The sequence below is a fragment of the Homo sapiens genome, chromosome 7 (genome assembly GCF_000001405.40).
Source record: "Homo sapiens chromosome 7, GRCh38.p14 Primary Assembly".
NCBI classification, from domain to species: domain Eukaryota; kingdom Metazoa; phylum Chordata; class Mammalia; order Primates; family Hominidae; genus Homo; species Homo sapiens.
The window spans coordinates 106,607,002-106,679,090 of record NC_000007.14 but is presented as its reverse complement, the minus strand read 5'-3'; the positions used below and the strand labels follow the sequence as shown (position 1 = coordinate 106,679,090).

General features: G+C 39.6%; 1 protein-coding gene and 1 long non-coding RNA gene across 3 annotated transcripts, besides 3 other annotated features; one reads left to right on the top strand and one right to left on the bottom strand.

Moving 5' to 3' along the window:
- Positions 6,622–6,822: a silencer, noted in NCBI's record as "peak6673 fragment used in MPRA reporter construct". NCBI's record gives its function as "represses an SCP1 promoter by STARR-seq MPRAs in K562 erythroleukemia cells {active_cell/tissue: K562}" and the evidence as "EXISTENCE:reporter gene assay evidence [ECO:0000049][PMID:32103011]".
- On the top strand, positions 17,933–24,731 carry CCDC71L (coiled-coil domain containing 71 like). The gene has a single exon (NM_175884.6). It carries the CDS (start codon positions 18,195–18,197, stop codon positions 18,900–18,902), a length of 708 nt encoding a protein of 235 aa, NP_787080.2. The 5' UTR covers positions 17,933–18,194; the 3' UTR covers positions 18,903–24,731.
- Positions 18,490–18,759: a silencer, noted in NCBI's record as "silent region_18535". NCBI's record gives its function as "represses an Ori minimal core promoter by ATAC-STARR-seq in GM12878 lymphoblastoid cells {active_cell/tissue: GM12878}" and the evidence as "EXISTENCE:reporter gene assay evidence [ECO:0000049][PMID:35858748]".
- Positions 19,110–19,159: an enhancer, noted in NCBI's record as "active region_26487". NCBI's record gives its function as "activates an Ori minimal core promoter by ATAC-STARR-seq in GM12878 lymphoblastoid cells {active_cell/tissue: GM12878}" and the evidence as "EXISTENCE:reporter gene assay evidence [ECO:0000049][PMID:35858748]".
- LOC105375440 (uncharacterized) lies at positions 49,885–55,032 on the bottom strand. 2 transcript variants are annotated; one of them, XR_927844.3, is made up of 5 exons: positions 54,834–55,032; positions 53,275–53,378; positions 52,949–53,150; positions 52,521–52,672; positions 49,885–50,841 (listed from the first exon to the last, which is right to left on the bottom strand). It is a non-coding gene; the product is annotated as an uncharacterized LOC105375440 (long non-coding RNA). The 2 variants fall into 2 exon arrangements; XR_007060468.1 differs by having other exon boundaries at positions 49,885–52,672.
- Positions 55,033–72,089: the final 17,057 nt, after the last annotated feature.

Genomic DNA, 72,089 nt, shown 5'->3' with positions numbered 1-72,089 from the left:
TTCCCTACAAATTGTGTGCCCAGGCCGGGATGTGGTAGCTGCTGCCTGAAGGACGCCAGTGCTGTGGGAGCCCTTGCCCCAGCTGGGAGGTGTTTTGTGTTCACTTGGGCTGCCACATCCCCCACTGGACACGTCTATGAGGGACCCCTGGTCACAGACCCTGGGCCACTACATCAGCTCCATAGGCTTGGTTTCCCAGCTGGTTGAGAACCACTAAGCTTTACTTTCTATGTCTTCTCATCTTTTAAAAATATTTATTTTATACCTCTTTTGTTCAAAGAATTTAAGAGCTTGATGATATCTTAATAGATAATCTAGTTTGTTCATGTCAATCAGGACTTAAATTAGAAGAAGATAAACATGGAAAGGGTGAAGTTTTATAGACAGCCAAACAAGATTCTGTAATGTTCAACATTAAAATACTTGTTTCAAAACAATTGTAGAATGCTTTTACTATGAGCAAGGAGAAACAGGGCTGAAAAGAGTGCTGGTCTTTTTATATATATATATACTTTAAGTTCTAGGGTACACGTGCACAACGTGTGGATTTGTTACATAGGTATACATATGCCATGTTGGTGTGCTGCACCCATCAACTTGACATTTACATTAGGTATTTCTCCTAATGCTATCCCTCCCCCCGACCCCCACCGCACCAACAGGCCCCAGTGTGTGATGTTCCCTGCCCTGTGTCCAAGTGTCCTCATTGTTCAATTCCCACCTATGAGTGAGAACATGCAGTGTTTGGTTTTCTTTGTGATAGTTTGCTGAGAATGATGGTTTCCAGCTTCATCCATGTTCCTGCAAAGGACATGAACTCATCCGTTTTTATGGTTGCATAGTATTCCATGGTGTATATGTGCCACATTTTCTTAATCCACTCTATCATTGATGGACATTTGGGTTGGTTCCAAGTCTTTGCTATTGTGAATAGTGCCCCAATAAACATACGTGTGCATGTGTCTTTATAGTAGCATGATTTATAATCCTTTGGGTATATACCCAGTAATGGGATCGCTAGGTCAAATGGTATTTCTAGTTCTAGATCCCTGAGGAATTGCCACGCTGTCTTCCATAATGGTTGAACTAGTTTACACTCCCACCACCAGTGTAAAAGTGTTCCTATTTCTCCACATCCTTTCCAGCACCTGTTGTTTCCTGACTTTTTAATGATTGCCATTCTAACTGGTGTGAGACGGTATCTCATTGTGGTTTTGATTTGCATTTCTGTGATGACCAGTGATGATGAGCATTTTTCCATATGTCTATTGCCTACATAAATGTCTTCTTTGAGAAGTGTCCGTTCATATCCTTTGCCCACTTTTTGATGGGGTTGTTTGATTTTTTCTTGTAAATTTGTTTAACTTCTTTGTAGTTTCTGGATATTAGCCCTTTGTCAGATGGGTAGGTTGCAAAAATTTTCTCCCATTCTGTAGGTTGCCTGTTCACTCTGATGGTAGTTTCTTGTGCCATGCAGAAGCTCTTTAGTTTAATTAGATCCCATTTGTCAATTTTGGCTTTTGTTGCCATTGCTTTTGGTGTTTTAGTCATGAAGTCCTTGCCCATGCCTATGTCCTGAATGGTATTGCCTAGGTTTTCTTCTAGGGTTTTTATGGTTTTAGGTCTAAATCCATCTTGAATGAATTTTTGTGTAAGGTATAAGGAAAGGATCCAGTTTCAGCTTTCTACATATGGCTAGCCAGTTTTCCCAGCACCATTTATTAAATAGGGAATCCTTTCCCCATTTCTTGCTTTTGTCAGGTTTGTCAAAGATCAGATGGTTGAGATGTGTGGTGGTATTTCTGAGGGCTCTGTTCTGTTCCATTGTCTATATCTCTGTTTTGGTAGCAGTACCATGTTGTTTTGGTTACTGTAGCCTTGTAGTATAGCTTGAAGTCAGGTAGCATGATGCCTCCAGGTTTGTTCTTTTTGCTTAGGATTGTCTTGGCAATGCGGGCTCTTTTTTGGTTCCATATGAAGTTTAAAGTAGTTTTTTCCAATTCTGTGAAGAAAGTCAGTGATAACCTGATGGGGATGGCATTGAATCTATAAACTACCTTGGGCAGAATGGCCATTTTCATGAAATTTATTTTTCCTATCCATGAGCATGGACTGTTCTTCCATTTGTTTTTGTCCTCTTTTATTTTGTTGAGCAGTGGTTTGCAGTTCTCCTTGAAGAGGTCCTTCACATCCCTTGTAAGTTGGATTCCTAGGTATTTCATTCTCTTTTTAGCAATTGTGAATGGGAGTTCACTCATGATTTGGCCTCTGTTTGTCTATTATTGGTGTGTAAGAATGCTTGTGATTTTTGCACATTGATTTTGTATCCTGAGACTTTGCTGAAGTTGCTTATCAGCTTAAGGAGATTTTGGGCTGAGACAATGGGGTTTTCTAAATAAACAATCGTGTCATCTGTAAACAGAGACAATTTGACTTCCTCTTTTCCTGCTTGAATACCCTTTCTTTCTTTCTCTTGCCTGATTGCCCTGGCCAGATCTTCCAACACTATGTTGGATAGGAGTGGTGAGAGAGGGCATCGTTGTCTTATGCTGGTTTTCAAAGGGAATGATTCCAGTTTTTGCCCATTCAGTATGATATTGGCTATGGGTTTGTCATAAATAGCTCTTCTTATTTTGAGATACATTCCATCAATATCTAGTTTACTGAGAGTTTTTAGCATGAAGGGCTGTTGAATTTTGTTGAAGGCCTTTTCTGCATCTGTTGAGATAATCATGTGGTTTTTGTCATTGGTTCTGTTTATGTTAATTATTATGTTTATTGATTTGTGTATGTTGAACCAGCCTTGCATCCCAGGGTTGAAGCTGACTTATCATAGTAGATAAGCCTTTTGATGTGCTGCTGGATTCGGTTTGCCAGTATTTTATTGAGGATATTCACATTGATGTTCATCAGAGATATTTGCCTAAAATTCTCTTTTTTATTGTGTCTCTGCCAGACTTTGGTATCAGGATGATGCTGGCCTCATAAAATGAGTTACGGAGGATTCCCTCTTTTTCTATTGATTGGAATAGTTTCAGAAAGAATGGTACCAGCCCCCTTTTTTTTAACTTTTTATTAGTATTATTATACTTTAAGTTCTAGGGTACATGTGCACAACCTGCAGGTTTGTTACATATTTATACATGTGCCATGTTGGTGTGCTGCACCCAGTAACTCGTCATTTACATTAGGTATATCTCCTAATGCTTTCCCTCCCCCCTGCCCCCACATCACGACAGGCCCCATTGTGTGATGTTCCCCTTCCTGTCTCCAAGTGTTCTCATTGTTCAATTCCCACCTATGAGTGAGAACATGTGGTGTTTGGTTTTTTGTTCTTGCGATAGTTTGCTGAGAATGATGGTTTCCAGCTTCAATTATGTCCCTATAAAGGACATAAAATCATCCTTTTTTTGGCTGCATAGCATTCCACGGTGTATATGTGCCACATTTTCTTAATCCAGTCTATCACTGATGGACATTTGGGTTGGTTCCAAGTCTTTGCTATTGTGAATAGTGCCGCAGTAAACATACGTGTACATGTGACTTTATAGCAGCATGATTTATAACCCTTTGGGTGTATACCTAGTAATGGGATTGCTGGGTCAAATGGTATTTCTAGTTCTAGATCCTTGAGGAATCGCCACAGTGTCTTCCACAATGGTTGAACTAGTTTACAGTCCCACCAACAGTGTAAAAGTGTTCCTCTTTCTCCACATCCTCTCCAGCACCTGTTGTTTCCTGACTTTTTAATGATCGCCTTTCTAACCGGTGTGAGATGGGTGCCAGCTCCCTTTTGTACCTCTGGTAGAATTCAGCTGTGAATACGTGTGGTCCTGGACTGTTTTGATGGGTAGGCTATTAATTATTGCCTCAATTTCAGAGCCTGTTATTGGTCTATTCAGAGATTCAACTTCTTCCTGGTTTAGTCTTGGGAGGGTGTATGTGTCCAGGAATTTATCCATTTTTTTCTAGATTTTCTAGTTTATTTGCATAGAGGTGTTTATAGTATTCTCTGATGGCAGTTTGTATTTCTGTGGGATTGGTGGTGATATCTCCTTTATCATTTTTTATTGCGTCTATTTGATTCTTCTCTCTTTTCTTCTTTATTAGTCTTGCTAGCGGTCTATCAGTTTTGTTGATCTTTTCAAAAAACCAGCTCCTGGATTCATTGATTTTTTGAAGGGTTTTTTGTGTCTCTGCCTCCTTCATTTCTGCTCTGATCTCAGTTATTTATTGCCTTCTGCTAGCTTTTGAATTTGTTTGCTCTTGCTTCTCTAGTTCTTTTAATTGTGATGTTAGGGTGTGGATTTTACATTTTTCCTGCTTTCTCTTGTGGGCATTTAGTGCTATAAATTTCCCTCTACATACTACTTTAAATATGTCCCAGAGATTCTGGTATGTTGTGTCTTTGTTCTCATTGGTCTCAAAGAGCAACTCTATTTCTTCCTTCATTTCGTTATGTATCCAGTAGTCATTCAGGAGCAGGTTGTTCAGTTTCCATTAAGTTGAGCGGTTTTTAGTGAGTTTCTTAATCCTGAGTTCTAGTTTGATTGCACTGTTGTCTGAGAGACAGTTTGTTTTGACTTCTGCTCTTTTACATTTGCTGAGGAGTGCTTTATCTTCCAATTATGTGGTCAATTTTGGAATAAGTACGATGTGGTGCTGAGAAGAATGTATATTCTATTTATTTGGGGTGGAGAATTTTGTAAGTGTCTATTAGGTCTGCTTGATGCAGAGCTGAGTTCAAGTCCTGGGTATCCTTTTTAACTTTCTGTCTCGTTGATCCGTCTAATATTGATAGTGGGGTGTTAGAGTCTCCCATCATTATTGTGTGGGAGTCTAAGTCTCTTTGTAGGTCTCTAAGGACTTGCTTTATGAATCTGGGTTCTCCTGTATTGGGTGCATATATATTTAGGATAGTTAGCTCTTCTTGTTGAATTGATCCCTTTACCATTATGTAATGGCCTTCTTTGTCTCATTTGATCTTTGTTGGTTTAAAGTCTGTTTTATCAGAGACTAGGATTGCAACCCCTGCCTTTTTTTTGCTTTCCATTTGCTTGGTAGATCTTTCTCCATCCCTTTAATTTGAGCCTGTGTGTGTTTCTGCTCCTGAACACAGCACACTGATGGGTCTTGACTCTTTATCCAATTTGCCAGTCTGTGTCTTTTAATTGGGGCATTTAGTCCATTTACATTTAAGGTTAATATTGTTATCTGTGAATTTGATCCTGTCATTATGATGTTAGCTGGTTATTTTGCCCATTAATTGATGCAGTTTCTTCATGGCATCAACGGTTTTTACCATTTGACATGTTTTTGCAGTGGCTGGTATCAGTTGTTCCTTTCCACGTTTAGTGCTTCCTTCAGGAGCTGTTTTAGGGCAGGCCTGGTGGTGATAAAATCTCTCAGCATTTGCTTGTCTGTAAAGGATTTTATTTCTCCTTCTCTTATGAAGCTTAGTTTGGCTGGATATGAAATTCTGGGTTGAAAATTCTTTTCTTTATGAATGTTGAATATTGGCTCCCACTCTCTTTTGGCTTGTAGGGTTTCTGCCGAGAGATCTGCTGTTAGTCTGATTGGCTTCCTCTTGTGGGTAACACGACCTTTCTCTCTGGCTGCCCTTAGCATTTTTTCCTTCATATCAACCTTGGTGAATCTGACAATTATGTGTCTTGAGGTTGTGCTTCTCAAGGAGTATCTTTGTGGTGTTCTCTGTATTTCCTGAATTTAATGTTGGCTTGCCTTGCTAGGTTGGGGAAGTTCTCCTGGATAATAATATCCTGCAGAGTGTTTTCCAACTTGGTTCCATTCCCCCCATCACTTTCAGGGACACCAGTGAAACGTAGATTTGGACTTTTCACATAGTCCCATATTATTTGGGGGCTTTGTTCATTTCTTTTTACTCTTTTTTCTCTAACCTTGTCTTCTCACTTCATTTCATTCATTTGATCTTCAATCACTGATACCCTTTCTTTTACTTGATCGAATTGGCAATTGGCTATTGAAGCTTGTGCATGTGTCATGAAGTTCTCATGCCATGGTTTTCAGCTCCATCAGGTCATTTAAGGTCTTCTCTACACTGTTTAGTCTAGTTAGCCATACGTCTAACCTTTTTTCAAGGTTTTTTGCTTCCTTGTGATGGGTTAGACCACGCTCCTTTACCTTGGAGAAGTTTGTTATTACCGACCTTCGGAAGCCTACTTCTGTCAACTCATGAAAGTCATTCTCTATTTGTAGGAGAAGAGGCGCTCTGATTTTTAGAATTTTCAGCTTTTCCTGCTCCGGTTTCTCCCCATCTTTGTGGCTTTATCTACCTTTGGTCTTTAATGTTGGTGACCTGCAGATGGGGTTTTGGCGTGGATGTCCTTTTTGTTGATGTTGATGCCATTCCTTTCTGTTTGTTAGTTTTCCTTCTAACAGTCAGGTCCCTCATCTGCAGGTCTGTTGGAGTTTGCTGGAGGTCCACTCCAGACCTTGTTTGTCCGGATATCACCAGTGGAGGCTGCAGAACAGCAAATATTGCAGAACAGCAAATATTGCTGCCCGATCCTTCCTCTGCAAGCTTTGTCTCAGAAGGGCACCTATCTGTATGAGGTGTCAGTTGGCCCCTACTGGGATGTATCTCCCAGTTAGGCTACATAGGGGTTAGGGACCCACTTGAGGAGGCAGTCTGTCTGTTCTCAGAGCTCAAATGCCATGCTGGGAGAATGACTGCTCTCTTCAGAGCTGTCAGACAGGGACGTTTAAGTCTGCAGAAGTTGCCTGCTGTCTTTTGTTCAGCTATGCCCTGCCCACAGAGGTGGAGTCTCTAGAGGCAGTAGGCCTTGCTGAGCTGTGGTGGGCTCCACCCAGTTCAAGCTTCCTGGTCACTTTGTTTACCTGGTCAAGCCTCAGCAGTGGTGGACGCCCCTCCCCCAGCCAGGCTGCCGCCTCGCAGTTTGATCTCAGACTGCTGCACTAGCAGTGAGCAAGGCTCCATGGGTGTGGGACCCGCTAAGCCAGGCATGGGAGAGAATCTCCTTGTCTGCCGCTTGCGAAGACCTTGGGAAAAGCCCAATATTTGGGCAGAAGTGTCCCATTTTTCCAGGTACAATCTGTCATGGCTTCCCTTGGCTAGGAAAGGGAAATCCCCCGACCCTCTGTGCTTCCCGGGTGGGGCAATGCCCCACCCTGCTTTGGCTCACCTTCCACGGGCTGCACCCACTGTCCAACCAGTCCCAATGAGATGAACCAGGTAGCTCAGTTGGAAATGCAGAAATCACCCGTCTTCTGCATCGATCATGCTGGGAGCTGCAGACTGGAGCTGTTCCTATTCAGCCATCTTGGAACCACCCAGTCAACCTCCTTTTATAAATGGGGCGAGTGCTGCTCTTTGAATCAGAAAACTGTGATTCAGGATTCAGCTTTATCACTTTACTGGAGCATGTCAATTAGCAACTGGAGCACCTTACTTAGCTTCACCTGAAGCTCATCCATAAAATGAGAATATTTTTTCTTGTTTCCCTCATCTGGCTCTTTGAAGATCACATCAGATAAAGTATTCTTTAAACTTTAGTGTACTACCTTCAGAGAAAATACTAAGGTATTATTGCTACATGCAATTACAAGTAAAAAGATGAATAGAACACAGCATTACTGTGAGGGAATTTATAATCTAGATGATTCACAATTATTCTTCTTCTCTAACAGAATTGAGAGATACAACCCATCCCCGCCAGTAACAGTGGTTCTTCTAGGGGTGAGGGTAAGGTGAGGGTGTGGGTGGGTGGGGAAGTGTGCTGTAAGAGAAATGAAAATGAAAATGCCACAGCCTTCACAGAAGGAAGAGAACATATAGGGACCAATGGCTTTGTTGAGCCTCAAAGGATGGGTAAAATTTGGAAAGGGGAAAGAATAGTCTCTGTGTGCCCAGCTGTAAAGTGGGGCATATAGAATAGTACTTACCTCAAGGGACTGCTGTGAGATTACATGAAGTAATCCATGTGAAGTATGGAGCACAGAGTCTGACATAGAATATGAGTATTCACATATGTTACACCTGTATGATTCCTAGTTAAACCTATAGCTCTGTAGACAGAAAAATGGTGCCCCAGAGATGTTCATATCTTAATTCCTGAAACATGCAAATATATTAAGTTACATGAAAAAGGGGAATTAAGGTTTCAGATGGAATTGAGGTTGCTAATGAGCTGAACTTATAATAGATTATCTTGGATTGTCTGATAGGCCCAATCCAATCACAAGGGTCTCTAAAAATGCAAGAAGGAAGCAGAAGAGGAGAGTCAGAGGGAGATGTGACTATTCAAGGATGGTCAGAGAGATTTAACATTGCTAGCTTTCAAGATGGAGGAAGGAAGCCATGAGCCATGGAATGTGGGTGGTCTCTAGAAACTGGGACATGTGAAGAAACAGATTCACCTCTTCAACCTCCAGAAAAGAACACAGCCCTGCTGACATCTTCGTTTTAGCCCAGTAAGATCTACATTAAGGCTGGGCATGGTGGCTCATGCCTATGATCCCAACACCTTGGGAGGCCAAGGTGGGAGGATGGCTTGAGCCAAGGAATTTGAGACCAAGCTGGGCTATATAATGAGCCCTCATCTCTAAAAAATTTTAAAAATTAGCTGAGTATGGTGCATGCCTGTAATCCCAGCTACTCAGGAGGCTTAGGTGGGAGGATCACCTAAGCCTGGGGAGACAGGGATGTAATGAGCCGAGATGGTGCCCTGCCCTCCAACCTGGGAGACAGAGTAAGACCTTGTCTCAAAAAAAATATTGAACTTCTGACCTCAAGAATGATGGCAAAATGATAAATTTGTGTTGTTTTAAGCCACCAAGTTTGTGGTAACTAATATACTAGTCTATAAGCATCATGAAGCAAATTCCTGACACAATTTGCTCACAGTTTAGTCCCAGCTTTCCAGCTATAGCAGATTCTCAATAAGTTATTTGAATGACTGAATTAATAGGCATTCTAGGAACATGTTGAGGTAAAGTTTGGTGGGAAGTTTTGCTCTGGCCTAGGCATAAATGGGTCCTAAAAGCTGGATAGTGTCATAATTTGAAGGCTTTTGAATAGCAGCTTACAGAGTTTGTTCTCAATTTGGTAGGCAAAGTAGATCCACTCAGGATTTCTGAGCACTAAAGGGACAGGATTGTGTTTTAGGGGTTTAATCTGGGTGGTATTGAGTAAAAAATTTTTTAAGATTATTTTATGATTCTGGAATTTTATACGCCTACTTATGCATCCTACTTATGTGTCTAAAAGCATCATATTGTTTTTAAAGTAATAATATGAATTTGTCGACTCTTGTTTAATTATAGTACTTAGATCTTTTTTCCATGTTTATGGTTTAATATGTTAATATTCTTCTAATCTGATACTAATAGTGTCAAACTGGCTAATTATTTTTGCATGTAATTAGAGTGGAGCTCCAAAATTATTAAGAGAGAGGAGAGTACAAGTGTGGTCCACTGTTGATATCAAATAGTCTGAGACCTTATAAAAAATTATGGGATGACTTCATTTTATTTTTAATAGGTTTATCAGGTTTAGTAGGTTAGGGGAAAACTCATAGACACAGCATATTTTGATTTCAACAAAATTTGACAATGTTTCTTTTAATATCTTCCTGGATAATAAATTGTGATCTGGGTGATAATAACAAAAGTCTTGAGGCTAGTGAGCCAACCGTAAGCAAAAAGTGCTTACAGATGGGTGTGTGTCAGTATGATCAAGTCTCCAGTAGAGTGACACAGGTCTTTGTCATTGAGTCTGTTCCAACCGGTAGTGCCATTGGTGACTTGGTTTAAGGTGGAAGGATGCTGGTCTAATTTACTAAAAGGATTAATCAAAATCAGATATTATAGAATTTAGATCCAAGAGTACCACAGTAGGTAGGAATGTTGTACTGAAATCAACAAAATGAAATTTAACAGAGATAAATGTAAAGTCATCTAAGTCAGGGGTTGCCGACCCATGGGCCGTGGACTGGTACCAGTCTATGACTTGTTAGGAGCCAGTCTGCACAGCAGGAAGTGAGCAGCAGGTGAGCAAGCATTACTCTCTGAGCTCTGCCTCCTGTCAGATCAGCAGTGGCATTAGGTTCTCATAGGAGCATGATCGCTATTGTGAACTGCACATGCAAAGGGATCTGGGTTCCATGCTCCTTATGAGAATCTAACTAATGTCTAATGATCTGAGGTGTCCGTGGAAAAAATGTCTTCCACAAAACTGGTCCCTGGTGCCAAAAAAGTTGGAGACCCTGCTCCAAGTACAGTATAGTTCAGGGCACACTTAATTTTGCAGTAATTCATATGGGAAAAAATGGTTTCTAGTTGGCTTTAAATTTAATATGAGTTAACAATATAAAGAAATTTCTTACATTGCAGTTTTGACATAATCTAAAATTTACTTTTGGAGATTGGTTCTATGAAGTTCTAGGAGACAGGGCAATGGGTAAAAGAAAACAGAACTAGGTTTTGGACTAAACGTGAAAAGAAACCTTTTTCCCTTTGTTCCTTAGGATTTTGGTTAATATCAGGCCTAGCTAATTTCAGGTCTGGCCAATTTCTTGGTCCATTTCCAATTTGGGCAATTTCTGATCAATCACTAATAAATAAGCACTGATACAAAATATTATGTTATAGCCTAATCCTTTTGGTTTGTTTTCCCTTTATTCTGTTTTGCATTTCTCTATTTTTTTCTTTCCGTGCATTAAACTTTTTTTAGAATTCTATTTTGATTTATCTGTAATGTTTTTGAACATATCCTTCTATAGCTTTTTCAGTGGTTGCTCTAGGTGTTACACTATACAGTTGACCCTTGAACAACACAGATTTGAACTGTGAGAGTCCACTTCTATATGGATTTTTTTAAATTAAAGTTACAAGCGTGCCTGCCTTTCCTGTTTTCCGTACCACCCTCTCCACCTCTTTTCACCTCTGCCACCTTGAGACAGCAAGACCAATCCCTCTTCTTCCTCTTCTTCCTCAGCCTACTCAATGTGAAGATGAAGATGAAGAGGAAGAAGACCTTTATGATGACCCACTTCCACTTAATGAATAGTGATGTGATTAATAGTGATTAATGAATATGATGACTCTTCCACATGATTTTCTTTTTTTTTTTTTTTTTTGAGACGCAGTTTTGCCCTGTTGCCCAGGCTGGAGTGCAGTGGCGCGATCTCGGCTCACAGCAAGCTCTGCCTCCTGGGTTCACACCATTCTCCTGCCTCAGCCTCATGAGTAGCTGGGACTACAGGCGCCCACCACCACGCCTGGCTAATTTTTTGTATTTTTTTTTTTTTTTAGTAGTGATGGGGTTTCACTGTGTTAGCCAGGATGGTCTCGATCTCCTGACCTTGTGATCCGCCTGCCTTGGCCTCCCAAAGTGCTGGGATTACAGGCCACATGATTTTCTTAATAACATTTTCTTTTCTTTAGTTTGCTTTACTGTAAGAATACAGTATATAGTATTTATGCAAAATATTGTTAATCAACTCTTTATGTTATTGGTAAGGTTTCTAGTCAACAGTTAGGCTGTTAGTAGTTAAAATTTTAGGGAATCAAAAGTTAAACTTGGATTTTCAACTGCATAGGGAGTCAGTGCTTCTAATCCCCACATTGTTCAAGGATTAACTGTATATACATAACTTATCCCAGACTACTGGTGTCGTTTTTACCAATTCTAGTGAAATATAGAAACCTTATCTTTCTTTATGTCTGTTTATCCTGACTCTTAACATATTTGTTTAAAATATTTTGTCTACATACATACAGAGCCACATCAGTGTTACTAATTTTCACTTCAACCATTGGATTGGTCTGCTTGGGCTGCCATAATAAAATATCACAGACTGTGTGGCTTAAAAAATAGAAATTTATTTTCTCATAGTTCCAGACATGGGGAAATCTAAGATCAAGGTGCCAACCAATTTGGTTCCCTGTGAAGGCTCTCTTCTTGGCTTGCAGATGGCTGCCTTCTTACTGTATCCTCATATAGTGGCAAAGGAGAGACCTCTGACATCTTTCTTTTCTTATAAGAGCACCAGCCCTTCTGGATTAGGGTCCTACTCTTATGACCTTTATTTAACCTTTATCACCTCCTCATAGGCCCTATCTCCAAATACAGTCACACTGGGGATTAGGGCTTCAAGATATAAATTTTGGGAGGACACAAATATTCAGTCCATAACAACCATCAAACATAATTTTGAAAACTAAAGAGGAGAAGGAAAGTCTATTCTGTTTACCCAAGTTTTTGCTTACCATGTTCTTTCTTCTATTCTAATATTCCAAGAATCCTTCTTTTATTGTTTCCTTTCTATTTAGAGAACTTCTGCTAGTCATTCTTTAGCGTAGGTCCACTGGCAACAAATACTCTGTTTTCCTTCATGTGAGAATGTCTTGATCTTCTTTTCATTCTTAAAGGATTATTTCACTCAATATAGGAATTTGAGTTGACAGTTCTTTTCTTTCAGCATGTGAAAAAAGGCCACTTCCTTCTGGCCTCCATGGTTTCTGATGAGAAATCTGCTGTCATTTGAATTGCTTTTCTCTCGTAAGTAAACTGTTGTTTTTATCTAGCTGTTTTCAGTATTTTTTCTTGGATCTTAATCTCCTTGGATTAAGTACAAACTTAACTTAATCCAATCTCTAGTTTTCAGAAGTTTGACTTTGATGTTTCTTTTTTTTTTTTTTTTTTTTTTTAAGACAGAGTCTCTCTCTCTGTTGCCCAGGCTGGAGTGCAGTGGCACCATCTTGGCTCACTGCAAGCTCCACCTCCTGGGTTTATGCCATTCTCCTGCCTCAGCCTCCCGAGTAGCTGGGACTACAGGCGCTTGCCACCATGCCTGGCTAATTTTTTATATTTTTAGTAGAGATGGGGTTTCACTGGGTTAGCCAGGATGGTCTCGATCTCCTGACCTTGTGATCTGCCCCCCTTGGCCTCCCAAAGTGCTGGGATTATAGGCCTGAGGCACCATGCCCAGCTGACTTTGATGTACCTTGATGTAGATTTCTTTGGGTTAATCTTATTTGGGTTTGTTCTTGAATCTGTGGATTTATGTCTTTTGCAAATTTGGAACATTTTCAGCCATTCTTTCTTTAAGTAATTTTTCCAGCCTCATATTTTTTCTCCTCTCTTTCCAGATCTCTAATGACACAAATATTAGATCTTATAGTCCCAGAGGCCCCTGAGGGCTTTTGAAAAAATCAGCCTATTAGTTCTCTGTTCAGGTTGGATAATATCTATTATTCTATCTTCAAGTTCACCAATTATTTCCTCTGTCCTCTATTCTAATGTTGAGCCCATCCACTGAGCTTTTTATGTTGGTGGTTGTATTTTTTTTTCACTTCTAAAATTTTCATCTAGTTCTTTTTTATATCTCTTGATTCTTTGCTGAGATTTTCTATTTCTTTGAAGTAGCTTTGTATTTTTCATTTAAGAGTGTTCATAATTGCTTATTGAAATATTTTTTGATGGCTGCTTAAAATCTTTTTTATATAATTCTAACATCTTTCTCATCTCAATGTTGGCATCTACTGATAATCTTTCTTCATTCAGTTTGAGAGCTTTCTGGTAAGTAATTTCTTATTGAAACCTGAATGTTTTGGGTATTACATTATACAACTCTGGATCTTATTTAAATGTTTTAGCTGTTTTTCTGACACTGTCCTAATGGGGGTGGGGTGGGCACTGCCTCAATACTGCCAAGTCAGAGTCCAGATTTCTCCTCTGTTTCCACTGATACCTGAAATGGGGAAAGGAGCCCCTCATTACTGCTGAATGGGGGTAGGAATTCTGGCTTCTCACTAGGGCCGAGAAGGTGGGTAGGATTGTCTTGTTATATTCACCACATGGTCTCCACTGACACCATGGGTACAGATTGCCTGTTTACTGCCCAACAAGGATTAAAGTCCTGATTTCTTATCCAGCCTCCTCTCATACCACCCTAGCAGAGGTGGTGGGGGTGCCTTTTTATAGCCTGGCAAGGGTAGAAGTCATAATTTTTTTCTATGGTGTTTTGCAGCAGTAGGAAAATTATTTTCTAAAAGCTTTCCGTTTTGTTAGGCTGCCCCTCCTTTCCCGGTCCTGTAGCTAGAGAGAAGAAGATTTTGTTGGGGCTTTTTATGTTTGCATCTGTTGGCATTTTGGGGTTGTTGGCTTGTCTAGCACCCAGTCTCAGATTTGCTAGAAAAAGAGAAAAGAAGAAGAAAGGAGACCCAGGGAACTCACTGCCATGCCCTTCTTTGGGTTCTCTGAGGTCTCCAGCCTGTCTGCCTTCTCTTCTCCATTTTTCAGAGTCTTCTTATGTATACTTTATATATAACATCCAAGGTTTTTAGTTGCAATTAGCGGGAAAAATAGGGAAAGTACAGGTATTCCTATAAGCAAAAGAAAGTCCTATCCTCTCAGTTTATATGGTCTTTATGTTTTTCACATTAAGCCGTTGCAGAGCATATCAGGGTTTGAGCTAACTTTTGTATAAAAATCTAAATTACTTTTAGAATAGGTCTAATGACAAGGCTGAGTTTTTTCTTGCTGAATCATGCTATATTTAACATCATTTAAGCCAGCAATTAATGCTATCTCCTTGGTTAAGTACAAAATGTAGAATGTTAGAAACAATTCTGAACTAGAGTTAGAGATCTACGTTCTAGCTCAGAATCTTCCACTGTACAGCTCTGTGACCTTAGGCAGATCTCTTGGCATCTCAGAATTCTCATCTGAATTAACAATGTTGGACTCATTAGATGATCTCTAAGTTTCTTCTAGCTGTAAAGTTTTTATTTTCCTCTCATCAATGCCACTACTTTAAAAAAATATGTAGACATTCTGTAATACAGGGCTTAAAATATATTGATTAAACCAAGTAAAATCCTCAAAAATAAATAAGACAAATAGGAATAGCTTTTATTGAATGCTGTGTTCCAGGCACTACAGTAAGTGTTTTATGAATATTCTCTCGTCCAGTTCTTAAAACTTTGAAGTTAGAAGTTATACTCATTTTATAGATGAGAATGCTGAGACTCAGAAAGGTGAAAAATGTGTCTAAGAATATTTTTTTGTAAAGATATAATTGACCCCAAGTTTATTTGATTCCAGAGCTGATGTTTGCAACCACTTATATAGATTTTCAAAATTTTTTTGGCCACTTTTCAAGAGGCAGATTATTTTATAGAAATTGGATTCTAAAGCAATACTTCTGGGTAGCTAAAAGATACATTTTATTTAATTTTTCCCATCACTTTATTCGGCTTGGATTTATTTTTTAACTACATAAATATTGAATACAGAAAGTAAATACATACAGCTTTTTTTTGTTTATTATTATTCATCACTTATTTAGCAGACATAGGAGGCATTATTACCCTTGAGAGGTAAAGGAATAAACTAAGGGTTGTAAAATATCGTTACTCAAGAGCAAAAATTTAATTTGCCAACTTTCCATAAACTTCATAGTATCTCAAGTCTCAGGAACTAGAAGAGATACATTATTTCTATGTGTAAATTTTGCTTATTTATGGAGAACAGATAAGGAACCATTTGCAAGACTATTAGAGTTAATTAAAAGGTGGAGGTCAAGAAAAAATTAAAAATAATAGAGGAAACAGAATAGAGCAAATAATGTCAAATTTAAATGTATACGATAACATAAGCACTTTATCATGATATTAGTTCCTAAAAGTATTTCATAAAAAATATTGTTTGGTTTTAAGTAAATTAAATGAGCATGCATTATAAAATGAACTCTTGAATACTTGGCAAGTTGAGATCTTATGTTTTCTTAGAACCAAAATTGTGTTTAAAAAAGGTTTATCTTCTTAATTGAAATAAGTTCTATACATTTATGTAAATGTCTGGAATATATTTATGTGGTAAAGACCCTGAAGAATTTATAAAATGATGATTATCAAGGAAGGGAGGGGATTCCAATATGAAAAGCCAGGTCTACTTTAATCCTTGTTTTATCCTTGCTTTTCATTATGAAGCCCCCCTAACTTTCTCATGGCTCACTCTAGATTTTGGGTATTCCAATGGAAATTATTCAAATTTCACTTTACTATGTGTCTCAGAATTACGGAAAGAGCAAATTGTGATGTAAAGAGTTGTTGCTATATCATTCCTTTATAAGGATTTAGGAAGCTGGTATTTGGCTCTGTAATCTTGTTCTGAGATCAGAGTGTGCTTTTCTAGGAAAATGATTTTCTATTCAGAAAGTTACCATGATTTTGCTAGAGAGCTGGTTCCTGGTTAGATGTTTTATTTTTGCCATAAGCCCATTGTGTGGAGTTTTATTTTTGCCATAAACTCATTGTGTGGTGAGAGCTTTCAAGAATTTGACATCTCTGGTGTAGAGCTTTCAAATTATTTATTTTAGGTTTTATTGAAACTGAACAAACAAAATATTATTCATAAATCTATTATAAGACAGAGAAAAACTGCTCAATTCTGGGTGGGGTGGAAGTAGGAATAGGGGTACAGCTCTGTCCTTCGTCATTCTACTTATGCATAAAGCATGTTCTATTGAATTCCTTAGAGTCTGGACAGCACAGTTTGAAAAACCTTCAGTGAAATACAAAGATCACTAGATTAGAAATCGAAGGATTTAGAATCCCAGTTCTGCTATCAGCCAGCTGTGTTACTGAACCTCTATGGTACAGATTTCCTCACCTGTTAAATAAGGAGAATGAACTAGGTCTCTTTCAGGTCAAATATTTGAGGAAACCATTAGCAACTACATGTAAATCACAAAACTCCTATACTTTATTTGTTCACTACTGCAAAATAAGATGTTTCCTGGGTAAAATCCACATGCCCACCTCAAAGTTCTAAGTGTCAGGAGATTTTTTCTTTTAACCTTAAGAAATTTAAAGGAGTTCTGTGAAAATTGCAATATAAAATATCTAATTGTCCTGTTCTAAGCAGTTTCAACATTTCTGACTCTATTTGGGATAATCGGTGGTATTTCATTGATTCATTCGGCAAACACATTGAGTGTCCACTACCTGACAGGAACTGAGTTAGGTATAGAGGACAGAAAAGATGACTAAAGGATGTCCACTACTCTCCTCCCAATACAAAAGGTAATGTGTTTTGAACAATTTGTGTTTTTCAACGAAACCTTATCTGTTGTCTGCGATGATGCATCCTTTCTAAATGATAGGGGTGGCTTTGACATTTTAAAACTAAATGAAAAACGAATTGGCATCCATAAAGAACTGTGTATTTAAAACTATATTTTCTTTTCACAGAATGGCTTTATTGTAATAGATCTTTGATCAACTTGAGCAAAGAGTATTTAGTTTTATAGGGTATGACATGTTTTGCTTTCTGGATAAGCAGGGTCTCTCTTAAATATGAAGATGGCTCCAGTGTCCAGAGGGAGACTAAAATCTCTCAGCTGCCAGCCACGCACATTACCTGAATGATTCTGGATTACTACTGGCTTCTTGAGATGGGCTGGGGTCAAGACAGGGAAGAGTTTTGAATGAAGATGCCAGAAGAGGCCTTTGAGAGGGTGGATGGGAATTGCGAAAGGCCCATTTCCCCTAGACTTAAACCCAAATTCCCTAGCTGTGATGATACCAGGAACATCCTTCAGGGAAATCTCCCTTTGTTATCCACACTGGTAGAGCTCCCAGCTCAATCCACAACTGCACACCCCCTCACTCTAAGAGTCACTCTTCCCATGGTGTAGCCAACATCCACCCTCTTACTCTAGACGTGGCAGCCCTCCTAGATCCACCCAACCGTTGACTTACGTTCAAAGGCCATCACCCACCCCAGCACCATCTTCCAGGAACTGGCCTCTCCCCCATCAGTCCCCGCCCCTCTTCTGAGAGCACCCAATGGGTGGAGTCGGGGCTGCGGTGGGAGGGGCCTGAGGCGGGCACATTTAAAGAAAGGCAGCCGGCGAAAAGAGGCAAGAGAGGAGAAGAAAGAGAAACCAGGGGGGCGAGGCGCCGTCCAATGACAAAGCCCAGGGGTGGGCGCCGGCCGCCATCTTGTACCGGGCAGCAGGATATTCGCCCGCGTCCTCCGCCCTCGGAGGGGGAGGGGCGGCGGCGGAGGCGAGAAAAGTAGCGAGAGACGCCAGCAGCAGCCGCCGCCGCGGAGCCAACGCGGACTGGGACGGCGGCGGCAGTAGTGGGACCCGGCGAGCGTGAGTGGCCCGGAGCGGCCTTCGATGCGGCGCAGTATGAAGAGGCGGCGGCGCCGGCGCCCGGTCGCCCCGGCCACGGCCGCCCGGGGCGGCGACTTTAGGGCAGAAGACGGGGCTGGGTTGGAGGCGCGGGAGGAGAAGGTGGTGTACTCGCGGTCGCAACTGTCGCTGGCTGACAGCACCAAGGCGCTGGGCGACGCCTTCAAGCTCTTCATGCCCCGCAGCACGGAGTTCATGAGCTCGGACGCGGAGCTCTGGAGCTTCCTCTGCAGCCTCAAGCACCAGTTCTCCCCGCACATCCTGCGCAGCAAGGACGTCTACGGCTACTCCTCCTGCCGGGCCCTGGTACCCGACCCCCCGGGGCCCCCTACAGCCCGCGGCCAGGCGCGCCGGCCGGTTCCGCGCGCAGCGGCCAGGAGGAGGCGCCGCGGAGCCCGGGCGGCCGCTGCCCGCAGGAGGAAGCCCCGGCCGCCACCCCCACCGCCGCCGCCCCCCGAGGAGAGCTGCCCGGCCAAGCCCGTGGCCCCCGGGCCCTGCTTCGGGGGCCGCACCTTGGAGGAGATCTGGAGGGCGGCCACCCCGACGCTGACCACCTTCCCCACCATCCGCGTCGGCAGCGACGTGTGGGGCGAGCGCAGCCTGGCGGCAGCGCGGCGCAGGGCGCGCCAGGTCCTGCGAGTGAACCTGGAACCCATGGTGAGGCTCCGCCGCTTCCCGGTGCCCCGGGCATGAGGTGCGGCCTCCAGGGCGCCTCCTGCCGGCCCCGACCTTGGGACAGGCCTTCCGCCCGGAGGAATGAACAAGTGTCAGTCGAGTGTTTACAGATCCGGCCAGGACCCCGGCCCCCAATGCACTTTACGCGCGAAGAAGTTGCCGGATGGTTGTCCCTGTCCCGGGCCGCGGCGCGGTCGTCTTGGACGCTGGGGCAGGTGTGCCCTCTGCTGCCTCCCGTACCCGGCCTGCGGAGGGAGGGGACAGCTGGACCCGCAGGGGAGGTCCCTTTCTTCCTGACCACCGATTGAGACGTCTCCAGGACCTTAGGGGCAGATCCGTTTTCTCACTGTTGGACTCTACCTCACTGGTCTGGAAGTCCTCCGAAGACATTATTTTTCCAAAGGAATTTGGTTTCGTGCTTGTGTAATAAAGCCAGAATTTACTTGTTCTTTATCTCCCCCTTTTTCTATTTCACTGTCACCCCTCTTTGTGGACAGAAGTTCGAACATGTGGTGTTGCACTAGTTTGTGCTCAGGGTATTCTGAAGCCCACTCGTTTCCTAATTTTTACTGGATTCCAAAGCTTTGATCGAGGATATTTTTTAAGAGGTTCAAGCTTGTGACTGTTAGTAGTGCAAGGATTTGTATGGGCTCAGTGATTACAAACAAAGACATGCAAAATACAACTGTTTAAACATTTTCAAGGTATTTTTAAAGGTTTTGTATTGAAACAATGTTTATATTTACTGAGCTCCTAAAAATGGTAGAATACACATGAAAACTTTTGTTTAGGAAAAGTTAACTTGTTAAATTCTTTTGAATTGAATAAAAAAATGCATTGAAACCATATGGTGTGTGATTAAAAAAAATGAATAAATTGTGAAGAACTGGTTTTGGTTACAGGAGTCACTGGAATCCGACTGGAGATGATTTGGCCCCCTGTCCTGGTCTAACATACAAATCTAGGAATATTATGCGTTAAAGTATTTTAAAATACATTATCCTTGTAATGTATTTTACAAGGATAATGTATTTTAAAATGGGAGTTGCATAGGAGAGATGGATGTGTGTAAACATTATCACTAAAATGATAAACAGAATACCCATTAGAATTCTTAGAACTATTAATGATCAAGAGGGGTGGAGGCATTTCTTGGTATCAAATAACTGGTTAAGGTTACTTTGGGCGAAATCTATTTCCTTTTTGTTTTTGTTGTTGGATAACAAGAAATGTCTAGACTAATATTCATCAGTTTTACAAACATAATGAAAATTAGTTGATTTTTAGTTGATTTTTTTGTCCCAACATTTTTTTTAACCTTTTTGCCACTCATTATATGTTTGCAGTTCTAGGTCTTTGACAGCTGAAGACCACAGGAATCAAACAGGCGAGACACACAGAATACTGACCCTTCTTTACGCTTTTATAGTGTTTATACCATATGGCCCAGTGTGGAATTCTTGATTATCCAAGTGCCTTTGGTCATTTGTGGCAGGAAAACTTAATAGTTTTTAGCCAGCAGTGCCACAGCCAGCTTTTACTGCAATACCTAAAGGGTCAAGTAGTGTTTTTGTACCACTATTATTTCAAATTTAAGTATTCTGCCATGAAACGATCCATACTGGGCTGGAACTTGACATGTGAAATCTTTAATACTAAAGCTTATCTCTGCTTGGCAGCTTTTTAGGAGAATAATGAGAGTTACAATTTTGACTCTTGCGTTCCTAGAATTCAAATGGCATAGCTTTCTGAAATGAGTATTTCAAGTTTAGTAGTCCGTATAGGAGTGTTGTGACTTCAATTTCAGTGTTCTTGTTAAAAGAAATAATATGATATATATATACACACATATATATAACTTGATGCCAGTTTTCTAGTAAGCCTCAGTCTTTTATTCACTACTCAATGATAATGCATTGTACAAACACTGTCACATGAGTAAATAAAAATGAATAATTCCTTAGAAGATGGAGAGTGTTAAATTATATTTGTGATAGGAAGCTTAGACATATCTTTTGGTTATTAGCTTCCATTGCCAATTGTATTTCAGATGCATAGGGTTTTCTTCCCAAAAATATATTGTTAACTTTTATAGCTAACTAGCACCTGGAAAAAATGTATTTGTACAACTTTACTATTGTATATAGTTTTATAATAATGAAAAATAAACCCAATGGCCATATTAGAATGCAATTTCGACATACAGCTTATCTAGATAGTTTTCCAGAGGATTTTGAAATTTGGCTTAACTGGGAGGATAACTGCTCAGCACACCACTGAAACATAACCACTGACACCATTCATTTATTTTAACTGAGATTCTTGACATTTTTCTCTCCTATGCCTTGTTACTTTAGCATACTTGAACTCACATAAATGCTTCTTTGGATTACATGGGCTATCTGATTCCATTTTGGATCTGATTGTCCATCTTGAATTCAATATGGTATTCATCTGGACTATTCAAAAATTATGCCATTTCTAGTCTGTGAAATAAGATGTAAAAAATCTTTATTTTTGCCCTTTGGTAAAAACCTATGTGACAACTTTTAAAATGTGAAGCAACATCTAATATAGTTGACTGGTATACTAATAGGAAAGTGAAAGTATTTCATGGGTACTTTGTCACAGAATGTGAAAAGAAACTTGGCATAGTGGCCTTTATAATGAGGCATCCACTTACTCCTCTGAAGTGAAGTCTGTAGCTTAGCTTGTGTATAGTTTTTGAAAGAAATCTCATGATCTTCGTTCATTCTCTTGCCTTCTCTTTTATCTCATATGGCACAAGTAGAGGGGGAAGCCAGGAGGAAATTCATCACCTCGCTATGCTTTTATTTGATTTTTAATTCCTGAGTGCCTAAATGTGGTGACCGGCACCTCACATAACTTTTTGAGATTCTTGATGTCATTTTTATCCTTCCTGTCAACCAGCAATGTATTTTTATGTTACTAAAACCAGTAACGTCATAATTGTTGAGGGCAAGCTTCATTGTTGATAGTGCAAAGTGTCGCTGTTGTGATGTGTGTTTATTTTATTCAAGTTTGAATATTGACAAGTGTAACTTAAGCTGGTGACTGACACCTATTGATCTGCTGTGTGCAAATGATAGTACTATTTTTTAGAAAACTCTTAAGTAAATTTTAAAAATATTTGAATACAAAATATCTGAGCAATTTTGAACTCAAAAGTTTTTCATTGTTTTAAGGATTGCCACAGGACTCTTTAATGGTTTTTAATGGACATACATGCCTAATATTTATTGGTGTGTTTAAAATATTTTTTGATAGAGTGTTATGTCTTAAGCGCATTAGAAAACAATTGTTTGTAATGGAATCAAAGTGTTTCCCTGGACAGTTTGATGTGCTTATGGTTGAGATTTATAATCTGCTTGTACTTTGCTTTTTAACTTATTAACTGTAAATAAATTTTAGAGAATACATAGTGTCTAGTTTTTCTAATGATTTGAACATTTTTGAAATGGTATTTTGTATTTGTATGTGACTCAGAAAACATCTTAATTTACAATTTGATAAATTTTGACTTTTTTGTGAACTTCAAATTCCCAGAAATCTCGAGATTTGTTTTTTGTGCTATCTCGGGAGTCTGTGTTCCATCAATTCTTTAATTATCTAGCGAATTTTTAGGATGGCGCTACAAGCCCAACTTATTAACCAGTTTGCCAGCAATAAAATATCCTACAAAAAAAAAATGCATCAAAATTCAGAATTCTCTAAATCCTGACCCGAGGTGCCCCTGTGACGATGACAAAAGGTCTAAAGCTCTTGCTCTTTCATGGCATGAAAGGAAGTAAGAGTGCTCCATTTGAGTACCAGTGGTATGGGCTGTTCCACAGAATAAGGGCAGGGCTAGAATTTTCATTAGAGTCTAGAAGGCAGAAGTGGAGTATTAGTGAACAGCACAGCAAGAGCCGGATTCATAGATAGTACTGTGTGGGCTGAATTTGTCTTTGTACCTAAGTTCCTATTAGTTGGAGGAAGCGTAGTGTAATAGTTGTGGAGTCACAGTGCCTGGGGTGGAATTATTATGCATACCTTTGTGACTTGCAAGTGTTGAGACTGTAGGTAAGTTACTTAAAATCTTTGTGCCTTGCTTCCTCAACTATCAAATGTGATTAGTGAAAGAAACTATTGGGATATTATAAGGATTAATAACTACCCCTTTCAAAGGGTAGTAATGCTAGACACATAGGAAGTACTAAATAAATGCTCTTAATTATAGGTATGCACAGTGAGAATAGGTATATAAGCTGAGAGTGGTCCGTTGTGAGTTTAGCTCTCCAGGTTTCTCAGCATCCCAAGAATATTGTGTGGCTCTGGGAAAGCTGTAAGATAAATGAAGAGAAGAGAATTTGTGCATGAATAAAATTGAAGACATAAGGAAATCATATAATTTTTTAGCTTGCTGACTATGCAGTAGGAGATTGGATTAAGTTGATTTATTACAATTTTTGTTGTTGGAGTTTTTTTAAAGATTCACATCTTCTTTTGTTATATCTCTATAAGACATTTGAATGTACTGTTATGTGTTTTAAACTATCTGAGAATTTATAACAGTAATAGATTTAAAGCTGTTGATCCAAGAACTTACAAAAGTTTTGGACTACATATTTGCTTAGAGTAAGCTCAGTAAGTGTTGCTTATAAATGATGTTAATTTATATGCATAGAACCAAGCTATAGTTTGTATAAAGTTTATAATTCAGGTGTTAAAGGAAACAAAGTGAGTACAATAGCTGTGCTTGAAACACCAGAAAATTATTACTGAAAGTAAAAAAAATCTTGTATTTGAAGCATTGACACACTCATTTTTGGATGTCAGATATAAAGCCTGTAATTTAGGTTTAATTCCTCATAGCACAGAGAATAGAACATCCTCTAAATTGGTGAACAAGCCAAAGTTGCAGTTATCTGAAGTTGACACAAAATAATTTCCTGGAAAATTATTAGATGAAAGTCATACAAGAACAAGAAGCTAAAAATTGAGCCTAATTGCAGATTTCACAGAAGTAATGACTTCTCACTGTCATCACTCTCTTGTGTCTTGGTAAATGTCATTCTAAACCATGATCTATAACATAATAAACATATCTAAAGCCCAATTGGAAAGTAATAATCATAAAAACACCAAACACTATGTTTAGCCCAGAAAATTTGAATAAGTAGTCTACTGAATCCAAAACTGGACTTATTTAGCTTCCGAAAGCATTCATAGAAAAGTTAAATTGAGATTCTTCCAAGTAGTACAATTAACTGTAAAATGTGTACATATTTCTCTTTTCAAGGATTTTTTTCAAGTACATATTCTTTAAAGAGTACAGAAAAAAAAAGAGTGTGGCTTAGGGTTCTAAATCTTACAGAGTAAAAAAATTATTGAAGCAAAAACAAATGTATAAAAAGTACATATAAACGTACAGTTTGATGAATTTTCATAAATTCAATAGGCTCATGGAACTAGCACTCAGATTAAAAAAATACAGTTATGAGTACCCCTGAAGTCCTCCCTAACACCCCATCAGCCATTACCTACTCACCTTCTTGCCCAAGATAACCATTATTTTGATTTCTTACAGCATATTTTTTGCTTATTTTTGAACTTTACATAAATGGAATTATTGGTCATGTGTCTAGCTTCTTTCACTTGAAATTATGTTTGTGAGATTCATTTATATTGTTGTGTGTACTATTATTGTAGATCATTTATTCTCATTGGTGTATAGAATTCCACTGTGTGAATATTCCACAATATATTTATTCCAGTCTTGGTGGGCATTTGGGTAGATTCCAGTTTGGAACAATTATAAATAAAGCTTTGATGAATATTCTAAAACATGTCTTTTGGTGAACATATGCATGTATTTTTTTTTGGAGTATATATCTAGGAATGAATTTGCTGAGACACTGGGTCACAGCAAATGATCATCTTTGGTAGATACTGCCAAACAGTTTTCCAAAGTGGATACATGGACTTTTATAAAACTGGCCTTCAAAAAGTTTGCTTTTTATTATTCTTCCTTTCTTCTTCAAAGCTAAAGAAGTTTTGTTCCTTCTGCTCTTAAAATGAAATGAAAAGACATTTTCCCCCTATGTTTTCCTATATTTTACAGCAGAGCTTTAGAAAAAAGTCTTTTATGTATTAAGTTGTTTTCTTCTCCATCCTTTATACAAAACCAGCTCTAAGATTGGGAATAACATTAACTATGTTAACCCAAGCCCAGCAAACTTAAACTGTCATAAAACCGAGCATTTGAGACTTGGGTTCATAGTGTTCCTCTTCTAGTCCTTGGGCAGGATTCCATTGAAATGATCTATAGTGTAATGGAGACCCTGTCTCTGGAAAGAACTGTCTGATTCAACCTTATATGTTGTTTATTTTAGAAAGCTAGACATTGAGAGGTCTAGGAGTTGGATGGCAGAGAGGGAGGGTTTGAAGATGTGCAGAATATTCAGGTTTGCTTGAAGTCAGCTGAGAAGAGGAGACTTTTATCTTGGGAGGTGCTGGCTCAGCAGGGTTCAACTCTCAATTGTTGTGAAATGAATGAAAAATGTACTCATGAGAGCCCACTTGAAGGATGCCTCCAGAACTCTAAAAGGAAGTTCTTCCTTTTCCTTATTAAGTAAAGCGTCTTGGAGGATATTTATTTTACCGTTGCATGTCCACAGTACTTCACACTGGGCAGTTATGTTGTTATTATTATACTTTCTTATGTATTTCTGTCATCTTCCCTAGATAGTGAATTTCTCATTGGCAGGACTCGTCTTTCTTGTCTCTGTATCATTACAACATTGCTGGTCTTGTGCATAGTGCTCAGTGGTGTTGAATGAATAAATTGTGTTTATGGAGTTCAGACAAACCTGCAACACTGCCTCCCAAATCTTACAGAAGAACTAGTTGTGTTGCTTCAGTTTTATGTGTAACAGAAGCAATCTGTAAATGGAGTTATGATTTTTTACAGAAACCTATCAAATACACTTTTGATGAATTCCTAGTATTTTGTGACCAAATGAGTTGGCTGTAGACTCTGATGTCTCTTATTGTACCTGCAACCCAACACCACTTATCATCACTATCTCAGGATCTCTCAGCAAGAGGTAGTGTGGTGCAGTGGTTAAGAGGCTGGCGTCGGGGAACAGGCTGCCTGGTTTAAAACTCCTTCCTCCCTTTCTTGCTGGCAGCAGACCTTTTAGCAAGCTACTTAACCTCTCTGTTCCTCAGTAAACTCAGCTGTAAAAACAGGCACAATATAGCACCTACCTCATAGAGCTCTTGTGAGAATTCAATGAGGTAACACATGTAAAACACTTTAGAATAGTGCTTGGAACATGGTTTGCCTCAAGTCAATAAATGTTAGCTTTTATTAGTAGTAATGTAAAAAACTTTATAAAGCCTCAGTTTGCTTACTTGAAATTTTTATATTGGCATGTGTTAGAAGCAAAGAAGAAAGGCTGCAGTCCATAAAATGTCTATTACAGCCAAACTTATGTGGGAGATTGAGGTCCGATTCACTAAAAGTGGTATGTGCGAAAGGATGCCGGGTGTTGTGAGGAGTGCAGTGATGTACAAGACTCAGCACAAGCTGATAGCAAAATAATCAGGAAAACATGGACTGACAGAAGACACAAACTAACATTGATGTAATTCCTACTGTGCACCAGGTACTATCCCAGGCTCTTTATGCTTGTTTTTTTTTTTAAAGTAAACCTCAACAATCCTATGAGGTAGATATTATCATTCATATTTAGTAGATGAATAAACTGAAGCTTAGAGTGGTTAAGAAATGTGCCAAATATCACACATCTAAGTGGCAGAGCTGGGATTTAAAACCACATCTGTCTCATCTCATTTTCTCTACTAATCTTTATAAACACTTTTAGAGGAAGTGAAATAAATTAATCAGCCCCTGGAGGAATCTCCTCTAGGACTGTGAAATCCCAAGATGGGGAAAATCAATTTAGGAACCCTGTTTTGTTCACCTTTGCATTTCTCATGGTGTACAGCATAGATGTTCACTCAATGTCTGGGAAATGAATAAGTCTAAGAATGAATGAATGAACAAAAGCACAAATTCCTTTGCTCCTGTGATTAGATTGTTTAGTTTGGTGGAGGATCTCGTGGCAATCTGTATGGTCTAAAGTCATTCTGTATGTCTCCTCTTCTAATTGCCACAGGCAGGTAAAAGAGAAGGTTATTTAATATAACATTTGTCTCAAATTACTTGTAAAGTCTATAAAAAGTAGACTTCACAAATCTAAACATGGGGAGTCATACAGAGCTTTAAGCCCTCCTTCCCCACAGTTGCCATCCTGGAGCCTCTCTGTTTTGGAATTCTGCAGCTCCCATTACAGACACTTCTTCCAATTTATTATGATATCTACTCTGTGGACCACTATGAGACAAGGTGGACAAAGTTCTGAGTTCATTCTGATTCTCTTTTCCCTCCTAAACACCTTCATAAAGTTCTAATTCCCAGGTTTTACTTAGATAAACTACAGCATGAACAAACAAACAAAAAACCCAGGATAATGGACATAGGGCCAAAAAAAAATACTCAAATAAAAACAAGACATGTGTGAGTAAATGGGATGGTGACACAGGAAGAGGGGGACTCCTAGAGTCTTTAAATGCAAGTTAACATTCTAACAGAGGTGGAAAATTGACCCTTGCATTCCTTTGTACCAGAACTTGTTGCCCCCAGCACATGGTATCCATTTACATGCATTTCATAGCTGTAGGATGGATCGACTGCCCTTTGCAATCATGAGAAAAAAACACCGCTAATAGAACTTGCCCTGTAATGTTTATCTGATGGCTGGTTTGGCTAAAAGCATGTATTTTTCCTTATAATTCCATAGAACAGGTAGATTTATATCAGTCACACTTTGCTCTCTTTCTTGTTCTCAGTTCATTTATCCACCTATGGTTTTATTGAGAAACTCAACAAAATTTTATTAAAGGCTTCTGTTATGGAATGGATTCTATAGCCCCCAAATTTACATGTTATAGCCCTAACCACCAATGTGATGGCATTTGGAGACAGGGCCTTTGGGAAGTACTTAGGTTTGGATGAGGTCATGAGGGTAGGCCCCTCATCATAGGATAAGTGCCCTTAAAGAAGAGCCACGAGAGTTTGCCTGCTGTCTCACTCTCTGCTGTGTAAGAACACAGTGAGAAGGCGGCCATCTGCAAACCAGGAAGACAGCCCTCACCAGAGCCTGACCATGCCAGTGCTCTGATCTCAGACTTCCAGAACTGTGGGAAATAAACGTCTGTTGTTTAGGCCACCCAATGTATGGTATTTTGTTATAACTTCCTGAGAAGACTAAGACAGCCTGTATGTGCAGGATCTGTTCTACGGATAAAATCCCTGCCCCATGGCACTTGCAGGCTGGTAGGTGATTCTTTCTTATGTTCTGTATCCACAGCCACTACACCAGGTGGGTCTGCTGCTTTTTCATTGTCACTGGCAGGTGAATGCCTGCTTCTTTAATTATGTATAGGGTAGAATCTAATGCTCTGGGGATACAGATGGCTACAGTGAAAGAACTTCTGGATATGTATATTATCTTGGTGAAACAAACTTTTTTTGTTGTTGAAAATCTAGTTTGCTCTCGAGTTGGATATTTAAAACAAAGCAAAATAAACCAGAAGGGACTCATCAAAATTGTATGTCCTAAGGGTTTGATAAACATTCAATGGCTTTTTGCTGAAGTATTTGGTCAAGAGACAAATTAGTTCGGGGTAACTATGCAAACCTGGGGAACAAATGCAGATTGTGCTACAGAGCCTCTGAGTGTGGAGCTTGACAGTCGGCTGAGGGCTCCATAGTGTGCTCTCAAGAGCATGGCAGGAGGAGCTGCTGCCAGGGAGTACCTGCTGCATCCACTGCACCTGAAGTATCTCCATCACTCACTGACTCCCTGATGCTGGAGGGCCCTTTATTCCAATTAAGGTGTAGCCTTTCTAGACCATGAGAGGTGTGGCTCAGTACAATCTCCAGAAACAACCCAGCCCACCTCATTCCTTTCACTGCTGTGGTCCAGAGAGCCAACGGGTTTGCCCAGTGTTGCTCAGCTAGTGAGTGGGATAGCTGGAAAGAGAATCCACATCATCTGGTTCTCTGTCCTGTGTTTCTTCTGCTGATTCATTTGGCTGGGAAGGTTAGCTTTTCTCAGACTTTCGTTTTTAGAGTGCTTTGCTGTGGGAGTCAAACATGAGATAGGCTTCTCAGGTAATTGGAACTGGGGACAGCAGGGGAACAAGAGGCCTGGAGACCTGGAAGGAGAGAAGACACAAGGAGAGAGAAATGCTAGGAGTAGAGAGTGGACCGATGGATACACTGCCTCCTTCAATTTTGCTTTGGGATGGTTGTCCCCCCTCCCTCCCTCCCTCCCTCCCTCCCTGCCTGCCTTCCTTCCTTCTTCTTTCCTTCCTTCCTTCCTTCCTTCCTTCCTTCCTTCCTTCCTTCCTTCCTTCCTTCCTTCCTTCTTCTTCTTCCTCTTCCTCCTTCTCCTCCTCTTCTCCTTCTCTTCCTCTTCTCCTTCTTCTCCTCCTCTTTTTTTCTTCTTCTTCTTCTCCTCTGATGGAATTTTGCTCTCGTTGCCCAGGCTCGAATGCAATGGTGTGATCTTGGCTCACTCCAACCTCTGCCTTCTGAGTTCAAGTGATTCTCCTGCCTTAGCCTCCCAAGTAGCTGGGATTACAGGCATGCACCATCACACCAGGCTAATTTTGTATTTTTAGTAGAGAAGGGGTTTCACCATGTTGGTCAGACTGGTCTCAAATTCCTGACCTCAAGTGATCCACCTGCCTCAGCCTCCCAAAGTGCTGGGATTACAGGTGTGAGCCACCACACCTGGCCTGGGATGGCCTTCTTAAGAATGTCTGAGCTGAATGGTCCTCAGTCCATGGCATTCCAGCCCTGAGAGGAAAGACTTAGCTTTGTCTAAAACCCAACAGTTGACTGGGGGAGATTTATGGCCTTGGCATTGGTTGGGTAGGTTCCTTGGTGGTGTGTACACCAACAGTCTGTGGGAAACTCTGTGTGTGTGTGTGTGTGTGTGTGTATGTGTGATAGAGAGAGAGAAAAAAAGATCACAGTGGAGGGATCTCTTATTTATTCTGATTGTCTATTCAAAATGTGGCATTTTCCTTTAAAAAAAAGTCCTAAAAATAACAGATAATAAAATTAGGTGTAGAAATTGATGTGCTAGAAGTGTACATTGTTAAAAAATCCTAAATACATTTCTTTGATTTTAGAAGTTGGCTTTGGTCTCTCTGGAAGATGTAGTGGAATATTAAGGATGGTTTGGAATAGAACTTTCACTGGTGTAATTCAAATTCACTTAACAGACTGAGCAATCTGGCGGGAGAAACCTGACATGGACAGTCAAATGTGTTACCCAAGCCAAGGTAGAACAGAGAGAGAGGTGGAGTGGGCCAAGCCTGAAGATCCCAAGGCTTAGAACCTGAGTTCACAGTCTTATGACTGCCAACATGCTGTGAGGATTTGGGCAAATCAGGGTTCCTTGTGTTCTGAAGTTTCATGATGTGGTTAAAGTTCTGCATGAAACTGTACTATCAATATTCATGCCTGTATAAATAATTGAGAAAAGAGGGCTTCAGATGGAGCTATTCAGACAAACATTATTTATCTTTAAAGTCAGCAATGAAAGATGATGATCAGAATTCCAGGATCACATGACCCAGGTTCGGAAATTTTATTTACTCACCGTGAAGACATTTTGAAACTGAATTCAACTTTGTCAAGAGTTATTGTTCTATTTTGGTTACTTTATAGTTAAAATGTTAGGTAAGCAATGTGTTTATCTTAGTTGCAGCAGAGCTAACGTGTGAGTAGGGACATTGTTAGAAACTCAATAAGGTTGGTTTTTTTCTATTATAAGGAAGAGTCATCTATTAGCATAAATTGTGTCTTGAATATGGCATCAGCACATGAAAAAATATTGTGAGCTTAGGATTTTATTGTGAAATACAGAATTTGTAACACTGAAAGATTCCTATGAAAATTCTAACAATCTTACTTGTTGTGGGCACTAATGGTTAAAAGGGTTAAAAGAAGGGAGACATCTTAGTTGAAATAAATGGTTGTTCTTGAAAATACATGTGTAAATAGGATTTTGATGAATTATTTTGCTATTTGTTCTTCATTATGCAAAGCAATATATTATAAATGGAAAAAGTAATCTCTCTTCTAAATGGAAAATGTTATTAAAAAACTGATTGTAGAGGACCTCTGGAAATTTCACAGAAGACTGTCTTTTCTGTAGATTTATTCGTTTTCTTACAAACCCAGAGTAATTTGAATAAACCTCTATTTGTGTTATTGCTTCATGTTCTTTAAAAAAGATATATTTAAGATTTTTATTAAAGACCCGCTCTTCCAATGATAGGTGTGTAAGCTTGTCTGGGAAGAAAATTGGCAGTAAATTTTCAAAACCTTACACTAGCACTCATACCCTTGGCTCATGTCTGGAATTTGTTCCAGTGCAGTAGTGAAAGACTGAATTGCTATACAAAGATGCTCATGTGAGAATATACGTTTAAAAAATTGGAACTAAACAATGTTCAACAACAGGACAATAATTAAATGAGTTACCATATACTCACACAGTAAAATTTGATGTAGTCATTAAAGTCATGTTTTCATGGTGTATTTAGTGCTCTGATGTTAAGTGAGAAAGAGAGACAGTATATAAAATAATATAGAAGATATCTCAGTTTTATTTTTTAAACTCAAGTTTATTGAGGTACAATTTACATATGGTAAGATTCTTGCTTTTCAGGTATACACTTCGATTAGTTTTGACAAATGTATACAGTGGTGTAACCACAACCATGATCAAGATATAGACTCTTTCCACCACCCCAGAAAGTTTCCTCATGTACCTCTGTAGTCAATATCTTCCCTTTACTCCCAGTCTCTGGTTGTCTTAGTTCGTTTGGGCTGCTGTAACAAAATTCCCTAGACTAAGTAACTCATAAGTAATAGAAATTTATTTCTCACAGTTCTGGAGGTTGGGAAGTCCAAGATCAAGGCACTGGCAGATTTGGTGTCTGGGGAGGGCTCCTTTCCTCATGACAGTGCCGTCTCTCTGTGTCCTTACGTGGTAAAAGGGACTAACCAGTTCTCTGGGGTTTCTTATATAAGGGCACAAATTCCATTCATGAGGATGGAACCCTCATGAGTTAATCATCTCCCAAAAGCCTCACCTAATATCACATTGGAGATTAGGTTTCAACATATGCATTTGGGAGAGTCACAAACATTTAGACCATAGCACTAGAAAACTATAGTTTTTCATTTTCCAGAATATCAGATAAATAAAATAATATGCTATATATGCCTTTTACATGTCACTTTTTCACTTTTGAAGTTTTTTTTGTTGTGTGTATCAATACCTCATTCCTTTTCTTGCTGAAAAGCATTACATTGTATGGATATATCACAATCTATTCATTTACCAGCTCCAGCCATTTGGATTGTTTCCAGTTTCTGATGATTATGAATATTTGTGTATAGGCCATATGTTTCAATTCTCTTCAGTGAACATCTTAAGACAGGAATTATTTGGTTGCATGGTAAGTGTATGCTTAAGAAACAGCCAAACTCTTTTTGAAAGGGTCTGTACCACTTTGCAATCCTACCAGCAACACGTGAGCCTTCCAGTTGCTTTGTGTTCTCTCAGCTCACAGTACTGTTCAAGTTGAGCCATGCTTATAGTTATGTAATGGTATCTCCTCTCCCTAATGACTAACATCAGTCATCTTGTCATATGCTTATAAGCTATCCATATATCTTTTCTAGTGAAACTTCTATTCAAATTTTTAAAAATTGGGGTTATTTTCTTAATACTGATTTTTGAGGGTTCTTTATATATGTTGCATACAGTTCTTTTGTCAGATATGTGATCAGCAAATATTTCTTCCCAGGTTATAATATGTCTTTTCATTTTTATAATAGTGTCTTTCAAAGAGCAAATTCTTTTAATTTATCAATTTATTCATTTTTTAATTTAATGGTTGATGCTTTTTTGATATAAAGTTTTTAGTTTAGTTTTAGATTTATAGAAAACTTGCAAAAATAGCACAGAAGATTCTCATATACTCCACACCCACCTTTTCCTATTATTAACATTAGTATGATACATTTGTCACAGTCAATGAATATGGCTTACGTTTCTTGTGATCTAAGAAATCTTTGCCTACCCCAATGTCATCATACTTTTCTATGTTTTTTTAAATAAAAATTTTATATCTGTTGCTTTTAGGTTTAGGTTTATGACACATTTTAAGTTAATTTTTGTTTATGATCTGATACAATGTTGAAGTTCGTTTTTTTTCTTTTCTTTCTTTATTCTTGTTCTTTTTTTTTTTTTTTTTTTGAGACTGAATCTTGCTCTGTCACCCAGGCTGGAGTGCAGGGGCACAATCTCAGCTTACTGCAACTTACTGCCTCCCAGGCTCAAGTGATTCTCATGTCTCAGCCTCCCGAGTAGCTGGGATTACAGGCATGCACCACCATGCCTGGCTAATTTTTTGTAGTTTTAGTGGAGACGGGCTTTTGCCATGTTGTTCAGGCTGGTCTTGAACTCCTGGCCTCAAGTGATCCACCCAGCTCAGCCTCCCAAAGTGCTGGGATTATGGGCATGAGCCACCGCGCCTGGCCTTTTTCTGTCTTTTTGTGCAGATATTCAATTAGTTCCAGCACCACTTGCTGAGTAGATCTTTTTATTTTTAAAAATATTGTGTATGTGTAGAAAAAAATACTGAAGAACCACCTGAATGGTGGTTTCACCTTCTATATTTTCCATATGTTTCTACAATTAGCACAAGTGAGCAGAATATTTGAATGAGCAGATACAATATGGTAAAGAATGACAGTGAAAATAAATGCAGTAGTAGCCAGCTTCTGAAAGAGGAATCAACAGGTCATGTTGCTGAGAGGCTGATGGGTAACTCAGTCACCGATTTGCCAGTTTCTGAACTAATCACAGTGTCTGGGAGGCCTGGCTTTGTTGTGGTTCCTCTTTTTCTCTGTAGTGTGATCCAGTAGTTGAGAATCCTGTATTTTTCCACATTCACCCTTGCAACAAACCCCCATTACTTAAGACAGCTTGAATGGGTCTCTGTTTCTTGAAACCTGAAGTAAAATTACCAACAAGCCTACACATAGACAAAGCAGGCAGCTCTTCATGTTGTGTGGATGAATGACTGGAGAAAAAGAAGTGCTGGCTCCAAAAATTTTCTTCCAGGGTTTGGCCTCGATGGATTAAATTAGACACAATATGTCTTTCTATCATCATATTATATTTCTGATAGCTGTAGGTAAGTTGCTAAGATCAGGGAATAACATACTGATGCATTAATCCAATTATTTATTTTTCAAGTTTCGTTTTCACATCATTTCAGCTCAGAAATCAGAGTTCTGAAAACAAGTAAATTCCAAACTGGAGTGGAGAGAGAGCACTACAATTAGAAAATTTCTGAATGTAAGTCAAGACCTGTACCTGTGAAACTGGTCATCAGAAATGGTGCAAGGATCTTTGTCTTAGTCTGTCTTCTGCTGCTATAGCAGAATACCACAGACTGGGTAATATATAAAGAAAAATTTATTTGGCTCACAGTTCTGAAGGCTGGGAATTCCAAGATCAAGGGGCTGCATCTGGTGAGGGCCTTCTTGCTGTGTCGCACATGGCAGAAGGCATCACGTGGTGAGAAAGAGTGTGCGCACAAGAGGGAGTGAGGGGCAGAGACAGGAGGGAGGAAATGTGGGCCAAACTTCATCCTTTAATCAGTTGCCCACATCCAACGTAACTAGCCCACTCCCATGATAATGGCATTAATCCATTTATGAGGACAGAGCCCTCATGACCTAATCGCCTTGTAAAGGTCCCGCTTCTTAATACTGTCACGATGGCCATTACATTTTAACATGTCTTTTGGAGAAGACGTTAAACCAGAGCAGTCACCACAGCTTGATTTTGGATGCATGAGACAGTATGTTGTGAGTAAGGTCATGGGCTGTGGAGTCAGAATGACTGGGTGTAGAGCTTACCTGCATGACTTTACAAGCTGTGTGAGCTTGGCAGACTACAAAGCTTCCTTAAGCTTTAATTCCTTCTTCTGCAAACAGAGGTGGTTGTGAGGCTTCTATCAGGTAATGTGCCTGGCATAGAGTAAGTGCTCAATAACTGTTAGCTCTTCTGCTTGACCCCTAATTTTCTCAGCACTAGTGCTGGGGCCTGCAGGCCTTGTGTGTGTGTTTGAATTTCCAGGCTAATTATTCACTTTGCAATGAAGGCATCCTGTTTGATGGAGCCTCTGAGCCACCCCATCTGTTCAGCCATCTCTGTCTCCCCTTGTGGTTTCCCTCCTCCTTTTTAAGACCCTTAATTAGTTTTGGTGATAGAACTATCAGCACCACCTGAGCATCAGCTATTAGCAATAAATGTGGCTCCTCTGAGTAGCTATGGCATACTAATTATTTCCAAATAAAGGTAGTTTTCTGCTGCAGCTCTGATTATCTGCTAAATTATACCAGTGCCTATTTTACAATTTTTTTGTTTGTTTTAAAATCACTTGCCTCACGATTGTCTAGTTAATCCAGGAGCACCTGCAATAACATTGGGATAAAATACTTTTGTTTTATTTTTCTTTCAATTTTTAACTCCAGTGCATTTTTTTTAGTAGCCCATTGGGAAATTCTCTTTCTTCTATTTTCTGACTCATGTTTCTTAAATGGCCAATTAATTGTTTAATAGATGCTATCTCTGGGATGTTGTTGTTCTTTTCCAGGCATTAGTATTGTTGTGCCAAGTCTAGCACGTGAACTCTTTCATCCACTTTTTCTCCATGTTCACATGACAAAGGCAACAGGTCAAAAGAGCTACTGAGTTGAAACAGCTAAAAAATTCAATTCAACTAGGACTAGTTTAGCACCTGCCAGAAGCAGTAGGCTTAGGGGCTAGGTCAGGAAACACAGAAATGGACCACAAATGAATAAAATAGGGTGGGTATAGGAATAAACTCTATTTCTGGTCGGGTGCAGTGGCTCACACATGTAATCCCAGCACTTTGGGAGGAGGCCGAGGCGGGCGGATCACGAGGTCAAGAGATTGAGATCATCCTGGCCAACAGAGTGAAACCCCATCTCTACTAAAAATACAAAACAAATTAGCTGGGCATGGTGGCATGTACCTGTAGTCCCAGCTACTCAAGAGGCTGAGGCAGGAGAATTGCTTGAATCCAGGAGGCGGAGGTTGCAGTGAGCCAAGATCATGACACTGCACTCTAGCCTGGCGACACAGCGAGACTCTGTCTCAAAAAAAATAAAATAAAAAATAAAAATAAACTCTATTTCCAGCACCATGATAAAGCTGTATTTTTGTTAAGCTATGGTATAAGTGTGTAACATAATACAAACATATATTCTTTTGGATACTTATTTTAATTTTCGCGTTTGGTCTCAGTTTTGGGGAAACCATAAGGAGTGGTATACCTGCCCAATCTCGAGAGGGTAGAGCTATTTAGATATGACTGATTTTGTTTCTCTTTATAACATTTTGTGCAATAGAAATATTTCATAATAATTCATCAAGAAAACAGAGTTGAATATTGCAACTGAAGAGAAGTCTAGCTGGGAGTCAATTGCAGTCGTCCAGGAGAGGTGAAAATGACAGGAATGAGAGTGGGGGCAGGAGTGGTATAGAAGAGAGATTTGAGGGTTTTAAAACGCTTTTTTATAGTTTAATTAACATACCGTAAAATTAACTTTTTTTGGTGGGCAGTGCTGTGAGTTTTAATTTTGAGGAGGGTGAGGGGGGACAGGGTCTAGCTCTGCCACCCAGGCTTGAGTGCAGTAGCATGACTTCAGTTCACTGCAGCCTTGAAGTCCTGAGCTTAAGTGATCCTCCCACCTCAGCCTCCCGAGTAGCTGGGACTACAGGTGTGCACCACCACGCCCAGCTTTATTTTTTGTAAAGAGAGGTTCTTAACTATGTTGCTCAGGCTGGTCTCAACCTCCTGGGCTCAAGCAATCCTTCCACCTCATCTCAGTCTCAGTGTTGAGATGTGCAGTGCACAACTTGTGCAACCATAAGCAGAAAACCCCAAAAGATTCTGTCATTAGTATATAATAATTACATCTCAGTCTCAGTATTGAGGTGACAGGCATGAGCCACCATGTCTGGCTGAGCTTTAATACATGCGCAGAGCCATATAACCACCACCCCATCAAAATATAGAGCAGTTCAATGGACCCCCCAAATTCCCTCATGCTGTCCCATTGTAGTCAACTCCTCCTCCACCCTAACCCTGACAACCCCTGATCTCCATCTCCATAGCTTTGCACTTCCACAATATCATATAAATAGAACTTTATTTTATTTAATTTTTTAGACTGTTTTCTTTCATTCCGCGTAATGCCTTTGAGATACATTCATATTATTCATATATCAATAGTTCCTTTTTTTTCCTGAGCGAACTTTCATTGTATGGATATTCCAGAGTTTGTTTAACCATTCACTTGTTGAATGACATTTGTGTTATTTCCAGTTTTGGTCAATTATGAATAGAACTGCTATAAGCATCTCTGTATGGGTTTTTGTGTGAATATGTTTTCACCTCTCTAGAGTAAATACCCTGGAGTGAGGTCATATGATAAACATATGTTTGACTTTATTAGAAACTGCCAAACTGTTTTCCAAGGTAGGTGTACCATCCCACCAGCAGTGCATCCCACCAGCAGTGCATGACAGTTGCAGTTGCCCAACATCCTTGCCAGTATTTGGTATTGTCTTCCAAAATATATATATATATATTAGCCATTCTTTTACATATGTAAAGGCACCTTATTTCCCTAAATGTTAATACTGCAGAGCTTCTTTTCATGTACTTGTATATATAATATTCTGGATAAAAGATCTTTGCTGGATATGTGATTTGCAAATATTTTCTCCCAGTCTGTAGCTTGTCTTTTTGTTCTCATACAGGTGTCCTTCATAAAAGTTTTAATTTGACAAAATCCAATTTATCAATCTTTCTCTTTTAAATAAATACAATTCATAATGCTTATAACTTCAGACATAAAATTTGTGCTCTTTGTCATGTGCATTTTTGTTATATATTAATGACAGAATCTTTTGGGGTTTTCTGCTTATGGTTGCACAAGTTGTGCACTGCACATCTCTAGCAGGCATGATTTATGTGGAATACTATGTAAATGGCAACCCCTAGAGCTGTCAAATGTACAGTTTGTGCAGCATATATTATCTCCCTGGTATCTTCTTTACTGGAAGGATTGCTGTCATTGTTGTGATTCGGTTTTACTCCCTGTGCTATTCATTTGTTATTAGGTGGAGTCTATATTGAAGCTATATTTAAGAAGCTCCTATATATGAACCGTTTAAAGCATAACCTGTTGCCAGTGACTCTTCAGCTTGCTAATGGCTTATCTTTGAGGTTCCAGAAACATCATGCTTTCAGGCTGGTTTCCTTAGCTGACTCTTTCCATCAATTCCCATTTGTGGAAATTGGAAACTCCCTGCACTCAGCCAGTTTTAGCTGTCTAGACAACCAGGTTTTGAAACTGACATCTAAACAAATGACTAACAGTGAAGATTTTTGGCATCACCCATTATTTATGCAACGCTGGATTTTACCCTGTAGAACCAAAAAAATCAACAGAGCATAAGGACAGACATGCTATTTGCAGGTAATCTTTTAGCTGTGTGTAATGTTACCTGAAAGGGGTCTGAATCCAGATCCCAAGAGAGGGTTCTTGGGTCTTGTACAAGAAAGAATTTGAAGCTAATCCATAAAGTGAAAGGAAGTTTACTAAGAAAGTGAAGAAATAAAAGAATGTCTTATTCACAGGCAGACCAGAGGCATGGGCTGCTCGGCTGCTTATAATTATTATTAGTTCTTGATTATATGCTAAATAAGGGGTGGATTATTCATGAGTTTTCTGGCAAAGGGGTGGGCAATTCCCAGAACTGAGGGTTCCTCCCCTTTTTAGACCATATAGGGTAACTTTCTGACATTGACATGGCATTTGTAAACTGTCAATGGCACTGGTGGGAGTGTCTTTTAGCATGCTAATGCATTATATAATTATCGTATAATGAGCAGTGAAGACCAGAGGTAACTTTTGTCACCATCTTGGTTTTGCTGGGATTTGGCCAGCTTCTTTACTTTATCAGCAAGGTCTTTGTGACCTGTATCTTGTGCCAACCTCCTATCTTATCCTGTGACTAAGAATGCCTTAACTACCTGGGAATGTAGCCCATTAGGTCTCAGCCTTATTTTACCCAGTCACTATTCAAGATGGAGTCACTCTAGTTTGAATGCCTCTGACAGTAATGAAGAAGTAAACTCCGAGACAGCACATGACTTCCCTCTGATGACGTAAGGTACCCTTCAGTGTCTGAGAGTTTTTTACTCTAAATATCTGACTAGCTGCGTTTTCTTCAACCTAGTTAAAGATAGAATCACAAGCTGTTGACTAGTCAACCGTTAGTGTCAGAGTTGAACTAGAAAAGCTTCAACAGATCAGAATTGTTCTTGGTGTCCTGATATGTTATCATCTCTGTCGATTAATATAGGCTCTAACTTGCTGTGCTATGGGAAGAAGAAACATGTATCCTATTTGTGAGTAGTTTTTATTCAAAATCAAGCTGATCATGTTTTTATGTAGGGAAGTCATAGAATCTGTATCTTGGGAATGAATATAACTTAAATGGGGAAGTTGTTAAGAAGGGTACCTTGGAAGGTGTGGACTTTGAAAGTTGAAAGTTTGGAAGGGGTGAGTGTGTTACACTACAAGTAGGTAAAAAGATTGTTCAAAGTTGGATCCCTGCTTAGAAAGCCCAAATAAATGGTTTGATGGGTGAGGGAAGAGAATGATATATTTGAGGGCTATTGATCCCATTCTAAGAAGTGACAATATAGAAAGAGGAAGAACCAACATGTGGTTTTTTTGTTTTGGTTTGTAAACCTCTAAAGAGATTACAAGGAAAGTGATCTTTCTGGATGTCTTTCACCTATCTGGCTTCTTTATATCAGGCGATAGGATAATTTCAGAAAGTGTTTCATTTCTCACCATTAACTATAACTTTTATTGGTGTGTCTTACATGCGCTTTATCAAGTTGAGGAAGATCCCCCTATTCTTAGTTTGCTGAGAGTTTTGTTTTTGTTCTCTTTTTAAATCATGCAAATGTATTGGATTTTGCCAAATGCTTTTCTGCATCTGTGGATATGACCATATGATTTTCCTTCTTTATCCTCTTGTGATAGATTACATTAACTTGTTCTGAAATGTTAAAGTAGCCTTGCTGTGATGTTAATACTGAGTGTCAACTTAATTGGATTGAAGGATGCAAAGTATTGATCCTAGGTGTGTCTGTGAGGATGTTGCCAAAGGAGATGAACATTTGAGTCAGTGGGCTGGGAAAGGCAAACCCACCCTTAATCTGGGTGGGTACCATCTAATCAGCTGCCAGCATGACTAGAATATAAAGCAGTCAGAAAAATTTGAAAAGACTAGACTGGCCCAGCCTCCCAGCCTATGTCTTTCTCCCATGCTGGATGCTTCCTGCTCTTGAACTTTGGACTCCAAGTTCTTCAGTTATGGGACTCAGGTTGACTTTCCTTGCTCCTCAGCTTGCAGATGGCCTATTGTAGGACCTTGTGATCATGTGAGTTAATACTTAATAAACTCCGCTTTATATATATCCCATTAGTTCTCTACCTCTAGAGAATCCTGACTAATACACTTGCATACCTGGAAAAAGTCTCACTTGATCATGTTGTATAATTCTTTTTATACATAGTTAGATTTAATTTACTAATATTTTATTGAGAAATTTTACATCTATGCTTAAGCGAGATATTGGTCTGTAGTTTCTCTTGCTTATAATGTCTTTATTTGCTTTTGTTATTAGGGTAATGTTGGCTTTACAAAATGAGTTGGAAGTGTTCCCTCTGCTTTTGTTTTCAGGAAGAGATTGTAGAGAACTAGTATCATTTTTACTTAAATGTTTGATAAATTCAACCAGTGAAACCATCTGGGCCTGGTGCTTTTTTTAAGATTATTAATTCTTGATTAAATTTATTTGATAAGATAGGACTATCCAACTTATCTGCTTCTCTTTGTGTGAATTTTAGTAGTTTATGTGTTTTAAAGATTTGGTCCATTTCATTTAAGTTAGCATAGAATTAGCCAACATTACCCTAATAACAAAACCAAATAAAGACATTATAAGCAAGAGAAACTACAGACCAATATCTCTCTTAAATTTGTGGGCATAGAACTGTTCATAGCATTCTTTTATTATTATCCTTTTAATGTTGATGGGATTAGTAGTGGTTATTTTTATTTCATTTGTGATACTAGCAATTTATGCCTTTTTTTCTTGGTTAGCCTGGCTAGAAGTTTATCAGTTTGATTGATGTTTTCAAAGAACCATCTTTTGGTTTTATGGATTTTCTCTATCAATTTTCTCCTTTTGATGTCATAGATGACTTCCAAGTTCTTAACATGTTGGAGCTCAAACCAATGTCCCTGTTACATTTTGTTTCTTTATTACTCACTTTTAAGATTTACATATGGTAAACTTCACTCTTTTGGTGTAAAGTTTTGTGAGTTTTGACAAATGCATAGAATCTTGTAGCCATCATCACTAACAAGACATAGGCCGTTCTGCTACCCCCACACCACAAAATTCCCTTGTGCTACTTCTTTGTAGTTAATTTCTCTCCCTACCTGCAACCCTGACAACTACTAGTCTGTCTTTGAACTTTGGTTCTTAAGTCATTTGTGGGATTGAGAAGCCTCTGGGACTGTTATGCAATGTATATTTTTAGGGCATGAATAGATCAAAAAAGTCTTTTCCTTTGTATGGATCCCAAATGATGTAACACATTATGGCTCTCATCTTTGTGCTTTTTGTTCCTTAAAAAAAGTAAACAATTAGAAAACAAACTAAGAATAAATTTGGCAAAAGTAAATAAAAGTAGATGAAATGGTTAAAAAAAAGTTAAGTTGTAAGGCAAACTGCATATCCCTTTCTTTGAAATATTCAAGCAGACAGAAGTGGACAGGTGCCCTGCATAAAGGAAGTAACTAGGATGATTGCTGTCTCAAGGGCATCTTAGGCTCACAGAGCTGGATGAACTTTGGAAATGACCTAATGATCTATGTAGTAGTCAGCAAACTATAGCCCACCAGCCACAACTGGTAGACCACCTGTTTTTATATGGCCATGGAATAAATATGGTTTTTATATTTATAAAAGATTGGGGAAAATATAAATCAGGGTATTTCATGACACATGAAAGTTATTATGAGATTCAAATTTCACTGTCCACAAATAAAATTTACTGGAACCCAGTCATGCTCATTTGTTTCCCTATTGTCTATGTCCTTTCACACTGTAATGGCAAAGTTGAGTAGCTGTGGCAGAGACTGTATATGGTGATCCTCACTTTGCACTACTGCTTGGAATGCTGTAAATTGCAGTGAAAGTTAAAATTCAACTGCATTTCTAGCATCATACAGTGACATTCCTCCCTCCCTCCTTCCCTTTTCTTTCTTTTTTTTCCTTCCTTCCTTCCTTTCTTTTCTTTTTCTTTTCTTTCTTTTCTTTTCTTTCTTTCTCTTTTCTTTCTTTCTTCCTTTCTTTCTTTCTCTCTCTCTCTCTCTCTCTCTCCCCCTCCCTCCCTCCCTCTCTCTCTCTTTCTTTCTTTCTTTCTTTCTTTCTTTCTTTCTTTCTTTCTTTCGTTTTTTGTTTGACAGAGTCTTGCTCTGTCACCCAGGCTGGAGTGCAGTGGCATGATCTCAGCTCACTGCAACCTTCACCTTCTGGGTTCAAGCAATTCTCTTGCCTCAGCCCCCCAAGTAGCTGGGCTTACAGGTTCATGCCACCACACCCAGCTAATTTTTGTACTTTTAGTAGAGATGGGGTTTCACCATGTTGGCCAGGCTGGTCTTGAAGAATTCCTGACCTCAGGTGATCCGCCCGACTCAGCTTCCCAAAGCGTTGCGATTACAGGCATGAGCCACCGCGACTGGCCTCTTTTCTTTCTTTGTTTTTGTTTCTACCCCCTGCCCCCTCCCCGCCTCCCTCTCTCCCTTCCTTCCTTCCTCTTTTCCCTCTCTTAAATTTATTTCTTATTATTAACAGTAAATACCCATCAAGTGATAACAAGAAAGAAAAAGTAGACTTTGAATATCAAGCTTTTAAGATACAGTGGAGTGTGTATTACTTTGCTATATAATAGAATTACTTGGCAAGACATTTTGCTTACTATGCAATGACAATATAGTTATGCTAAAAGAATACAATAGATGTCAACATAACCAGACTGAACAATCATTGTGACATTCTCATCTCACAGGAAAGCAATGATTAGAAAAATTTAAACTTGAATTTCTCATCAAAGCAGAATTTCTTCACAAAAACAAAAAATGAGAATGAGCTTGCAACCAAAGAAGTTTCTGAGTGGCTTGTTAGCCAAGCAAGGAAAGCGGTTTACCCATGGTGAGTTAACTAAATTGAGATCAATTACAACAGCCAAAGAAATGTGTCCAGAGAAAATAAACTTGTTTAAGACCTTTAGCCTTCCAGTAAGAACAATTGCTCAGAGAGTTGAGGACATTGGAAGCAACATCAATAGTCAATTTAAAAAAAAAAGACAAATAATTTAGGGTGGTTTTTCTTGGTTCCCGATGAGCCCACAATGTTACTGATACTGCTCAGTTGTTACTGATTCAAGGAATCAATGCCAATTTGGAAGTGACTGAAGAATTAGCTTCTATAAATAGTCTGCATGGAGCAACTAGAGGTGAGAATATTTTCAAAGAATTTGAGAAAACACCAATTTAGTACAACCTGTGGTAGAATCTGCTAAGAAATACCAAATCTGATGACAGTAAAAATATGTGTGAAATTGTAAGAGATTTTCAAAGAATTTGAGAAAATACTAATCCAGTACAATCTGAGACGGAATCTACTACGATATGTCACACTTAATGGTAGTAAAAATATGTATGAAGCTGCAAAATGCTTAGTTGGATAAATTTACAAAGGTTGGGAAAATGTAAGGCATTTAAAATCTACAGTTATTTATTGTGTTACTTATTAGTGGGTTCTTTGCTGAAAATGTTTTTATCTGGTATGTGTCATTGATCCAAGTTTCAGTGGTAGACTCATTCACTCTCATGGACATAACCATAATCAGTTCCATGAATTTTTGTTAGAAAGAGAAGCTGAATATCCTGACTTGCTGTACCACACAGCAATTCAGTGGTTCAGCAGTGGTAACGTTTTATTGTAATTTTTTGGAGCTCAGGGCTGAAGTTGAAATTGTTTAAAATGAGAACGGTCCTCAGCCACTACTAAGCAATACTGAATGGCTTTAGAAATTAGTTTTTGCTGTAGACTTCATAGTATTTCTTAATGAATTTCACCTAAAATTACAAGGCCAAGCAGTGCTCATATAAGAAATTTATACTGCAGTAAAGTCATTTCAACAACTAACATTACTTGAATGTCAACCTGCCCTATACACATCCAGTGTTACTAAAAGATAAAACAAGAATTGAGATCTCCATGCAATTTTCCTTGCAAATTTGCAGTGGTTATATTTTCTGAGTTCTAACTGCAGTCTCAGTAACATCTTTTGGACTCAATGCAAGGGCAAAACAAATTTCCATATTTCAAAATCCATTTAACCGAACATTTGAAGGGCTTCCATTGAGCCTTCAACTGGAAGCTATTAATTTGCAATGTAATCATATGCTAAAAATGTCAAGGGAAACATTTAATAGAACCCTACAAATGCCTTTCAAGTGATCAATATGCTCAATTAAAATCATATGCTCACGAATCAATATTAGTATTTGGCAGTTCTTATCGCGTAAAAAGATATTTTCAAAGATGAAATACTCATTCACTTGTGGAATTGCAATACTCAATGAGATACAATCTCAGCATAGATCAGCATTAACAAATGAACATTAGCAATCAACATTGATAATGGGCCAATCACATTTGAATCCCAATGCAGTGAAATGTTATTACCCTCAAAAGAATTCCAGTCATTATTAGACCTGTACTACAAAAAAATTATACACAATTATTTTTATATTTTAAATTTTGTCAGTAAAAAATGCATGAAAATGTGTTTTCTTTCTTGTTTTATAAGTAGTTATATAAGACTTTTGCCTCTTGGTCTGCAAAGCCTAAAATATCTACTATCTGTCTCTTTACAGACACTTTTCCAATCTCTGATCTAGAACACTTGATTTCCTCTATGCTAGAAGACAGTCTGAGGTTTCAACTGGAAAAGCCCCAGGGACAGGGTTGATAATTTTTAAAGATCTTTGTATATTACAAATGGAACAAAGAAAGCTGTTACGGGTTGTCAGCTGATGTCAGTCAAACTGTCATGAAAAAACTGGACTATGAACAAAAGTGGGTGCCTCTATTCCAACACAACTGTATTAGTTTTCTAGGGCTGCCATAACAAAGTACCACACACTGGGGGCTTAAGAGAAACAAAAATGTGTTCTCCCACAGTGCCAGAAGCTAGAAGTCCAAAATCAAGGTGTCAGTAGGACCATACTTCCTCTGAGGCGTCTAGAAAATAACCCTTCCTTGCCTTTTTCTAGCTTCTGTTAGTTGCTGGCAATCCCTCAGTATTCCTGGGCTTGTAGCTGCATCACTTCAATCTACGTCCACTGTCTCACAGCCTTCTTTCCTGTGTGTCTGTCTGTGTGTACATCTCCCCTTCTGATAAGGACATCAGTCACACTGGATTTAGGGTCTACCTAAATCCATTATGACCTTATCTTTATCTAATATACCCGCAAAAAACTATGTTAAAATTTATTTGAAAAATGAATTATGACAGCTACAAGTTTCTTTTGACAAAATTTTATTTATTCATTTTAAAGCAGAAAGTTATAAGGTAGTGGAGATTCAGGAATTGCATCTCCAGAGATTTTAAGAAATAGGAAGAAGAATAAGATGTCTATCTTCTATTTCCAAAAAAAGGCACATTCTAAGTTCCTGGGTGGACATGGTAGGGACACATTCAACTCAATACCTTTTAGCAGTGAAAGGAGCAAGTGATCAAAATTGTGCTTAGCCAGAAGGCTTCAGGACCCATGGTAAACAGAATTATGCTCTTCTCCCCAACCCCCACCAAAGAATCATATAATAATCACTGAAACCTGTGAATACGTAGACTTACATGGCAAAAAGGGACTTTACTGATGTGATTAAGAATCTCGAGATGAGAAGATTATCCTGGGTTATTTGAATATGCCCAGTGTAATCACAAAGGGCCTGATAAGAGGGAGGCCGGAGACTCAAAAGCAGAAGAATGAGATGAAACAATGGAAGCAGAGATTGAAACGATGGAAGCAGAGGTTGGAATGATGAAAGCAGAGGTTGGAACGATGGAAGCAGAAGTTGGAACGATGGAAGCAGAAGTTGGAATGATGGAAGCAGAAGTTGGAATGATGGAAGCAGAGGTTGGAATGATGGAAGCAGAGGTTGGAATGATAGAAGTAGAGGTTGGAATGATAGAAGCAGAGGTTGGAATGATGGAAGCAGAGGTTGGAATGATGGAAGCAGAGGTTGGAATGAGGGAAGCAGAAGTTGGAATGATAGAAGCAGAGGTTGGATTGAGGGAAGAAGAGGTTGGAATGTGGAAGCAGAGGTTGGAACGATGGAAGCAGAGGTTGGAACGATGGAAGCAGAAGCTGGAATGAGGGAAGCAGAGGTTGGAATGAGGGAAGCAGAGGTTAGAATGAGGGAAGCAGAGGTTGCAATGATGGAAGCAGAGGTTGCAATGATAGAAGCAGAGGATGGACTGACGGAAGCAGAGGTTGGAATGAGGGAAGCAGAGGTTGGAATGAGGGAAGGAGAGGTTGGAATGAGGGAAGGAGAGGTTGGAATGAGGGAAGCAGAAGTCGGAATGAGGGAAGCAGAGGTTGGAATGAGGGAAGGAGAGGTTGGAATGAGGGAAGGAGAGGTTGGAATGAGGGAAGCAGAAGTCGCAATGAGGGAAGAAGAAGTAGGACTGATGGAAGCAGAGGTTGGAATGATGGAAGCAGAGGTTGGAATGAGGGAAGCAGAAATTGGAATGATGGAAGCAGAGGTTGGATTGATGGAAGCAGAGGTTGGAATGATGGAAGCAGAGGTTGGAATGAGGGAAGAAGAGGTTGGTTTGAGGGAAGCAGAGATTGGAATGATGGAAGCGGAGGTTGGAATGATGGAAGCAGAGGTTGGAATGATGGAAGCAGAGGTTGGACTGATGGAAGCAGAGGTTGGAATGAGGGAAGCAGAGGTTGGAATGAGGGAAGCAGAGATTGGAATGATGGAAGCAGGGGTTGGAATGATGGAAGCAGAGGTTGGAATGGTGGAGGCAGAGGTTGGAATTATAGAAGCAGAGGTTGGACTGACAGAAGCAGAGGTTGGAATGAGGGAAGCAGAGGTTGGAATGAGGTAAGGAGAGGTTGGAATGAGGGAAGGAGAGGTTGGAATGAGGGAAGCAGAAGTCGGAATGAGGGAAGAAGAAGTTGGACTGATGGAAGCAGAGGTTGGAATGATGGAAGCAGAGGTTGGAATGAGGGAAGAAGAGGTTGGAATGTGGAAGCAGAGGTTGAACTATGGAAGCAGAGGTTGGACTGATGGAAGCAGAGGTTGGAATGAGGGAAGCAGAGACTGGTTTGAGGGAAGCAGAGGTTGGACTGATGGAAGCAGAGGTTGGACTGAGGGAAGCAGAGGTTGGAATGAGGGAAGGAGAGGTTGGAATGAGGGAAGCAGAGGTTGGAATGATGGAAGCAGAGGTTGGAATGATGGAAGCAGAGGCTGGAATGAGGGAAGCAGAGGCTGGAATGAGGGAAGCAGAGATTGGAATGATGGAAGCAGAGGTTGGAATGAGGGAAGAAGAGGTTGGAATGATGGAAGCAGAGGTTGGAATGATGGAAGCAGAGGTTGGAATGATGGAAGCAGAGGTTGGAATGATGGAAGCGGAAGTTGGACTGATGGAAGCAGAGGTTGTAATGATGGAAGCAGAGGTTGGACTGATGGAAGCAGAGGTTGGAATGAGGGAAGCAGAGGTTGGAATGATAGAAGCAGAGGTTGGAATGAGGTAAGGAGAGGTTGGAATGAGGGAAGGAGAGGTTGGAATTGTGGAAGCAGAGGTTGGAATGGTAGAAGCAGAGGTTGGAATGGTGGAGGCAGAGGTTGGAATGATGGAGGCAGAGGTTGGAATGATGGAGGCAGAGGTTGGAATGATGGAGGCAGATGTTGGAATGGTGGAGGCAGAGGTTGGAATGGTGGAGGCAGAAGTTGGAATGATGGAGGCAGAGGTTGGAATGAGGGAAGCAGAGGTTGGAATGATGGAGGCAGAGGTTGGAAGGATGGAGGCAGAGGTTGGAATGAGGGAAGCTGAGGTTGGAATGATGGAAGTAGAGGTTGGAATGATGGAAGCAGAGGTTGGAATGAGGGAAGCAGAGGTTGCAATGATGTGCTTTGAAGATGGAAACAGAGGCATTAGCCAAGGAACACCTGCAGTCTCTAGAAGCTGGAAGAGACAAACAAAAGATTCTGTGCCGGGTTTTCCAGAGGGAATGAAGCTCGGCTGACACCTTGATTTTAGTTATCTAAGAGCCATTTCGGATTTCTGACCCCTAGAAATGTATTTGTGTTGTTTATACCCACCAAATTCTGGTAATTTGTTGCAGCAGCATGAGAAAGCCAATACAAGGAGGAGAGCTAGCTAAGTGGATTTCTCCACTGGATGAGAACTGGCTGTGGATGAAGGAGGGAGCAGCAGGGACCTGGCTGTGGATGAAACGGGGAGGGACCAATGCAAACAGACCCTTGGAGAATGGGCAAAATGAGAAGTCAGGGCCGACTTCTGCATTTCTGCTGTTACAGGCATGATTTGAAAAGGCAGGCGAATTCTGTTTGGGCATGAAATTTTAAAGTTTGTAGAAAAGAGGTGGTGGTTTCTTAAATTAATGACAGAACGTGCCATTTACGTGCAGGTTTTCAGATTCAAAACCTCCCAAGTGATCTCTTAATCATTGTTGCTTCCAGATGGTCCCCTGCAGATGCCCTCCTTCACTTTCCAAAACTGAAGAATGCCCAGCAGACAACTCGGAGTTTTGCATCCTGGGGTGTTAATGGCTCCATGTTAAACGTTCTGCTTTGGCTTGGGAGCTAAGAAATATTTGTAACCAAACAAACGTTTGATAGCTGGGGTCTTCCCTGAAAAAAATGATTTGCCCAAGACCATAGAAAAGTGTTGGAGCAGGAAAAAAGAAATTGAGTATTACTACTTGCTATCAGGCTTGGATGAAAATCTCTAGGCTAAAAATAAACTATCCATGGGTCAGCTCATTCTGTTATGACCCCAAATTTCTTAGGAAACAGTAATGCTAGAACTATTTCTCAAAGACATAGCAAATTAAAGGAACGTCATGCCAAATAGGAGACAAAAGATCAGATGCCCAGAAAAGGACTTCAAAGCCATGTAAGAATTATAAAAACAATCTTTTGTTTGAAAAAATGAATTAGAGCTACAATTTATTTATTTTAAAGCAGAAAATTACTTTATAAGGCAAGGGAGATTCAGGAATTGCATCCCCAGAAATTCTAAAAACTAAGAAGAATAAGATGTCTATCTTCTAAGCATGGGTATAGGAAGTCACTGCCCACTCACAGGTGAGTAGACATGATCAGAGCTTTTCAACTCTGGCTGCTAATAGTTTTGAAGTCCTTTTCTCTAGCTAGAGAGCTTTAAAAAAACACTGATGCCCAGGCCCCAGATCCTGATATTTTGATACAATTGGCTAAGAGATAGGACTAGATGGAGCCTGCAGTCCCTTGAAAATGTAAAAATTCCTTGATAAACAGGAATTTATAATTAGGATCAAAGCTTTAGTTAGCTGATTCTTTAACATATTTTATTTAGCAGTCATTCATTGTGTACACACTGTGCAGTTCTGCTCTTAAAAAACTCAACTCTAGGTGGGGTGTGGTGGCTCATGCCTGTAATCCCAGCACTTTGGGAGGCTGAGGAGGGTGGATCACAAGGTCAAGAGATTGAGACCATCCTGGCCAACATAGTAAAACCCCATCTCTACTAAAAATACAAAAATTAGCTGAGCATGGTGGCGGGTGCCTGTAGTCCCAGCTACTCAGGAGGATGAGGCAGGAGAATCACTTGAACTCAGGAGGCGGAGGTTACAGTGAGCTGAAATCGCCCCACTGCACTATGGCCTGGTAACAGAGCAAGACTCCATCTCAAAAAAAAAAAAAAAAAGAAAAAGAAAAAAACAAAAAACAAAACTCCACTCTAGTAGGGAAGTGGACCTTTAAACAGTAAGAATTCTCAATTCTCACACTTGTGTAACAGGTACCAGCAGAGGATTAAGTTTAACTTAAAGAGGTAGTAGAGAGGGAGGAGAGATTAAATTAATTCAGGGGTGTGGTGGGTAGATGTAAAGGTAAGAGAAGGCTCTGGTCCTAGCTGAATTGGAAAGCTAACCAGACTTTGCCAGGTTGTCAAGCAAAAAGAACATTTCCTGACTCAGGGAAACTGTGTGGAAAGTCACAGGCAGGCATCGCATGCTCAGAAGGTGATCAATAATATCACTGGAGGGTAACATTTAGGGGATGAAGCAGGGGAGAAACCTGCTGAGAATTGGCATAAGGGGAGCATGGGAGGTGAGGCTGCAGAGTAGGCTGGCCCTGGGGATCCTGGGGGATCTGTCAACCTTCAGGCCTTGGAAGGCACCTCCTGGAGCTGATGGACATCGAGTGGAGAGGTCTGAGAGCTGGGATATGATCAGATTTGCTTTTTTGCAGGATCCCTTTGGCAGGCCTGGGGAAGATAGGCCTAGGAGGAATGGGACAAAAAGCAAGGAGATGAGTAAGGAGTATGCAAGAGAAAGACAAACTGAAGTGCAAGATTGGAAAAGATAGATTTAAAAGATATTGAGATGGCAGAATGAACAAAATCTGGCCAACAAATGACAGATACAAAGGAGGCCCTCAAATCATTCTACATGGTTAAATGGTCCATGGGGTTTTTCTAATGAGGCTTAAGATGCTGCAATTACCCTTGTTTTCTTCTAGTCAATATTTTTGTACCCCTCCTAGATGTGGATGCTGCTTTACTGCTGAGCCAAGGTCACAAATGGCTGCTCCTACCCAGAATTGTGGCTACATCTTGCTCTGCTCCAACAGCCATCCTGCCCAAGTAGGGCAACAACCCTTCTACCTGTTCATCAGTCTGCAACAGAACCTTGCATTCACAGCCTCTTCTCCACTGGCGGCTGAATCAATCATTTGACTTGTGTTTCAGTCCATCATCACACCCTCTCTAATTACCCAATGCAAGAAGGAGGGCCATAAAATAGGGTGAAAGATGCAAAATTGGGCTGCACCTTAATACTGTCCCCATTTTCAGTCTAAACCTGGTTCCCTTTACTCCCTCCTTCTTCCCTGGTGCCAGTCACTTCTCCATCTGTATATTGTCGTGGAGATGAAGGAGCAGTCCCTGGTCTCTACTCACTTAGAGCCTTAGCCCTGGAGACTTCCACAGGATCTAACCACTGTCCACATGAGGCTTCTCAGGGCCTTCCTGCAAATAAAACCCTGGTGCATCCTGAATTCACCAAGGGTATGAGTTTAGGCCTTCCCTCTTGCCCCTCACTTTAATTTTGCAGAGATTTCAGGCAAGATTGCTAGAATTTAAACATGTGTCCTCTGTCTAATATAGAAATTATTCCTTCTGAGGCCAGTTGTGATGGCTCATCCCTGTAATCCCAGCACTTTGGGAGGCTGCAGAGTGAGGATTGCTTGAGGCCAGAAGTTTGAGACCAGTTTGGGCGATGTAGGGAGACCCTTGTCTCTACAGAAAATTGAAAAATTAGCCAGATATGGTGGTGTGCCTGCAGGACCAGCTACTTGGGAGAGTGAAGTGGGAAGATCACCTGAGCTTGGAAGTTCAAGGCTGCAGTGAGCTGTGATAGCACCACAGCACTCCAGCCTGGGCGACAGAGCGAAGAGGCCCTGTCTCTTAAAAAAGAAAGAAAGAAATTATTGTTTCAATTGTCACGTAGATCTGGAAAAACAGGTTCTTCCAGTATGTCAAGGCAATGTAAGTCATTTCCAATTTACTTCTATGCTCATACCCAATGTGTGGGGTTTCTATTAGTTTCCTTGGATTGTTGTGACAAATTACCACAAACTGGGTGGCTTAAAACAAGAGACACTTGTTCTTTCACAGTTCTGGAGGCCAGAGTCTGAAATCAAAGTGTCAGCAGGGTGAGTTCCTTCTGGAGGTTCTGAGGAAGAATTCGTTCCATGCCTGTCTTCTCAGTTCTTGCAGTTGCCAGCACCCCTGTCATTCCTTGGCTTGTGGCAACATAAATCCAATGTTAGCCTTTGCCTTCACATGGCCTTCCAGGTGTCCCTGTGTTATAACTCCCTTTTGCTTCCCTTAGAAGCACACGAGTCATCAGGTGTAGGACCCACTCTAAATTTATGATGATCTCATCTTAAAATCCTTACCTTCATCATACCTGCAAGATCCTATTTCCAAAGAAAGTCACATGCACAGCTGCAGGAGATTATAACTTTGACCTATCTTTTTGAAGCCACTGTTCAACTGATTAGAGGGCCCAGCATTATCTCTGCATTGGTTGTTCCAGCAAGGTGGCGACCTAGAAAAAATATATATCTGATAATAGGGGCTGTTTGGAATAAACTGGGAGATGGCTCCCTTCTGAATTTGAGGTTGGGAAGATCATATTTGGTGTTCTGAAGAGTACTTAGTATTAATGAAGGTATAGACACACACACACACACTCTAAAAATAATACTATTGTTATTTTCTGCGTTAAATAAACCTCCCATTTTCTGAGGTGAATTTCCCTCTCAGTTTTCCACAAGCCACTGTACTCTAATACTTTCCCCCTAGAATTTGATAAATGATTTACCTTTTCAAATAGTGTCTCCTACATGTATTCCTCACGGCACAGGTAGGCCTGGCATAGGAAGTGCCTCTTCTCAGCATGTTTCTTCTCTGAATTTGACAGTGAAAGGATTTCTGATCATCTCCACCCTCTTGGCGGCTCCAGCCAGGGTCATGTGCTCTTCCTGCTCAGCGGTCAGCAGGAAATGGCTGCTGGGATGCTGAAGCTGTTAAGAGAGGTGTGGTTAGTTCTCATGCCCCTTGTCCCACAGGTTTTGCCATTTGGCAAACTTAGAACATTGCTTGTGAATATCAGTTTCCACTTAGTATCTGAGAAAGATTGCTACTCACATCATGCGTATCGATGGCTTGGAACCTCTTTAGAAAATAAGACTTGGAGATAAGATCTATTGCCCTTCTCAAGCACCTCCAGAGCAGAAACCAAACACTCATTCCTAGAAAAGAATGTAAAATAAGACTCTGTTAGCCAAGACTCTCCTCATCTCTCTCTAAAGTTAACAGAGACAAGACACAAATACCCAATGAGGAAACGAAGTCTTCTGGGAGAAAGAAGAAAGATGTGGAGGTCAGACAGAGACCGCTGGCAAAGATACCAGCCCTGTTCCCAAGAACACCCGCCCTGCTTACCACAAGGGAGCAGAGGCCAACATGAAGATGACATCCCCAGTTCCTGTTCCTTTTCCCTAATGCTCCTACCTGCTCTGAGTAATGCCAATGTCTAGGAAAAAAAATACTGGCTGAATCCCACTGGAGAGTCCTTTGGCCTCAGTGGTGACACTTATAAGAAGTCCGCTTTAGATACCTTGAGAATTGGTTGGGCAGCAGCTTGGGGTTGGCTTTGGCAAAAATTAAATCTGTGAGACTGAGTTAAAGGGAAAATGGAACTAGCTTCCCAGGAATAATGCAAGATATGGGACTTTGCAAAAAGGGTGAGACCTGAAGGGAGATGGAACAATTTATATAAAGAGGTACAGTACCCCCTGCGTTCATTGAACTGAAGCAGCTGCAAATGAGGCATGTTTACCTCGTTAAATGAAGGTGGTGAGATGCTCCTTATCCTCATGTGAATAAAACAACAGCAATAACCTAAATATGCATTTAACTTCCCAGAAAAGTGGCTAAAAAAATTAGTGACAAATTGTTAAAAACTCCTTTTCCTGCCTGAGTTTGCCTAGAGGAAGGAAGTACAATATCACAATATTATATACTACCTGCTGTCTTCTGGAAAATAGGCCCTCAGTATGGAAAAGACAGTGAATTTGAACAGCCCAGGGATAATGGAATTTATCCATCCATCCACCCACCCACTCATGCATCCATCCATCCAACCATCCGTCCATGCATCCATCCATTCATCCACACAGTCATCCATTCATCATTCTACAAACACATTGCATATCTATGATATATAGGGCACTGTAAGGGCTATAAGGATAAATAAGACATGGTGCTGAAATCACATGTCTTTCACCCTCAGGATCCTGTGACACTGTAGTTTTCTCGATTAAATGATAAATTTACAAATCTTCCTTTAACCACAGTAAACAGCTGACTACCAGAGAAAGAGGTATCTGAAGTCAAAAAGTTACGGTTCAAATCCCAGCCCCATCACAAGTTGTGTGATTGTGGATAAATTAAGTCAACTCTCTGGGCCATAGTTTCCTCATTTGTAAGTGAGAAATAATTCCAACTCCAGGAAGTTATTATATGGAATAAATAAAATACATAAAGCTCCTGGGTATAGTAGTTCTCTTTTCTTATTTTTTTATGGGAAAATCTTTCCCTCTACCAGGAATGTGGCATTCCTCTTTAAAATAGTTGGTGTTTATAACTTTAGTTTGAGGCTCATAAAGAAAAGAATTTGATTGTATACCCCAAGTTGGGCTTACCTGGCAGGTCTCCTAGTTTTTTTCACAATAGTGCTCTTCCAGGATTCTTGAAATGTCCAAGTTTAAAGAGGTTTCAAAGCTCTCAATCAGCCTCCTGCTTCATGCCAAGTCAACTTGGATTTCTCTTCTTAACAGTGCTGAATCTCCTTGTGTGTTTTGGTTTTAGTGCATGCTAGTGCATTGAGGACTGCCAAAGGGGCCATCATTGCTCTTACTCATGCTTAAATATTTGCTCACCCAGCCTACAGACTCAGACTCAGTGACACATGTCAGGGAGCCACACACATTTCTCAAGTATTGAGTCAAAGGCTAGTATTTATTTATTGTTGGGTCAGACACATACTATTTATAAACTTAATTTAGTTTTGTGGTGTTTTTTAATCCTAAAGTCTCTTCAACCAAAACTTTAGGATCAGAAAACATTTAATTCTAAATTATCTTTTTGTTTTGTTTTGTTTTTTAAAGAAACGGGGTCTTGCTCTGTCACCCAGGCTGGAGTGCAGTGGAATGATCATAGCTCACTGCATCCTTGAACTCTTGGGCTCAATTTATCCTCCAACTTCAGCCTCCCAAGTAGCTGGGACTACCACCACCAGACCTGGTTAATTTTACTTTCATTTTTGTATAAATGGTGTCTCGCTATGTTGCCCTGTGTGGTCTCACACTCCTGGCCTCAGGCAATCCCCTGAAAGTGCTGGGATTACAGGTGTGAGCCACTGTGCCCAGCTTAAATGATCTTCATTATTCAAAAATGCATTTATGGTTCTTATGAAAAATAAGATGAATATAGGTAAATGTCATTTCAGCAAAAATGGAAAATATCGAGAGAGGAAGAAATTCTATAATGTGTTGATAATTTCACAGAGATTACATTGGGCAAATTGTAGATCCTTTAAATATCTTGCTCCACCAATCCTTCCTGCAAACTTCTGGTTCCCTTTATTAGCTCTGTAATCATGGGCAAATACTCCAGTGTTTTATTTTTCCCATTTGTAACATGGGGACAATAATACCTATATTCAGAATGGTTGCAAGATCACAGATAATGCCAATAAAAGATGTAGCAGAAAGCCTGGCACATGACACTCAATAAACACTATATTACAGGCATACCTTATTTTATTGCACTTTGCTTTATTGCACTTTGCAGATTTTGTGTGACTTTACAAATTGAAGGTTTCTGGAACCCTGCATTGAGCCAAGTCCATTGGCAACATTTTTTCCCAACAGCATGTGTTCACTGTGTCACATTTTGGTAATTCTCACAATATTTCTAATTCTTTCATTATTATTATATCTGTTTTGGTGATCTCTGATCAGTGATATCGGATGTCACTGTTGTAATTGTTTTGGGGCTCCATGAACCATGCCCATATAGGACAGCAAAGTTAATCAGTAACTGTTGTGTGTGTTCTGACTGCTCTACTGACCAGTTGTTCCATCTCTCCCCATCTCCTTGGGCCTCCCTATTCCCTGAGACACAACAATATTGAAATGAAGTCAAAATGGCCTCTAAGTATTCAAGTGAAAGGGAGAGTTTGCATGTTTCTCTCTTTAAATCAAAAGCTAGAAATGATTAAGCTGAGTGAGGAAGGCACAACAAAAACCAAGATAAGCTGAAAGCTAGGACTCTTGAACCACAGCTGGCCAAGTTGTGAATGCAAAGGAAACATTTTTAAAAATATTAAAAGTGCTACTCAAATGAACACATGAATAATAAAGTTAAACAGCATTATTGCTGATATAGAAAAAGTTTGATTGGTATAGCTGGAAGACTAAATCAGCCACAGCATTTAATTAAGCTAAAGGCTAATCCAGAGTAAGGGCCTAACTCTCTTCAATTCTATGAAGGCTGAGAGAAGTGAGAAAGCTGCAGAAGAAAAGTTTGAAGCTAGCAGAGGTTGGTTCATGAGGTTGAGGAAAGAAGTCATCTTCATAACATAAAAGTGCAAGGTAAAGTCCTGATGTAGAAGCTACAGCAAGTTACCCAAAAGATCTATCTATGATAATTGATGCAGGTGGCTTCACTAAACAATAGCTTTTCAGTGTAGACAAAACAGCATTGTATGGGAAGAAGATGCCATCCAAGACTTTCATCACTACAGAGGAAAAGTTAATGCCAGCTCCAAAGGACAAGCTGACTCTTGTTATAGGCTAATGCAGCTGGTAATTTTAAGTAGAAGCCAATGCTCATTTACCATTATAAAAATCCTAGGGTCCTTCAGAATTATGCTAAGTCTACTTTCCCTGTGTTCTATAAATGGAACGGCAAAGCTTAGATGACAGCACATCTGTTTGCAGCATGATTTATTGAATATTTTAAGCCCACTTTTGAGACCTACTGCTCTGAAAAAAAGATTCCTTTCAAAATATTACTGCTCATTGACAATGTACCTGGCCCCTTAAGAACCCTACTGGAGATGTACAAGGGGATTAATGTTATTTTCCTGCCTGCTAACATAACATTTATTCTGCAGCCCATAGATAAATAAGTAATTTCAACTTTCAAGTCTTATTGTTTAAGAAATACATTTTGTAAGCCTATAGTTGCTACAGTGATCCCTCTGATGGATTTGGGCAAAGTGAATAAAAACCTTCTGGAAAGGATTCACTACTCTAGATGCCAACTAGAACATCTGTGATTCATGGGTCAAAGTATCAACTTTAACAGAAATTTGGAAGTTGATTTCAACCCTCATGGATGACTTGGCAGGGTTCCAGTGGAGGAATTAACTGCAAATATGGCGAAAGTAGTGAGAGAATTAGAATTAGAACTGGAGGCTAAAGATTGACCGAGTTGCCACAATCTCATGATCAATGGATGAGGAGTTCGATAAGCAAAGAAAGTAGTTTCTTTAGTTAGAACTTACCCCTGGCGATAATGCTGTCAACATTGTTGAAATGACAACAAAGGATTTAGAACATTACGTAAACTTAGTTGATAAAAGCAGCAGCAGGGTTTGAGAGAATTGACTCCAGTTTTGAAAGACGTTCTATTGCTATCAAACAGCATCTCATGCTACACAAAAGTCTTTTGTGAAAGGGTCAATTGATGCAGCAAACTTCATTGCTGTCCTATTTTAAGAAATTACCATAGCCACCCCAACCTTCAGCAACCATAATGCTGATCAGTCAGCAGCCATTGACATGGAGGCAAGACCCTCTACCAGCAAAAAGATTAGGACTTGCTCAAGGCTGAGATGATTGTTAATATTTTTTAGCAACAAAGTATTTTAAATTGAGGTATGCACATTTTTAGATACAATGGTATTGCACACTTAATACGCTACAATGTAATGTAAATATAACTTTTATATTCACTGGAACACAAAAAATTTATGTGACTCACTTTATTGCGATATTCTCTTTATTGCAGTGGTCTGGAACCAAACTTGCAATATTTCCAAAGTATGACTGTATTATGATTTACTTTCCAAACTTATTTCTCTCTGCCTTTATGTGTTACTGTGTCTCAAAGGTGAGGGCTTTTGTAGGTCAAAATGTCATTCATATGTGGTATAAACTATCTAAAAATGCAATATTTTTATTCTGTCTTTGGGAAAAGCAACCTTCTCTTTTTTTTTAACCCTTCTCTTTATTAAACATATAAAAAAAGACTACTTATAAGTAACTGATCAAATGAGTTACTAAATTTAGTGCTAGAGATTATTGAGAACTGGAATCCATATTGTGGTTCGGCACACAAAGAGCTAGTGAGAATTTCCTCATTTCATGCATTGAAGTTATATTTATTGCACACCTTCGGTGTCAGGTACTGTTAGGCTTCGGTATACAGTGATGAACCATACATACCTGGTCTATATTTGCATGACACTTAAAGCTTTAAACAAACACAAAAGTTACATGTATAATTATAAATTGTGTTAAGTGCCATGAAATAAAAGACAAGGATCCATGGAGAGAATTACATGCAGGACAAAATTTTAGATTGGGGGATTGTCAAAGCAAGTGCCTGTGGGGAAGAGGCACTTCAACTTTGGCCATTGGTATGCTAGGAGCTAGCCAGGCAGAGTGGGTACAAAGTGCACTGTAAGAAGGTTGGTAAGAATGGATCTAGTTTAAGGAACCAGGAGAAGAGTGTGGACACAATCACTGAAATAAGGGAAGCATGAGGCAAGATGGCATTAGAATGGGTACCTCCTTAGGAACTAGAGGGCCTTGTCAGGTTACAGATCCTATATGTTATTATAAAGGGTACAGTGGGGACCTTAGGAATGTTTTAGAATAATCTCATTAGATTCAGGATTGTTAGATGGCATTCTAGCTGCTGTGTAAATCAGGTATTGGGGCTGAAGTGGGAAGGATGAGGGGGCACAGAGGTTAAGAAAGAAAGCAGCAAGATCAGTTGGAGTGTGGTGAGAGATCAGGTGACTTGGCTTAGGGTGATGGTGGTGGAAAGAAACAGAGGCAGAGCTGAAAGTATTTGGTGATGGACAGATCGTAGGAGGGATTGATGGGGGAGGGATGAAGAATGACTTTCAGGCTTTGTGCTTGAGCAGCTGGGAGGGGCAGGACATCATAAGGGTGGTCTTAAGTTGGTTGTAGATTTCAATTGCTGCTATTTTTGGTATTATTTAATATATTTAGAGAATTTTGGTTAGAATTTTGTTTTGTTTCTATCCAATTGCTTAGTTGTTACCATCTCAATTGGTCAGAAGATTGTCTCTAATTCCTCGCTGTCATCAAGATCTTTTCACACTGGAATATGAAACTAGTGGGTTATGTACACCATCTTTTGCTCTGTCTTTAGTTGCAATCACAAATCTTTTTTTTTTTCTTGTAGAGATGGGGTCTTGCTACGTGGCCCAGTCTGGTCTCGAACTCCTGACCACAAGTGCACAAACTTTTAATTGCCATGCTTTAGAAGAATCTCCCACTCCAATGAAATTGGTTTCCTCACTGTTTACTGAACATTTTCCCGTCTTTTTTTCTTCACATTTGCTCTTGTCTGAAATGCCCTTCCCCTTCCTGCCTACCTATTAGAAGTCTGACCATCCTTTAAGATTCAGCTCATGTCTACTGCTTATGAGAAGGTTTTACTGACCACCAGCTCACTGGGCTTCTGACACATCATGGTTGCTTTGCAATCTTAGTTTTCTTTGCATGAGTGTAAGATTACCCCCAAAAGATTCCAATTTCCTTGAAGACCCCAAGGTGGAGTCTTTATTGGCCCTACAGAAGCTTTCAGGAAATCTATCACATAGTCAAAGCTCAAATAATGTTTCTTGGTCAGTGGTTAAAGTCATGTCAAGTCAGGTGGGAGAGGAGGCTACTGGAGGAGTTATTCTGGGTCAGACAGGACCTAAAACAGGCCTCATCACACTAGAAGTTGAAGGCATTCTACTACCTGGCTACATATAAATAATATTAAATTTCTAACGTATTCTACACATAAGACAAAATAATTGGGTTTATGGCCTCTGTTCTTGCCTATCTATCAATGATTGGAGATTGAACTTGAAGAGAAAGCAAATTTTAGATCTTGTGATATTTCCATACTATTTGTTACTGTACTTTCTAGAGCCATGCTGTCCATTTTTGTTTTTCATTCTCTGAGACACATTTATCAAGACAGCTCCTGGGCATGAGTCCAAAAAACAGTTTCAAGAATTCAGGGAATTAAATAGCACCAACCAAATTTTCAGTTGCAACAGTAGTTATTAAGTAGAGCTCATTTAATTCCAGGCTATGATCTGGACCAAGGAAAATTAACTCTTGCCTTTTTGAAGTCTCACTGTTTGTGGAGCTGGGACACCAAAGTCATGTCTGTTTGAATTTTTGATAGCCTAATCCTCCACCCAAGGTATGCTAAATTATGACACATGCATCTTTAAGCCACATATAAAGTAACCTTCCTTCGAGAATTTGGGGAATTTTCAAAATACTCTGGAGGCCACTTACAAGTATCATAAAACCAGTACCTATAATCTTTTGGTTTAGGAAATTGAAGTAAAAATATGAAGGATAAAGTCAATGCAAACAAAATCAATTTTTACATTGCATTTAATTGTCCTCTTTCCAGAAAGCAATTCATTGAGAATCCCCTAAACTGGATTACTCTCCTTTTTTGTCTGGGGGTGGGGTCTCAATATCTAGCACATTGGTTCTTAACTCCAGCCCAGATCAGAATTACTTGCAGAACTAGTTCCCAGGCAGCAGGGTGATCGTAACGTGCAGCCAGGGTTCAAGACCAAGGCAGCTAACCTAAATAAGGCAGCTGTAATGAGTATGCTTCTATCTAAATCCAGTGAAACAGGAATCCTTCTGGCAGCCTTTATTATAACAGCTGCAGCCTAGAAACAACACAAATACCTACACACAGTGGTATGGATAACTAAATTGTGGAATACTCATACAAAAGAATAGGATACAGAAATGAAAATTGCTAAGTTACTATTGTATCAAACAGCATGGATACAACCCCAGTAATGTTGAGTGAAAGAAGCAAGACATAAAGGAACACATACTGTTTCATTCCAGTTTTATTAACTTCAAACACAGGCAAATCTAATCTATAGTGTTAGAAGTCAGGGTATTGGTTAAGTTGGGGGAGGGAGATGGAGGCAGTAATTGAGAGTGATCACAAGGGAAAGATTCCATGGTGCTGGTAATAGTCTATTTTTTAAGCGTTGTGGAAGTTAGAGGCCAAAGGTTATACAAAATAAAATATGTTTTCATTTTATCATTTCAGTATGTTCTAAAATCTATACACTGAAATGATTAAAGAGGTTCACCTATAATATCAAACACTATAATATTTTGGAGGAAGATATTTGGTTAAAAAATAGTAATAAGATTTTACAGTGACATTTATCATTGTGGGTCTTGATTTTCTACTAGTTCTTGGTCTTTTAATATAATGTGATCTTGGAGACAGACCTACTTAAGACAATACTTTTCAAGTTAATTCCAGCAAATGGGGTCTAAGATAAATCTGCTCATTTAATTCTTCTCCAAAGTAAATAGCCTATGATATAAAGCCATTTATATAATTTTCAAATAACTATAATATCTTATGAATTCATATTGCAATATAGACCTGGGCAGCATTAACACTGGGCTATTTTAAACCCTCTTAATACCCTGAGAGTACCTAATAAATTTGTGAATTGAAATATGTTATTGAAGATGATGATATCCTGGACTAAATTATTTAATTCATTTATGAGTGTTATTATTTTCTGATTATAACAGTAATAGGTTTGTTGTAAAAAAAAAAAGTTGAAAAATAATTAAAAAATTAAAAATGCTTATAATTCAGCCACTTAGAGGTAAGCACTTTTATTACACTGTGGTATAATTCTCTGGGAAAAAGAAAGGATGTGTATATGCATGCATTTAAACAAAATTAGCTACACAGCTTTGACTCACTCCCACTTTTTTCATTTAGTGATATAGTGTAAGCATTTTCCTGAGTCATAAATGTTCTTCAGAGGTATGAATCTTAGATGTTAATTTCTTTAAACTCTATTGTTGGAGTTTTAGGTTATTTCCATCTTCTTGCTTCCATTAGATGCTAAGAATGGAATGAGCATTGTTTGGTGGAGAAAACAGGCTGAAGACAGGCAGGGAATGTGCAGGGGAGGATCTTGCATAGCCAAGCTTTGCAATGGCTTATACCTTGTTGTCAGTGTTTGCACCCTTCTCTGGCTCCTCTTCACCTTCTTTTTTTCCTCCCACCCTCTCCATACCTACCCATACCTCTTCCTCTTCCCCCTCTTCTTTTCCCCCTCCTCCTCCTCCCTCCTCTTCCTCTCTCTCCTTCTTCTCCATTCCAGCCACACTGACTTCCTTGCTATCAATACACCAGGTCCTTTTCTGCCCTCAGGAATTTTTGGCTCTGTCTGCCTGAATTACTTTTCTCTCCTGTCACAAGTGTCTCCTTCATGCCTTTACTTCCTTGAGGGGCTAAATAATTGTCCCCAGGTCAGATACCTAGAGGGTGAGTCCAGGTCTTCTGACTTTGATTCTTTAATTAGGAGATAGCCCAGGGCTGGGATAGCCTGGTGAGAGTAGGGAGTGGGCCTGTAGGCTGGTCCTCTGTCCAGCTCTTATTTGACAGCCCATGGTGGCTGATTCATCTCTGTATTTAAGACATTCTTCCAGTATCTCCCTCTAGAAGAGAAAATACACAGAACTGTACATGTAATATTCAGTGTCAGGCACGGCGCACAGGTTTTCACGCACCATCTCAGTAAACCCTCATGTTGACCTCTCATGTGGGAGTTCTTATTCCAGTTTCCAGATAAGGAAACTGAGAACTTAGAGAAGTGAAGTGACTTCCTCTCACAATGAGTGATGCTTAGATAACCATTTGGGAAAAGTAGTAACAAGATATACTTAAGATTTCTAGTTCTCAACCAGGCCCTATTCTCTGGGCAATTTTGAGATTGTTGTCTAACAATTTTGGTGTTTCTCCTTCTGAAAAATAGAGATGACAAATTTATGCACCTTGTCTTTGATAGGTTGCTGGGAGGACCAGCTCACTGACAGATTAAAGTTACCAAGTTGAAGTGATGAGCTTGAATCCTTCTGCAGTCACACGTTTGGCCTAGCAGAGGTGAGAGGTGGGATTTCAGATGACTTTGACACTCTCCATCAACTCCTTTCCCCAGATCTGGCCATTTGTTCTCATTTCATTCCCAATTCTTTCTCTTTGTTCTTTTTAAACCATATTTCCCATATGTCTGCTCATTCCCTGTAATTTCTCCTCATGTCTAGCAATTGTCATTTCCCATATGTCCACATAAAATCTACCATCTAAGAAGAAAAAAAATCAGAAAACAAAACCAGAGAAGTAAGACTCAACATTAAAATGTAATTTAGAGTTAACATTTCCTCTCAAAATACAGCAGTAGGGACTGGATTTATATTCCTGCTGGAAATAACTAAGAAAGTAGACAAAGTACATGAAACAATTGTTCTCAAGACAAGATGTCAGTCAATGAAGGACAATGATCTTTGCGAGATGGGAAATAAATGAAGAGATCCATAAAATTGCCCTAACTTACTGACTGAACAAAGTTTTCAGGCCACGGTACAGAGAGGAGGAAATGAGGCCGAGTTGAGGAGTTTCCCTAAATTGTGGGGATGGAGTCAGTAGTCCATGGAGGCTGCTATATTTAATATCTAATGTGTATTAGGAAACTAGCTGAGACCAAGGGAAGAAACACCCAAAAGGATTAGAGGAAACAATACCCAGGATCACACGGGGCCAGGAATAATCCCTGTTCTCAATAGCTGGTGTGGAAGACCTCATAATTCACATGCCATTTGGTAGAATGCTAAGGAGAGTTTTGCCACAGCAGTGAAGAAAAATTATCCCTTCACTAACTACTGCTCTGGTCTTGCCTAAAAAGGCTTAAAAACAAGCCTGAGAGGTTAAAACTATTTCCAAGGAATTTAACTGAATCCCTAAACAAAGTTCAAGAATATTTATGAGAATACAAAAATATCCAGCACCGTCTAAAGTAAAACTCACAATGTTTGGCATCCAATCAGAAATTACCAGGCATGCAAACAAACAGGAAAATACAACACATAATAAGGGGGAAAATCAGACAGTCAAAACTGACCCAGGAATTATGCAGATAATAGAATTAGTAGAGAACATTAAAATGGTTATTTTAACCATATTCCACATGTTCAAGAAGTTAGAGTGCAGATTGAGCATGTTAAGTAAAGACATGCAAGTTAAGAAATCCAAAATAAACTTCTAGAGATGAAAACTATAATGACTAAAATTAAAAATCTAGTCTAAGATTACTAGGTAGGATCAATGAGAGATTAGACATTTCAGAATAAAAGATTAGAGAACTTGAAGACATAGCAATGGAAACCATCTAAAACAAAACACATAGAGAAAAGAATGCTTCAAGTGTAATTGGATCCCCAAGGGGTGAGACAGGCAGAAAAAATAAATAAATAATGGACAAGAATTTTTAAAGTTGATGAAAATTTTAAATGTATAGATTTAATAAGCCCAGTGAACTGCAAACACAGGAAAACATGAGGAAAACTATGCTAAGTCACTTCATAATCATGTTGCTTAAATTTAAAAATAAAAAGGGAATCTTAAAAGAACCTGGAGAAAAATACACAAATAAAAGCAGATTTCTCAACAGAACTGATACAATCAAGAATGCAATGGAGAAACATCTTTCAAATATATTTAAAAATTTTTTTGTGACCCTGGATTAGGCAGATTTCCTAGTTACAACACCAAAAGCATGATTCATTACAAAAAAATTGGACATTCTCAAACTAAGAACTTTTACTTTTTGGAAGACTTTTTAAAGTATTAAATGATAACACACAGGCTGGGAGAAAATATTTGCAAATGACCTATATGACAAGGGGCTTGTATCCAGAACATAACTCTCAAAACTCAATTTTGTGAAGATAATCCAATTAAAAATGGCAAAAGATTTGAACAAACACATTACCAAAGAAGATATATGAACGGCAAATAAGTGCATAAAAAGCTGCTGAACATTATAAGGCCTTAGGGGAAATGCAAATAAAAACTACAATGACATAACAATACACATCTTTTAGAATGTTTAAAAGACTGACCTACTAAATGATGTGGTAACTGGAACTCTCATGCACTGTTAATGGGATTGTGAAAATGCAACTATTATGGAAAACAGTTAGGTATTTTTTTAAAAAAATTTAAGCATGCACCCCGTATGTGACCCAATCTACTCCCAGGTATTGTCACTAAAAAGATCAAAGCAGGCCGGGCGCGGTGGCTCATGCCTATAATCCTAGCACTTTGGGAGGCCGAGGCAGGCGGATTGTCTGACTTCAGGAGTTTGAGACCAGCCTGGGCAACATGGTAAAAGCTGTCTCTACTACAACACAAAAATTAGCCAGGCATGGCAGTGTGCACCTGTAGTCTCAGCTACTTGGGAAGGTGAGGCAGGAGAATTGCTTGAACCCTGGAGGCAGAGGTTGCAGTGAGCCAAAATCATACCACTGTACTCTAGCCTGGTGACAGAGCAAGGACTCCATCTCCAAAAAAAAAAAAAGATCAAAGCATTTGTCCATAAGAAGAATTTTACAGGAATGTCTACAGAAGCTTAATTTATACTAGGCAAAATGTGGGAACAATCCCAATGTGCATTCATATGTTAATAAGCAAAACAGTGATGAATTATTGATACATAAAACAAGGTGGCTAAAATTCAAAATAATTATTCTGAGTGAAAGAAGCCAGATTCCCCAAAAGAGAGAATGATATTCTAGAAAATGTGAGATAACCTATAGTGACAGGAAACAGACCAGTGATTGCCTAGGGCTGGGCATTGGGAGGTATAGGATGGAGGGATAACAAAGGACATTTTTAGAGGTGAAAGATATGTCCGTTACGTTGATATGGTGATGTTGACATGGGTATATGCATATATCAGAACTTATCAAATTGTGTACTTTAAATATGTACAGTGTCTTAGTCCATTTTATGCTGCTATAACAGAATGCCACAGACTGGGTAACTGATAATAAACAGAAAGTTATTTGGCTCATGGTTCTGGAGGCTGGGAAGTCCAAAAGCATTCAAAGATGCCAAAGAAGTCCAAAGGCATCCAGTGAGCGTTTTTGTGCTGCATCATCCCACTGAGAAAGGCAGAAGGGCAAAGAGCATACAGGAGAGCAAGAGGGGGCCAAACTCACTTTTATAAAAAGCTTACTCCCCAGGTAACAAACCTGCTCCTGGGTTAACAACATTAATCCATTCATGAGGGCAGATCACTCATGACCAATCACCTCTTATTAGGCCCCAGCTCCCAACACTGTTGCAGTGGAGATTAAGTTTCCCATACATGAGCTTTGGGGGACACATTCAAACCATAGCAAGCAGTTTATTGTATGTCAGTTATACCTCAATGAAGCTGTTTGTGTGTTTTTTAAAGTATGTGATCAGATATTCTGCCTGTCAACCTCCAGAACTACTATGGCATTGCTCAATTTTCAAAACTGATCCTCAGGCATCCACTGATTTTCCGAATCCCCAGTATTAATCCCATAAATTATACCTTTTCCTAAAAAATACATGCAATTGGGAGAAAGGGAAACACTCTGGCAGTTATGATACATAGCAATTAGAGAAATGTGTCATCGTTCTTGGAACTGTGGGATAGAGGCATAGTGTGTGTTTGCTTTAGGCAACTCTGAGCTGGCTGTGTCCCACGTGCCCTTTACCTTGTCCTTTCATTATTTGTTTCCCAGTTATCCTCTGCCTCTTCCAGCTATATAATGAGCAAAACTTGGTCTATTTTGATCACTTCTGCATTTACAGTAGAACAATAAACACCACATAGGAGGTGCTCATCAAATCTTTCTTAAACAAATGATTGAGATTTATTGCTCCTATATAGAGTGTATATCCAGATATTTGATAATGCTATTGGTAAAAGTTCCCCAAGCCATCATAATTTCACTGATTTCAAGACTCTCATTTTTAAACAATTTGTAGATTTTGTTAAAACAACCACAAGCTACCTAGCCCTAAAACTTTACTTTCTGTATCAGACAATGCCCCTATTTGTTCTTCATTCACACTCTTATGTAACCGAATGAGGAAGACTCTATAATACGTTTCTTGTTTAGGAAAGCCAAATTCTTAATTTTTTCACAGTCAAACAATGAAATCTGACCATGTGAAACTCTGCAGTGACGTGGCAACAGAGATAGAGAATTGATTCTTGTTTAGGAAAGCCAAGTTCTTAATTTTTTCACAGTCAGACAATGAAATCTGACCATGTGAAACTCTGCAGTGACGTGGCAACAGAGATAGAGAATTGATTGAGGTTAACCTCTCTGGGCTGATCCATGTAAGCTGCTTGGAGCATGAGCGCAGTTAAATGAAAATGGATTCACGAATATGCCTACTGCTTGCTCAAATAACAAAAAGTAAACACTTAAACAATAAGTCATTTTCCCAGAGAGTAGTTTTGTAAGAGAGATTGAGTAGAAAATTGATGAATTCTTCACTAGAGCCTTTCCTCCTGGAGAGACACAGCTCACCATCTTGGGGGTGTGGAACAGAAATATGAAACCTGGGCACTTGTTGAAAGGGAGGGTTGTCTTAGTAACAACATTCTCTAAATTGTGCCTTAAGCATTGACATGGTAATCAAAGCCAGTCATTTAGTAGTTATTATAAGTGGCTCAGAAGCTGACAATTTTTACATGCTTCAGCAACAATTTATGATATTTAATCATGTTCACTTTGTTCATGTTTACTTTGTGCATGAACACTGCCTTGGTAGCCATTTATTCCCCCTGAAAAATGGGTCCCATGTATTCCAGTGGACTTTCAAATCTAGCCTTCCTGAGGTGGGGAGTGGGCAAAAGGGCATTCCTTGATATCCATCTTTTATTTTATTGAATACTCAGGGACCTATCCTGTAAAAAGATTCAGACTTTTCTCAGTCTGTGTTCAGTTTGAATTGAAAGCCCACTGTCTGCAGTCAATTCAACTTAAGAAATTTGTTATATCTTCCAGGCATTGTGAGACATGTAACTGAAGAAAAATGGCTTCCCTAAGGTCATTTGTAATGGGTACAGTAGATTGACCCTCAAAATCAGTCTGCCTTCCTAATGATACCTCGTTTATTGGAAGGTCATGAAACCATTTAGCGGGTCAAGATCAGAGTGATTTAAAATAAAATAGAAACAATTTCCCAAAGCGTACCTATATAAAAACATCAGTTTGTGTACCTTAAATATATATTAATAGAATGCCTCTTTATCGATTATATTTCAATAGGTTGAAATTTTTAAAAAATGAAATAGAACCACAAAGAAAATATCAGAACACATTGCACTTAGTAAAGGTAAGTAATGTCTTATAAAAATTTTATTTCATGTACTCATATATGTGTGCTTATACTGGGTGTGATAAAATATGCATTTCCTATAGTGGCATGGGGTCAAAATATTTGAGAGAAACTGTTGCCATGTGCCTTTCTGCATTGCCTGACTCCCTTGTACCTGGAGTTCTGGATAGGACTTAGGTTCGGCCAATCTAACGTAGGGTACTTGCATGAGATTTGGAAGGTGTGATGGTTAATTTTATGTGCCCAGATATTTCGTCGATCATTATTCTGAGGCTGGGAGCAGGGGCTCACCCCAGTAATCCCAGCACTTTGGGAGGACAAGGTGGGTGGATTTCTTGAGCTTAGGAGTTCAAGACCCGCCTGGGCAACATGGTAAAACCCTGTCTCCACCAAAAATCCAAAAAATTAGCTGGGTGTGGTGGCATGCACCTGTGGTCTCAGCTACCCAGGAAACTGAGGTGGGAGGATTACCTGGGCCAGGGAGGCAGAGGTTGCAGTAAGTCAAGATCTCACCACTGCACTCCAGCCAGAGTGACAGAGTGAGATCCCAACTCAACAAGCAAACAAACAAGCAAACAACAACCAAAAGAACTCCATCATTCTGAGTGCTCCTGTGAGGGTGTTTTCGGATGAGATTAACATTTTTATCAGTAGACAATAAAGCAGATTGCCCTCCCTAATGTGGGTGGGCTCATGCAGTCAGTTGAAAGCCTGTATAGAACAAAATGGCTGATCCTTTCATGAGTAACAGGAAATTCCTACTGCATGACTTCTTTCAAACTAGGACCTCAATTTTTTTCTGTCTTTGGGCTCAAACTGAAACATTGGCTCTTCCTGGTTCTTGAGACTGCTGGGCTTCACACTGAAACTACATCATCAGCTCTCCTGGGCCTCCAGCTTGTCAACGTACCTTGCGGATCTTGGGACTTGTCAGCCTCCATAATCATGGGAGCCGCTCCGTATAATAAATCTCTTTCTCTATAGAAATGTATCCCATTGATTCTGTTTCTGTGGAGAACTCTGACTAATGAAAGGTGTATCTATTGGTTATATTGCTGTTTCTGGCAAGCATAATGTGGGAGGCAGAATTCTAAAAATAGCAGCCAAGGTTCCATACCCTAATCCCAGAACGTATGATTATGAAGAGATGCTATTGCTGTGATCATACTGTTATCTCGCATAGTTGATTTAAAATAGAGAGATGACCTGGGCAAGTCTAATCTCATCACATGAACCCATTTAAAAGCAAGGAATTTTCTCTGGCTGAAGGCAGTAAAGGAAGTCAGAGAGATTAGTGTTTGGGGGCTGGGGAATCCCACATGAGGGATCTTGCTACCAGCTGTGATGCTATGAGAGGATCTATGAAAAAGCCCATGCAAGGGAGTGACCTCTAGAAAGACCTTAGTCCTACAATAGCAAGGAACTGAATTCTGCCAAACTTGAATGAGCTTGGAAGTAGATTCTTCCCCAGAGCCTACAGATAAGAACCCAGCCTGCTGCACCTTGACTCTCTGCTTAGGGCAGAGAACCCAGCCAAGCCCACCTGGACTTTTGACCTGTAGAAGTGAGATAATACATGGGTATTGTTTTAAGCCATTAAAGTTTGTGGTAATTTATTACACAGCAATAGAAAACTAAAGCACATGGTCACAGAGGTATGTTTTTCTGCAGCAGCATTAGCAGAGATTCTAGGGGCCAGTCGTTGGTATCCAGAGGCAGGTGCAGGGCACCTGTCTGGGCTCATGCAGAGCTAGCAGTTATTGTGGCTCTGAAGCCAACAGCTCCAGTGGCCACCATTTTTAGACCTCCCATTGTGGAAGAGATCCAGGTTACACTGGCAGGACAATTCTGAGTGGGGTTGTTCTGGGATTCCAGCGGGGACAATTCTGAGTGGGATTGTTCTGGGATTCCAGGGGGCACAGCCTAGAGCCCATTTATTCAGCCCTTCAAAAGATGTTATCAGCATCTAATTCCTCATATTAAATCACTTTCTGCTTAAATATAAAGTGATTTCTGTTATATGCTGCTGAACCTTGGCTATTACATCTCTAATTCTTTCCTACTTGTTTTATACAATGACTTCTGTCAGCTTATTTAAAATCTCTAGAGCATTGAGCACCTCTTACTTCCTGAAAATCCTTTCTCTTTTCATTTTGACAACACCTCGCTTTCCTAGTTTCTCTTATATATTTTCCTCTATTAATTTTCATTTCATTTTCCCAGTTCCTTTTCATTTAAAACACAGGTATTGAGCACCTACTGGGTTGAAGATTCTAGGTGAGTAAAGTGCAGGAGCCCCATCCAAGAACTGATCATGGATCTTGTCCTCTTGAGACCTGCCAGTATGTAAACAAGTAACTATAGTGATGTGATAAAATCTGTACTAGAGGTGGGTAAGAGATACTCTGGAAGCCCAAAGGAGAAAAGATATTACTCTTTCTGGGGCAGTTAGGGAGGGATTCACAAAAAGATGGAACTTAAGGCTAGTCTAGATGCAGGAGTAGACATGTTTCAGATTGAAAGGACATTCCAGGCAAAAGGAACAAAGAGGACAAAGAAATGGAAGTTTGGGTATGTGGCATATTAAAGGAACAGCAAAGAGGCTGGATTTCTGTGGCTGGATTTCTGAGTGCAGATGGAAGATTGGCAGATAAATGAAGTTAAGATTGGTATAGAAGGTGACATGTGGGCTGGATCCTAGAAATAGAATTTATTGGAGATAGTTATCTTACTAAACCTCTTTACTTTTGCTCATTATCCATTCTATTCAGATAAAGCATGAACTCATTAGTTTGACTAAAAATGTTTGGCATTTCTTTCATCCCAGTCTCCTCTCCCCTACCATTCATTCACTCATTTCCTCATTCATTCATTTAGTTAGAGAGGTGGTGGAGGACAGATCATGTAAGATGCAAAGGTCATTGAAAGATTTGAGCTTTTCATCCAGGTGAGATGGTAAGTCAGTTGAGTGGCCTGATCTAATTTATATTCAAAAAGAATTACTCTAGTTACTGTCTGGAGAGTAGAATGGGGTGAGAGGTACGAGCTTAATCAAAGAGACAGATAAAGAGGGCATTTTAATAATCTAGAAATGTCCTTGGCTTGAATAACGTTGGAAGTGGTGGAGATGATGAGAAGGGTTATGATTCTGCCTATGTTTTGAAGGTAGAGATAACAGGATTTGCTGGTGGACTGAATGTGGAATCCGAGAGGGGAAAAAAAAAGAGGAATCAAGGATGATGTCTGGGCACAGTGGCTCACACCTGTAATCCCAGCACTTTAGGAGGCTAAGGTGGGCAGATCACTTGAGCTCAGGAGTTTGAGACCAGCCTGGGCAACATGGTGAAACACTGTCTCTACCACAAATACAAAAAAAAAAAAATTTAGCTGGG

Coding starts and splice junctions, on each gene's coding strand:
- CCDC71L (NM_175884.6), top strand. CDS start 18,195: ATGCGGCGCAGTATGAAGAGGCGGCGGCGCCGGCGCCCGGTCGCCCCG.